The sequence below is a fragment of the Schistocerca americana genome, chromosome 1, assembly GCF_021461395.2.
Source record: "Schistocerca americana isolate TAMUIC-IGC-003095 chromosome 1, iqSchAmer2.1, whole genome shotgun sequence".
NCBI classification, from domain to species: Eukaryota; Metazoa; Arthropoda; class Insecta; order Orthoptera; family Acrididae; genus Schistocerca; species Schistocerca americana.
Window position 1 is genome coordinate 924339513 of NC_060119.1, and position 72089 is coordinate 924411601.

A 72089-nucleotide genomic window follows, 5' to 3' on the forward strand; every position below is an offset into this window, starting at 1 on the left:
CCATTCTGTTACGTCAATCCACGTTACTGCGCTTATTTCGTACAACTGACTGGAACTTAATGCACCATTTCAGTGACGGTACGTACGTCAGTGGTGGAGAGTACGTGACCTCCTGGTACCAGTTCTGCGTCATCCACTGCGTTCCAATTCAAGTGTGATATTTTAAGGAGTAACTTGTATTTTGTCCGATGAATTTACCTAATTTACCTGCACTAAAAAGCTTCACAAGAATGAGACGGTAACGTTAATATCAAGGCTGCAAGTTCTGAGGCGCTAAACAGTCGACTACAATTTTCCAGTAGCATGGGCCTCCAGTTTCTGGATATTTATATTTGCGAGAAGTTGGTTTTCAGTGAAAAGTAAGCAATATTTCACTCTACTTTTCCTTTCAGTTCGTATGGAATACCGCTAAAATTCTTCCATTTCTTTAAAATAGTTCGTAGGTGTTTTTGGTAAATATAAAACTTGCCAATGATAATCAGAAGTAAAACTACCCAACTGCGAAATGTCACTTGTAGAAGAACTGTAGAGTGACATCATGAAAAATTTGCTGCGATGGCACTGTGTCATATTTGAACATCATCTACGTGTTGAATTAGACAGCGAGAAACTACTGACGAAACTTTTCTTTTACGTTATCTCTGTTTGTGTTTGGCATTGAGCTACTTCTGTTGGAACAGATGAAGATAGTAGCTAGGAAGACTCAAGCCTATTTGGACAATTAATGTTGCTAACATTGCCGACTGGATAAGATGTTGGTCCACATGCATTACTCCTGTCCTCTTCCAACGTTTCATTAAGTGAATACCTGCATCGTACGGATAGGTGTTTGTGTGTTGAGCTCTTCACTGGCAAGGGTAAGTATGCTTTGGGATAGGAGGAGGCTGAAATACTACTCCTATCGGTAAGTACCAGTGGGGGCCCGCTATCTGTTTCACATGTCCTTATTTCATGAGGTAGGGTAAAACAGTTTCGTAATCGACACAAAGCACTGGCGCAAGTTTTGTTGATCAGGAACATAGCACCACCACACGTCCTCCCTCATACAAGTGAGACCGAAAATTTCTTCCATCACAACGATTCTGACCAACTACCTCCGTATCAGATATTGTAAAGTCTGTCCTGAATTACTTTATGACTGACATTTCGTCAGGAACATCTGGAGGCTCGGAGAACAGTTATCAAATCCCATGAGGGACACACACGTAATGTTACATTTCACTCAACTCGCTCAAACTGGCAAATATTTGACGTACAAAGATGGAACTGGTGTCATTGAGTTCTGAGAGCGGTAAAAAATTTTAAGGCGATATAAGGAAACTTGACGAAAATGCACTTCATAAGAACATTACCGAGTATTCAACATTAGAGAAACTTTTTTCTTATTGATCTTAGGTGAATACATTCTGGAAACGAGATCCAAAGAACACGTCACATTTTCATTTTCTCTAACACGAGATAATTTCAGCGAAATGCGACTCATGGTACAGCCCTCGCGTATGGTAGCTTCAGCTGTTGCCAGTTTGTCTTGCTAGGTTTATAATTAACCTGTTATGTTTTCTGAAAAGTTTCTACTTACTTGTAACATGACAAAAAATGCCTTTTAATCGAAGTGACGAAACTTACGTTATAGGTTTAGAAAAAGAATAACATTACAAAACACACTACCTCAGTACTGAAACAACTATAGTGGGGCGAGAGGGATTTCTGTGAGGATAGGACTGAGTTCGTGACCTGAACTTCGCTTGTACTCTGTTGCTGATATGGTTGTTATTGTGGTTTTCAGTCCGAAGACTGTCTTGATGCAAAAAATGGTTCAAATGGCTCTGAGCACTATGGGACTTAACATCTGTGGTCATCAGTCCCCTAGAACTTAGAACTACTTAAACCTAACTAACCTAAGGACACCACACACATCCATGCCCGAGGTAGGATTCGAACCTGCGACCGTAGCGGTCACGCGGTTCCAGACTGAAGCGCCTAGAACCGCACGGCCACACCGGCCGGCTGTCTTGATGCAGCTCTCTATTCTATTCTATCCTGTGTAACTCTCTTCATCTCCGAATAACGACTGCAACGTATATCCTTCTGAATCTGCTTACTGTACCCATCTCTTGGTCTCCCTCTATGTTCTATATCCGCCCTCCACATACACACACTCACACACATACACACACACACACACACACACACACACTTCCCTCCAGTATTACAATGATTATTCCTTGAGGTCTCAGAATGTTTCCTGTCAACCGATACCTCCTTTCTTTCTTTTAGTCAAGCTGTGTCACATATTTCTTGTCTCCCCAGTTCCATTCCATACCTCCTTATTAATCACACTGTCTACGAATCTTATCTTCGGCATTCTGCTGTAGCACCGCATTTTAAAAGCATCTACTCTCTTTCTTTCTGAACTCTTTATCGTCCTTACATGACTACACTCCAGACAAATACCTTCAGAAAAGACTTCCTAACCTTTAATCTGGATTCTATGTAAACAAATTTCTCTTCTTCAGAAACACTTTTCTTGCCATTGCCAGTCTACATTTTATATCCTTTGTAGTTCGGCTGTCATCTGTTATTTAGCTGCCCACGTCTACTAATTTTAGAGTTTTGTTTCCTTACCGAATTCCCTCGGCATCGCCTGATTTAAAGCCTTCCTATTAATAGTCAAAACTTACGTGAACGACGTTTTGCTTTGCAGATACTTAAATTGCATACAGCAAACTTTCAGCTGAATCTGAGTATGCATCCTTTTGTGATGGCTACGGAAAAACCGTTCATACGAGTTCGCGGCTCTTGTCGCTGTTGCAGGTACAGGATGACGCAAAATAGGTGTTAAAAAGTTTTTGTCTACTGCAACATGATATTGAGTGGTAGATTATTTTAATCAAATTTATGCTATAGCAACAGGCCTGAAATTTGATACAGAGGGCAGCAGCATTGAGTTTGTAGAGACTTCAACTTAATTCTGTAATGACGTACTGGTAACTGCAGTATCAACCTCCTGGAGCGTTGCAGATGCATCTTTGAAAACGCTGTCCTTCAGATAAGCGCATGAGATACACTCAAGCAAGATGAGATCGGAACTATGAGCGGGCCATTTCACACTATTTCCAGTGGATGCTAATGTGTCAGGGTAACTATATGACGTCAGAACGTCTCCTGAAAGAAATCTAAGACATCTGCAGTACGGCGCCGGCCGCGGTGGTCTCGCGGTTCTAGGCGCGCAGTCCGGAACCGTGCGACTGCTACGGTGGCAGGTTCGAATCCTGCCTCGGGCATGGATGTGTGTGATGTCTTTAGGTTAGTTAGGTTTAAGTAGTTCTAAGTTCTATGGGACTGATGACCACAGCTGTTAAGTCCCATAGTGCTCAGAGCCATTGCAGTACGGCGCGGACGTGTTCCATCCTTCATGAACCAATAGTGTCGGAGCATTCGGCCTCGTCGTGCAGTCTGTACAAATTCATGTTTGATTGCCTGTCTCTCTTTATCCGCTGTGCCAGGACCGCCAGTAAAAATGGGCTCCATTTTGCACACACTGCACACCGGACAGTGACTTTTTGCGGATAAGGTGGAGCTGTTTGTTGACATACCCCTGGAGGTAGAAATGTGCCTTCTCACTAATCCAGATCTGATCCGTATCAACACCTCCACTTCAAAAGGCCTCAATCGTCTCAGTTCCAAAACAATACCACCACTCCACATCCCTGTGCTTCAAATGTTGGCACTGTTGGATTTTGTGAGGGAAAAGGTTAGTTTCTCTTTCATTATCCTCTGGAGAGACCGTCGTGACGTTCTGAGTTGCCGAGCTGCTTGTCTTGTTGACGTTGTGGGCTCCTCACTGAATAAACTTCGCGCTCGTTCCACACTCCCCAAGGTTACAACTGAGGCTGGTCGTCCTGACTGGCCCTACCTGGAGTCACGTACGGATCCAGCGTTTTCAAAACAATTCATCAGCCTGTTAGAAACGGGGAAAGCTTCACACAATTTTTTTGTGAAAGCATGCTTAAATTTTGTCATCGCACTCTGACTTCAGTTCTGTAGTGTAATCTTTTGTTCATAGACCAGATTCAAATGGTTCTAATGGCTTTAAGCGCTATGGGACTTAACATCTGAGGTCATCAGTCCCCTAGACTTAGAACTACTTAAACCTAACTAACCTAAGGACATCACACACATCCATGCCCGAGGCAGGATTCGAACCTGCAACCGTAGCAGCAGCGAGATTCCGCACTGAAGCACGTAGAAACGCTCGGCCACAGCCGCCGGCCTCTTAGACCCGATGTGCAGTCGAAGTGCATCTGACAGCAACGATACGTACAGAATTTGTATAAAATGTCTTTACGATCAAAAGAAGCTGTTCCAATGTTATTGCTTCCATGCTGAAATGTGAACTGAGACATCGCTGAGAGAACGCCAGAATTTTCAGTACAACATATCAGAAGGAGAATCGTTGATGGCACACATGCAAAGGCAAATGGAAAAATACTTTCTTCCACGTATTTTGCGCCTCCCTACACTTGGAGTAACACTTACTGCCGTTGTTTAATAGTGTTATCATTTGCTATAACGATTTTTTTAAAGAAATTTAATTCCGCCACGTTTTTTCTATGATGTGTTGCGTTTGACTGACTTCTTTCTTCCAGCATTCAGCGGTGACTTTAGTAACAGCTTCGTTGATGAGTGCTTCGAATCTTATTTTTTATTATTGCTGTCAGCCTTTAATTTCGATCAGTATCAATTCAACTGGCTTGAATGGTAGAGACACGGTGGTAGCCAGCCTAGTGATATGCCTGTATTTTCTTTTTTTTTCTTTTTTTTTTTTTTTTTTTTTGACAGGTTGTAGATATGGTGTACAAGGACGGCGGTTTATTATTTAGATCCATAAGCTCCACGTTTTAAGTCTATCAGTTTAGACGGCGTTTTGATAACAGCAACGTATTTCTTGGGAGCGTTATCAAGAATAACAATTGTTGACGCTGTAGGCACAAACCGACCAAAAATTACACTCTATTCACCTAGTACGGCAACCACCTTCTCAAGATAGCAACGTCGAACATTTCCACTGCATAACATTTGACGAAGTAGCTTCTGGCGTCGTTCAGAATCACACTACATACAACAGAAAAGGAAGTAAGAGTAAAACCGTTTGGCATGAGTGGCTGGAAGAACCCGAAGAGCAGGTTCAGCCGCTTAATTACAAAGGCTTCTGCTATCTCCGCGTCCACAGGCACTTGTCGTTCGTGAAGTATGAGAGCTGTGTGTGGAAGTGTACTTGTCAAGTATAGATGACTGTAATGGTCTGTTTAGGGTAGTGTTGTGTTCGTGGTGGAGATGATGAGAGGAGGGAAAGGGAGAAACTCGGTGCCAGCAGGTAGGCCACTCCTCTTGAGGAGATCCAACGGGGACGCCGATCTTATTGTCCCCAGCTGACATCTGGCGGACAGATCACCACGAAGTGTCGCACGCCCTCAGCTCACGTGACAGTCAGGAGCAATTTGGAAAGACTGGTGATCAGCGACTTTACGCCGCCGTCTCTCCTGTCCCCTCTGCGTTAAAAACAACGAAACTTTGTCTCGATACCTGGCAGATAATCCAAAGAGATTCTGGTCGTATGTGAAGTATGTTAGCGGCAAGAAACAATCGATGCCTTCTCTGCGCGATAGCAATGGAGATACTATCGAAGACAGTGCTGCCAAAGCAGGGTTATTAAACACAGCTTTCCGGAATGCCTTCACAAAAGAAGACGAAGTAAATATTCCAGAATTCGAATCGAGAACAGTAACGTAGAAGTAGATATCCTTGGAGTAGCGAAGCAACTTCAATCACTTAATAAAAACAAGTCTTCTGGTCCAGACTGTAAAGGTTCTTTTCGGAGTATGCTGATGCATTAGCTCCATACTTAACAGTCATACAACCGTTCGCTCGACGAAAGATCCGTACCCAAAGACTGGAAAGTTGCACAGGTCACACCAATATTCAAGAAAGGTAGTAGAAATAATCCACTAAATTACAGGCCCATATTGTTAACGTCGATATTCAACAGGATTTTGGAACAATCTAAACCGTCGTCTTCGGTTGTTTGCAGATGACGCTGTCGTTTATCGACTAATAAAGTCATCAGAAGTAAAAAAACAAACTGCAAAACTATTTAGAAAACATATCTGAATGGTGCGAAAAGTGGCAATTGACCCCAAATAACGAAAAGTGTGAGGTCATCCATATGAGTGCTAAAAGGAACTCGCTAAACTTCGGTTACTCGATAAATCAGCCTAATCAAAAAGCCGTAAATTCAACTAAATACCTAGGTTTAAATGATGACTAACTGAAACCCTCAGCTGCCGACAGGTGTTGTTGATATACCTCGATGTGGACAGCTGAAAATGTGTGCGCCGACCGGGACTCCAACCCGGGATCTCCCACTTACTCTTCATATATATAGTTAAAGGCTACCCAGCCATTGACCTTCGTCTGTGCGAATGCGCACAGGTTGCCCAACCTCTTACGGGAATCGCCAAAGCGTGCGCGAGTAATGAGTGGATGGGCAAATGTCTATAAGGTACATTACATATGTAGAATTGTGGACAGTTGGGAATGTGAGTCTCACGGGAAGCGTGCAAGGGATACGTCCCTGCAGTCGCGCTATTCATCTGTGTCCTCGGTGGCTCAGATGGATTCCCACGCCCGAGTTCCCGGGTTCGATTCCCAGCGGGGTCAGGGATTTTCTCTGCTTCGTGGTGACTGGGTGTTGTGTGATGTCCCTAGGTTAGTTAGGTTTAAATATTTAAAAAAGCATCACGTCGTGCTCGACAGCCGCCGACGCCGACGGCAGCTGATCACGGACCTCGTATTGCCAGGTGGTAGGGTCGTCATGACTCAGGTGGCGGTTGCAGAAGCCTTTGCGGATCACTATCGCCGGTTTTACGACGAGGTGAATACAGAGGAAGCGGACGATCACGACATACTGCAGCACGTGTCGCACACCCTCGACAATGCAGCAGCGGCGACGCTGTTAGCTGAACTTACACGGGACGACATCGAGGACGCGCTTAACAAGGGAGCCCTCAACAAATCTCCCGGGCCAGACGGACTGCCGCTCGAGTTTTATCGGACTTTCCGCGATCTAATGATGCCCCGATGGATCATCATGTACCAAGAACTGATGACCCCCGGTTCCCACGTGCCACCAGCATTCGTGGAAGGGCTCCTTATACCGATACACAAGCCTTCCAGAGGTCGGACGGTTGAGGACTACAGGCCAATTAAAATGCTGAACTCGGACTATAAAATCTTCGCCCGACTACTCGCCAGCCGCATAAAGAAGGTTCTGCCCCTACTCCTCTCAATGGAGCAAACGACACAGGGCGGAGTGGCCAACATGCAAACGGCAACCAGCGAATGCAGGGATTTAATAGCCATCGCCACACCCTGTCGCCTTCGAGCTGCTCTGATCTCCATTGATTTCGACCACGCCTTCGACAGAGTTCGCCACAAGTTCCTTCTGACCGTTATGGCCCGCATGGGCTTCCCGCCTGACTTTCTCGACATCTTTCAGCGCCTTTTCGATGGAGCTGCATCCCGTGTACTGGTGAATGGACGGATTGTTGGTCCCTTTCCGATCCGACGGTCAGTTCGCCAAGGTTGCCCACTCTCCACGATCCCTTACGCGATCGCACTCGAACCACTTGTCGGAGGGTTGAAACACAGGCTCTCGGGCATGTCATTGAGGGATCACACCTTTCACTGCAGGATATATGGTGATGACCTTCTATTACTTGTCCGCTCTGGTGACGAGCTACGCTCGGTGATACAATGGATCAATCGCTATGGATTGGCAGCGGGCAGCCTCATGAATGTGGCCAAGTCGGCAGCGATGCCCATTGGGAGAGGTCTACAGGAGGACGTTTTAGCCCCACTCCCACTAGTCAACAAGATCCGGTTCTTGGGCATAACATTTACACAGGATGTGCGCCGCACGGCTGCCACGAACTACGCACGATTACTACAGGCAATACGCACAGAAGTTCGCCTGAACCTACTTCGACGGATGGACCTCCTACAGCGTGTGGAATACCTCAACCTTCACGTGGCAACTAAGATGATCCACATGGCCCAGGTCCTACCGATATCGACAGCGATGGCCCACAGACTGCAAGCAGCGTTTGGATATTACCTTACCGCCGGACACCTATTCAAAGTCCGCTACGAAACACTCACCCTCCCTCCGCATGATGGCGGACTAGGACTTATAAATGTACGAGCGAGAGCTGCAGCGTTATACTTGTGCACAATGATGAAATTGTGAACCCACAAAGATGCTTCCCTTACGGGACGTTTGTTAGAGGAATTGCTACCGGCGTCTCTTCTGCCACCCGTAACGGTTGCGCACATTACACTCTCACTCTCGCACCTCTCGGCTTTTATTTTTGAGTATAGTTACGTGCACCCAGACCTTCCCAACACTCGCACTCCCAGGGCGGGAGACGTTTACAGGCTGCTGCTGAGGTCCATCCCTCGCAATGTGATTGAGAGGAGGAGCCCTACGACCCTATGGCCGGCAGTGTGGAGAGCGGTCCAGAAGCCGTTCCTTCCCACGCGGGTACGAGCCGCGTGGTACCAGGTGGTGAACGGGAAGGTTGTAACACGACAAAGGCTGCACGCTATTGGGATGACGGATTCCCCCCTTTGCCCACGTTGTCACCTCGTGGATACTGTCGAACACCGTTTAACATGTGGACCGGCGTTAGACATATGGCTGCTACTGCAGAAGGTCCTCGCCTGCTACCTACGTATCGCGTCTCGTACAATTGAGCCACGGCTCCTCCTTTGTCCAGAGGATACTTATTTCCCATCTGCGAAGACTCACGCTCTCACATGGTTTAAAGGCATGTCCATATACTACCTCTCTCGGGATGACGAGAAGATGGTACTTGATTACTGGCAATTTCTCCAGGATAGTCATAGCACACTTGAGTGTACCCCCGATACCGACAACTATTTGCGAACTATTTACGCAGTGTCTTCGATAACCCCCCACACAGTTGGGGGGTACCGGGCAGAGGATGACCGCCGTCTAGAGCTCCAAAGGCTGGGAAAGGTTGTACCAATTTGGAACATGGAATCTGTACGCAGATGGGCCATGCACATGGAATGGCGAGCGGGATTTGGTTACATTTTTCTTTCTTTATTCTCTACCAACACACTATTGGTTTCAAATTCTATTTCATAGTTTAGGAGGAACTCTTTTTCTGTTGTTGCTACGGATGTACATTCTAATTTTGTTTGTCGTAACTGAAAGACGCCTTTTTCCATATTACAAACAAAAAAAAAGTTGGCAGAGAAATAATTTACAATTAAAAAAATAAAAAACAATAAAAAAGTAAAAAAATAAAAAAATTATATGAAAAAGCACACTGAACTCGCACTCGGGAGGAGGACGGTTCACACCCGCGTCCGGCAAAAAAAAAAAGTGGTCAGCATGACAGAATGTCTTCAAAAAAGAAGAAAAAAAAGGGGTAGCGTCTAAAAAAAATGGTTAGCAATTCTGCCTAGGAAGCAAGAAGGCATGGTTTCGAGTCCCGGCCGCAGCACAAATTTTAATTCATTTCGTCTGCTTCGATCATTATTGTAGGTTTAAAAAAAAAAAAAAAGATGGATAGAGCGTCTGCCATGTAAGTAGGAGATCCCGGGTTTGAGTCCCGGTCGGGGCACACATTTTCAGCTGTCCACATCGAGGTATATCGACAACACCTGTCGGCAGCTGACGGTTTCAGTTAGTCATCATTTATTCCAGGGAAAAGCTGCACGGTCATCAACAGTGTTCTGTTCTTTCGAGAACAGTTACTGTCTTCATATAAATAACTAGGTATTACAATTAAGAGCAACTTATATTGGAAGGAAGACACACAAAATGTTGTGGGGAAGGCTTTTTTAGTTGCGACGGAAACTTCTCACGAAATTCCAATCACTAACTTTCTCCTCCGAATGCGAAAATATTTTGTTGACACCGACCTAGTAGGAACACCAGAACAATAGAAAACGACAGGTAGTGATGCAAAAGTAATAACTTGTGAAAAATTAACCCCGCAACTGTAGGAAATGAAAATAAAAAACAAAGAAGAACTCAAAGCGCAACGGACGATCCCACAGGAAACAGCAGCGTAGTGTAAACGGCAAGTGTTGTAGTGGTTTGGCGAACGTGGTTAGTTGCTGCAACCACAGATCTCGTGCAATTGCTTGAACCCATGTCGTGACTTCTTCGTGAGCCACATCCGGCTATATCCTTAAGAGTTATAAATTCTAAATTAGCTTTGAACAGAATAGAGTGTACGTTAATGGTAAGGAGCCGGGTGGTTTATGTATCGATTTGAGGAGCACATGGTTGGTGCTGTACTGTGTTTTCTTCTTTTGATCGTGTGGTATGATTGCCCGTGAGCCCCAAAAGGTAAAAAATTTTGGGAAATTTGTGGTAAGTTCCTATGGGACCAAACTGCTGAGGTCATCGGTTCCTAGGCTTACATACTAAGCAAACTAACTTAAATTAACTTACGCTAAGGACAACACACACCCATGCCTGAGGGAGGACTCTAACCTCCGACGGGGCGTGCCGCAAGACGGCTATCCCGCGCGGCCCCAAAAGATAGATTCGGCCGCCAAGTCGGAAGAGGATTCTTCTTCCGCCGTACACAATGGCCTTTTTCCTTGTGGATATATGGCAGTTGTATCATATGTATATTTGCGTAGAGTAGGTGACTGGAATAGGCAAGTGTATATTATAGTGTGGATTATGTGTTGTGCGCTGACGTACTCCTTCCGAAGAGCAGCAAGGGAACCGCTGAGTTAGCTTCCTCATCCGACAGACGGATCATTATCAACAGCGTCACAGGCCCTCACTTCAGGAGACACTGCCGAGAGTTACTGATCGTTTCGCTCCCTGTGTTTTACGCTCAAGGAAAGTGTTCTTGTCAACACTGTCAAAAGCGTTCTCTAAATCTACAAACGCTGTAAACGTAGATTTGCCTCTCCTTGACCTGTCTTCTGAGATAAATCGTAGCGTCTATATCGCCTCGCGTATCCTTGCATTTCTCCGTAATCTAAACGGGTCTTCCCGTACATCGACTTCTGCCAGTTTTTCCATTCTTCTGTAAAGAATTTTTGTCAGTATTGTGCAACCATGACTTATTAAACTGATAGTTCGGAAGTTTTGACACCTGACAGTAATTTCTTTTCTTGCAATTGTAGTTGTCCACAAATCTACTAACTGAAACCCTCAGCCGCCGACAGGTGTTGTTGATATACCTCGATGTGGACAGCTGAAAATGTGTGCGCCGACCGGGACTCCAACCCGGGATCTCCCACTTAGTCTTCATAAATACAGTTAAAGGCTACCCAGCCATTGACCTTCGTCTGTGCGAATGCGCACAGGTTGCCCAACACTCCGCAAGCCACCCAATGGTGTGTGGCGGAGGGCACTTTACGTGCCACTGTCATTACCTACCTTTCCTGTTCCAGTCGCATACGGTTTATACTCCGCAAGCCACCCAATGGTGTGTGGCGGAGGGCACTTTACGTGCCACTGTCATTACCTACCTTTCCTGTTCCAGTCGCATGCTGTTCGCGGGAAGAACGACTGCCGGAAAGCCTCCGAGGGCACTCGAATCTCTCTAATTTTACATTCGTGATCTCCTCGGGAGGTATAAGTAGGGGGAAGCAATATATTCGATACCTCATCCAGAAACGCACATTCTCGAAACCTGGACAGCAAGCTACACCGCGATGCAGAGCGCCTCTCTTGTAGTCTGCCACTTGAATTGGCTTAATATCTCCGTAACGCTATCACGCTTACCAAATAACCCTGTGACGAAACGCGCCTCTCTTCTTTGGATCTTATCTATCTCCTCTGTCAACCGCACCTGGTATGGATCCCACACTGTTGAGCAATACTCAGGTCTAGGTAGAATGAGTGTTTTGTAAGCCACCTCCTTTGTTGATGGACTACGTTTTCTAAGGACTCTCCCAATGAATCTCAACCTGGTACCCGCCTTACCAACAATTAATTTTATATGATCATTCTACTTCAAATCGTTCCTCACGCATACTCCCAGATATTTTACAGAAGTAACTGCTACCAGTGTTTGTTCCGCTATCATGTAATCATACAATAAAGAATCCTTCTTTCTATGTATTCGCAGTACATTAGATTTGTCTATGTTAAGGGTCAGTTGCCACTCCCTGCACCAAGTGCCTATCCGCTGCAGATCTTCCTGCATTTCGCTGCAATTTTCTAATGCAGCAACATGTCTGTATACTACAGCATCATCCGCGAAAAGCCGCATGGAACTTCCGACACTATCTACTAGGTCATTTATATATTTTGTGAAAAGCAATGGTCCTATAACACTCCTTTGTGGCACGCCAGAGGTTACTTTAGCGTCTGTAGACGTCTCGCGCCGGCCGAAGTGGCCGTGCAGTTCTAGGCGCTGCAGTCTGGAACCGCGAGACCACTACGGTCGCAGGTTCGGATCCTGCTTCGGGCAAGGATGTGTGTGATGTCCTTAGGTTAGTTAGGTTTAACTAGTTCTAAGTTCTAGGGGACTAATGACCTCAGAAGTTGAGTCCCATAGTGCTCAGAGCCATTTGAACCATTTGAAGACGTCTCGCCATTGAGAGCAACATGCTGTGTTCTGTTTGCTAAAAACTCTTCAATCCAGCCACACAGCAGGTCCGATATCCCGTAGGCTCTTACTTTGTTTATCAGGCGACAGTGCGGAACTGTACAGAACGCCTTCCGGAAGTCAAGGAAAATGGCATCTACCTGGGAGCCTGTATCTAATATTTTCTGGGTCTCATGAACAAATAAAGCGAGTTGGGTCTTACACGATCGCTGTTTCCGGAATCGATGTTGATTCCTACAGAGTAGATTCTGGGTTTCCAGAAACGAAATGATACGCGAGCAAAAAACATGTTCTAAAATTCTACAACAGATCGACGTCATAGATATAGGTCTATAGTTTTGCGCATCTGCTCGATGACCCTTCTTGAAGACTGGGACTACCTGTGCCCTTTTCCAATCATTTGGAACCTTCCGTTCCTCCAGAGACTTGCGGCACACGTCTGTCAGAAGGGGGGCAAGTTCTTTCGCTTACTCTGTGTAGAATCGAATTGGTATCCCGTCAGGTCCAGTGGATGTAGTGATTGTTCAACAGTATAAGAGAAAAGCGGGGAAAGCTGACTGCATTTCTCCGATTATTACACAACAAATGGCTGGCTGCTCTGATAGAGCAACGTGAAATGATCGAGGCGCTGTTTCCACGACCGGCTGAGCAGCGCAGTGGAGCGCGCGCGCGCGCGCGCGCGCGAAGTCGTGCGTGGAGCGGCAGACCAGAGCTGCGCGCAGTGACACGGGTTTCCTGGACCGGGGTCCCGCCCGGCTTGCTTCCTCATTACCCCCGGCTTCCTGTCCCGGGCACAGCAAGCGCCGCACACTGCTAACAGGAATGCCCCACTCTCCCTCTCTCTGCTGCTGCTGTTACTGTGGGGCTAACCTGCCTCCGCAGCAGAGGTTGCCAAAGCCGTCGCCACACAGACCGTATATTCGACGGTTGCTGAGTTTGTGACGTCATAGCTTGGAAAGAAGCACACAGGGGAGTCTTTCCGAGCGTGCAGAGCAACATCTGACAGGAAAATGGAGCCGTTCTTTTCGTGAATCGCTACTGAGGAAATTTAGAGAACCAGCATTTGAGGCTGACTGCAGTACAATTTTACTGCCGCCAACTCATATTTCGCGGAAAGACAACAAAGATAAGAGAGATTAGGGCTCGTACAGAGGCATATAGGCAGTCATTTTTCCCTTGTTCAGTTTGGGAGTGGAACAGGGAGAGAAGATGCTAGTTGTGGTACGAAGTACCCTCCGCCACGCACCGTATGGTGGATTGCGGAGTATGTATGTAGATGTAGACGTAAATGAAATTTTCTGACCGTGCGCTTGAACGTTGACCAAGAAGATGGGAGAACGCCACCTACGTCACAAGCACGCCATCTGTCCCCAGTGCAGACTCACGAGACGCCATATTGGCTTTCAGTTGAAGCCCATATGTATACTCGCCTTTTCTAAGAAGGCAAGCTCCCCGTCAAACCCCCCACAGATTTTGAGGTAAGAGGACTTAGTGGATAGCCCGTCAAAGCTAGACACAGACAAGCATGAGAACAGGAAGAAGGTGTACTGAAATGTGGTTCAAATGGCTCTGAGCACTATGCGACTTAACTTCTGAGATCATCAGTCGCCTAGAACTTAGAACTAATTAAACCTAACTAACCTAAGGACATCACACCCAGCCATGCCCGAGGCAGGATTCGAATCTGCGACTGAAATGTGGAAAAATGACTCTAAGCATTATGGGACTTAACATCTGAGGTTCTCAGTCCCCTAGACTTAGAACTACTTAAACCTAACTAACCTCAGGACATCACATACAACCATGCCCGAGGCAGGATTCGAACCTGCGACCGTAGCAGCAGTGCGGTTCCAGACTGAAGCGCCTAGAACCGTTCGGCCATAGAGGCCGGCTAACTGTGGAAAAAGAAGCATAAAACAAACAGTGAATGGTCCAAGTTCAAGATGTGCAACATCGAGCGAATTACAAGACCACCGCCGTCGTGGTTGTGCGCTCACGGTGTTGGACTCCGAAGATGGAGTTCTGTGTTCAAACCTCCCCAACCTTTCATTCTTTTCACAAAATTATGAACTTTTCGTCCGGTCGTTTGACGTGTCTGTTCGCCTTCTATGTTCTTGGCAATTTCCACACTACATATTGATTATAGAATATGACTCATGTGGTAAGCATATATTATCGTTGCAAGCAAATATTATAAATAGTGAGAACAGGTGAGACGCTACTTAGACGAGTCTCAGAAATGAATACAACGAACAGACGGGTGTAACTATGTCCCAACAAAGGAACGCAAGAGACAAAACTTCCAAAAGGGGACGCGAGAGTCTTAACATGTGGTATTTATGTGGAACAAATAAGAAGTAAGTACGTCGGAGGGCCCTTCCTTACACCTCGCTGTTGCAGATGGACGACAGACCACAAAACAGACACAGGTCCGATCACAACAAACAGACACGTCAGTGACCGGACGGACCGTTCATAAACTTGAGGGAAAAAAAAAAAGTTCGTGCAAGTGAGATTTGACCACAGATCTTCTCATTAGCAATCTAACACCGTGAACACACAACCACGATGCCGTTTCCAGCCAAGACCATTCGATGTTGCTTATGTTAAGTTTGGACCATCACTGTTTCTAATTTGCTTCTTTTCTGGCTTTTCAGTACACCTTTTTGTTTTCATACTTGATCTGTGTTAAGGTTTAGACGGGCTATCCATTGAGCCATTTTACCACATAATCGGAGAGGGGGAGGGGGGGGGGGGGGGTGCGACGGGGAGCTCCCTTTGTAAGCATCGGAAAGTTGAAGATCTCTCGAAAACCGTCGTTAACTGTATGATTTGTTGTAGTAAAATGACGGAAAACGTTACACTGGTAATTAGAGATTTATTGTAACTTGTGTGTTATGAAGCTATGCCGTTTCAAGGGAACGGCGCACTGAGAATCCTTAAAAAGTGCAATGTTCCTGATACAATATGTTACAGTCGAATATCAGTTATTAACACACCCACGATTGCCGGCCGCTGTGGCCGAGCGGTTCTAGGCGCTTCAGTCCGGGACCGCACTGCTGCTACGGTCGCACGTTCGTATCCTGCCTCGGGCATTGATGTGTGTGCGATGTCCTTAGTTAGTTAGGTTTAAGTAGTTCAGGGGGCTGATGACCTCAGATGTTAAGTCCCATAGTGCTTAGAGCCATATTCACGATTAAAGTTTTCAGTGGACGGTAAGATGCAAAGAACGGTCAGTCAATAGTCATAGGCGGTATAGCACAATAAGTAGTGTCGCAGAATGAATAAGTATAAAAAAGAATATTCTATAAAATCCAGTGATATATAAATGTAAGTGCGCCCTTTCGCTCAATCTACAAGACGGTTTGCCCTACTTGCATTTCTTGTTTTGTGTTTCTTGGGTCACTTTTTGTAAACGTTTTGCTGAAAATGATGAAGTAAAAATTTGTATCGCTCTATTTGTGATGGAACTTTTATACTCAAGAGCCAACGAAACTGGTACACCTGCCTAATATCGTGCGGGGCCCCCGCGAGCACGCAGAAGTGTCGCAAGCCGAAATGGCATGGACTCGACTAATATCTGAAATAATGCTGGAGGTAACTGACAGCATGAATCCTGCAAGGCTGTCAATAAATCTGAAAGAGCACGAGAGCGTGGAGATCTCTTCTGAACAGCACGTTGCAAGTCATCCCAGATATGTTCAATAACATTAATGTCTGGGGAGTTTGGTGGACAGCGGAAGTGTTTAAACTCAGAAGAGTGTTCCTGGAACCACTCTGTAGTAATTCTGGAGATGTGGGGTGCCGCATTGTCCTGCCGGAATTGCCGAAGTCCGTCGGAAAGCACAATGGACATGAATGGGTGCAGGTGATCGGACACGATGCTTACGTCACATTACACCTGTCAGAGTCGTACCTAGACGTATCATGTCACTCCAACAGCACACGCCCCACAACATTATAGAGCCTCCACCAGCTTGAACAGTCCCCTGCTCACATGTAGGGTCCATGGATTCATGAGATTGTCTCCATACCCATACACGTCCATCCGCTCGATACAATTTGAAAAGAGACTAGTCCGACCAAGCAACATGTTTCCAGTCATCAACAGTTCAATGTCGGGTTTAAAGGCCCCATGCGAGATGCAAAGCTTTGTGCAGTCATTAAGGGTACAAGGGCGGGCCTTCGGCTCCGAACGCCCATTTTGATGATGGTTAGGTTGAACGGTTCGCACGCTGACACTTTTTGATGGCCCAGCACTGAAATCTGCGGCAATTTGCGAAAGAGTAACTTTGAACGATACTTTTCAGTTCTTGCAGGATCTATTTCCGGTCGCAGCGATGTTGGAGATCTGATATTTTACCGCATTCCTGATATTGACGGTACACTCGTGAAATGCTACAACAACAGTAAACAACTGCTTTAACCCTGGAACACTATAAGGAGAATTAAATTTTAGGGAGGCGAAATAAACGCTTTGAGATTTGCCTACTGCACTGCGGTTCTTTCAGAGACCGCAAAGGACTTGGGAGAGCAGTTGATCAGAATGAATACTCACTTCGAAAGAAGTTATAGGGTGAATATCAACAAAAGTAAATCAGTGGTGATGGAACGGAGGCGAATTAATTCGGGCGACGCTGAGGTAATTTGACTAGGAAATGAGACAAATGATGTAGTAGATTAGTTTTGCTACTTGAATAATAAAATAATTGATGATGATAGAAGAAGAAAGGACATAACATTTTTCTAATGCCTGGATTTGAGACAGGATCCCCCATTTCGTTCGATGCTGTGGAAGAGCCTCTGCAGTGCTGTTTAAGTTTAGGAGAAATACCAAGTGGGCTGAGGCGTGAATGGGAATTTGGATTAAGGAGGGAGACATGCTAGGGTAGTCCATTCAGTTGTGCAAAGCATCTGTGCCAGGACGGCGTGGTGGTTAGCGCATCTATCTTGTGAACGGGAAACCTGGGTTCGAATCCCGGTCGCAGTAAGAATTTTCATTCACAGCTTCAAACTGCATATACAGGGTGTTCGGGGAGGAAAAATGCCTTGGAAGAGAGGCTGTTGCACGCAAAGTGACAAAAACTTTGGTGAACACCCTGCGATCAGGTAATCGTCGAGTCGGAAAGCGCCTGTGGTGTTCTTCTCTTGCAGCGGTAGAAGTCGTAAACATACACCATATCTGCGTATTCCTCATTACTGTAGGCGTGTGGCATTGTTAGCAGCGCTTGTACGAACACAGTTAACACCATACACTACACGGCTAACCGATCCGTCACCGGTACACTACCCAATGCGGCTTACGCGGCACAACTGCGCAAGCAACGGGTGATGGTACTACGTACGTCACATGACCATAATACGTGGTAGGTTGCACACCGTAAACATGGCACGTGCCCGTGCATTGTTTGCAAGAAAATCACGTTACGGTACAGTTGTACTGCGTATACGTTCACGTTGTGCACATCAGTTTTGCAGAATTAAAGTTCCCCTCAATACCCATACCTCCTTAACGAAGCATTTGCGGACCTATGTTCATATAACATTTTTTGTTCAGAATTACTTATACTATCACTGTTTAAAATATTGACCTCTCCTCCCCATACACATTGTATACATCACGTTTGAAAAGGTCGCTGGAACCATATAGTTTTATTTGGAATAGTAATTTGTTGACATCTAATATAAGTCTAAGAGTTTAGAAGTCTTGTCTGTAATAATTTGTTTGGATTATGGCCTCGTACGAAAGTCAAAGATTGTCGATAAGCAGTCAAGAAAAGAAAAGAATAGAACGTTTTGAAATGCCGTGCTACAGAATTTTAGCTCGGTATATCGAGTGACTAATAAGGGGATACTGAATCGACACAGCATTACTTGATGTTCCAGCAACTCATTTGGTAGGCAAACAACCAATCTTCTTTCCTGGCTTTCATGTCGGCATGTCAGTTATTGCATTCAGTAATATTAGAGGAAGAGCGTGCCCGTATAGTCTTTCTGTCGCCACTACAAAACTAACCAGTAGTTGGTGCTAAGTTATCTGAAGTACAATACTGCGATGCTTGTATTATTAAGGATAATGACGCAATGTTCCTTTGGAAATGCATGAATGTACGCAGGAACAGGCACTGCGATGACCACAGCCGTTATGAAATACGTGAAATATATTCGCAGCTGTGAACACGTACAACCATCAGCTATACAAGGGAATGACGATGATGCCCGGTACGGCACATATTTTCCATAATCGTCATCCCCTTGCATAGCTAAAGACTGTTCGTATTCGCAATTGCGAATACACTTCATGAATTGTTTGAAGTAGTTCAGATGGTTCAAATGGCTCTGAGCACTATGGGACTCAACTTCTGAGGTCATCATTCCGCTAAAACTTAGAACTACTTAAACCTAACTAACCTAAGGACACCCAGGCAGGATTCGAACCTGCGACCGTAGCGGTGGCGCGGTTCCAGACTGTAGCGCCTAGAACCGCTCGGCCACCCCGGCCGGCTTGAGGTAGTTGGTCTTCCACTGTGAGTACTGTTGGAACACAATATAACCCTACACACATTTCTGTTCTTATAATGTTTTGTTATAGCGATATAAAAATAAGCGAATGTTTCAATAATAATTATTATTATTATTACAAATTACAGAAATGCAACAGGTGCGTAAAGGATTCTTTTCATTTTATCAGTCGAATTTCCTTAAAATGGACGGGGGAAACTATGGGAGGAGGAGGTTCTATGATTACTTTACTGTAAAGATGAATGTGCTGCTGCAGGAGGCGATGAACATGTGCCCAAGGAAACAAAGGAAGATGAATATCGTGATGATAATCATCTCGAAGAGCGTATGACAGTCCACGATGAGTCCACGATGAAGCGATATTTTGGGAAGAGAAGCTCAAGTTACATTCCTAGAAACCATCCCAAAAGAGAATACTGCTAGATTAGGGCGCTGTTCTGTTTATCCCAGGAAGAAAAACATAAACACAAAGGTTAAAGATGGAAAATATAACAGTTTCATTTGCAGCATACCTAAAGTGTTTTTTTGGGCTAATAGTACGTAAATTTTCATGTGAAAACTAATTTCAGTACCGAATAATGTGTTGACAATAATTCCATAGCAATAAAAACTGAATTTCCGTCACATGAAATATGTTTTAAACTATTTTGATAATTGTGGCACACAGTTATCCACATGTTCTTGGGTAGTAAGCATAGGTACATTACTGCAGGACTTAAGCGTGCTTACGCATTTTGTACGAGGTACATTTTTTTACCTCCTTTTCGAAAAGTCAAATCTGAGTATCGGTGCCAAGCTTATGTACAAAACTGGTAAACAGAGGAAACAATGACCCTGAAGCATTTGAAGGAAGATTTATTCACATTTTAAAGATGGTCTACATTGCATGTTATCGTAACCACAGGATCGGAAAGATGTAAGCAGAATGTATAGAACAGTAATTTTAATATCGTGTGTTCGCTACGTTCAATGTGATCAATGCGGTGCTGCAGTCAGAGAAGACGCTAGGTAAGAGTGTAACGTCTCGTCGACATTGTTATCATTACAGATGGAATACAGGCTCAGAGGGGAAGTATGATAAAGGATATCGTCCGTCTCCTTTTCAACGAAACTATTCCAGAATTTGCATTAATCATTTTGGGTTCAAAATGGTTCAAATGGCTCTGAGCACTATGGGACTCAACTGCTGAGGTCATTAGTCCCCTAGAACTTAGAACTAGTTAAACCTAACTAACCTAAGGACATCACAAACCTCCATGCCCGAGGCAGGATTCGAACCTGCGACCGTAGCGGTCTTGCGGTTCCAGACTGCAGCGCCTTTAACCGCACGGCCACTTCGGCCGGCTAATCATTTTGGGAATCCACGGAAACCCCTAAACCAGGATCTGAGCCAGTGTTCTTCTGAGTGCGAGTCCAGGGTGTCAACCGCTGCATCATGTCACTTGGTTTGTTGGAGCTCTGTGCAGAAACGATCATAAAGGTGTTGCATTCTTTTTTTCAAGACAGTGTTCCTCGCGTCTAGCACCTGCCGTCAAAGTTTCTCGAGCCCTGTCGCCTTCCATTTAGACCACATGAGAAGCCGTACTTTTAATGGCGAACAATAGAGAGACCTGATGTTAGAACTGGTCGGGAAATTCTCGAACATCTCTGACACATGTTAGCCAGTGTTAGAAGCACGTGTTGATTCATCTTGCCGCTGGAAAAACTGATCTCCTGAACGTTGTTAGGATGTCATCATAGGAGACGGGATGATGTTCTGCACGTGTCCTGCATTGTTTGGTGTTCCACTAGCAAATATTCTAGACTACAGTTTCTCATACTATGACGACTGGAGATGCTGTTGTAGCTCTACGTTGCTGTTGACAACTCTCCAATTGTTCTCGCTCTCTTGGACGGTCCGAGCGAGGTGGCGTATTGGTTAGCACACTGGACTCGCATTTGTGAGGAAGACGGTTCAGTCCCGCGTCCGGCTATCCTGATTTAGGTTTTCCGTGATTTCCCTAAATCTCTCCAGGTAAATGCCGGGATGGTTCCTTTGAAAGGGCACGGTCGACTTTCTTCCCCGTCCTTCCCTAATCCGATGAGACCGATGACCTCGCTGTCTGGTCTCCTCCCCCAAACAACCCAACCCTCTCTTGGACGGCACGGCACTCGTAGACGGCTAGAACTGGTGGCAGTGTTTCCATCACTAATCAAAATTGCGGACCAGTCATCGATCCATATGCACCTTCTGCTTCACTGTCGGAAGTAGGCTGCATGGAGATGAGGTGTCACAGGGAGCCGAGTGAACATCAACGTTCCTAGTAACACAGCTAGAAGGAAACTGTTTCTTACGACCCTAATTGACAAGCTGGATGTTCATTAGTCTATCTTCGGGCCACTTGTTATCAGCAGTGTCTACCTAACCTCAGAGTCGGTCCAGACGAGAAGCAGCAACCCACTGCTGTCCAAATCCATGACGATAAGATTGTGCATCTCCCTTACACCCCCCGACAGCAGCACCGGTACACACTGCCAACTCAAGTGCAACGTTTTGTATAACTCTTCAAAGGACCACCAATCCAATGGAAGGACACGATTAAAACAAAGACGTTTTTGGTGGCGGCGGAATCTTCTCACGAAATTTCAGTCACAAACATTCTCTTCCGAATGCGAAAATATTTTGTTGACATCCACCTACATAGGGAGAAACAATCATCATAACAAAATAAATGAAATCAGATCTCGCACGGAGAGATAGAGGTGTTCGTCTCTTCCGCGCGCTGTTCGAGAATAGAATAATAGAAAATTATTGTGAAGGTGGTTCGATGAATCCTCTGCCAGGCAATTAAGTGTGATTTGCAGAGTATCATTGTGGATGTAGTTGAAGATGAATCCTTTCTCATTGTCAAAATCAAACATGGCTGAAATTCTAACAATTACTTGGATTATGCTAGTGGACTCCGTCATGCCATGTCTACAGTGTACACTAACCCAATACGATGCTCCAAAGAGCAGATCACTTTTCCAGTGAGTCAAAGGAAGTTGTTACGAAGTCAGTGTTTTTATGTTTATTACGCTGTTTCTTCTCTACCCACAGTGCAGTGCTCTGAAACTTTTATCTGTATTAGCCTCTGTCAGTGCTTGTTGGGTGTATATTGTTTCTACAACAGGCAATCGCAGGTATTTAGTCTTCATCTCTCATGTGACAGTGCTATCATAATTTTATAACATCCAAGATTCGCCGAGTCTGTCTCGAAGATTGTTCTGTGATGAAGTTTTCAGTCAATACGTTGACACAGTTAGTAAATTCAGTGGGCAGACCAAGTCTTGCGAATGAAACTGGACCCTTCTCAGATTTCGATACGGCTTTAAATTTCAGAGCACCCTGTTATCTCATTCACCGATTGCTCCTCTTGATGATGGAAACGGTTGTCACGTTTGCATTAAACAAACTACAAGTTGTTTGTAAAAGAGCAACGCGTAGACTCGAAGGTAATGGAAAACTACTGCAGCTCTAAACTTTTTAAGCAAAGGCTCGGAGGCAAAGGCATGGGTCTCGTTTTGGTTTACACACGCGGTACTGGTCAGCTATAATTGTTCATTTCTAATACAGTCTGTGTTTTTGTCATGTTAAGTAATATAAAGTAGCCATTATGCCGGTGTAGTCCGCCTCCTTAGCTGAGCGGTGAGCATAGGTGGCTGGCAAGCGGAGGTCCCAGGTTCGATTCCCGCGGAAGGACTAGTGTGGGTTGGACTAGTGTGGGGTGCACCCAGGCTCGTGATGCCAACTGAGGAGCTACTTGACCGAATAATAGTGGCTCCACGGTCAGGAAAGTCTGCAAAACGGCCGGGAGAGCCGTGTGTTGGTCACATGCCCCTCCATACTGCATCCACATGACGCCGCAAGGCAGGGGATGTCAAGGCGGCCGGTAGACATCCCTTGAGCCTTCACTATCTAGCGAGGAGCTCTTTTATTGTACAGTGGCAGCAGTGCTAATACAGGAAAGTACATCCTATCTCCCTTCTCATAAAGACTTCTGCTTAGGATGACTGCATGAAGAGTAGCAGAAGGTATTAATATCACACACATAATTAGCAGGTGCCAAAAGGCGAGTATTTCTGGTAGATAAATACTGCTAAGTGGAGATTTTAGCAAACAAACTTCACAATTACTCCCGTTTTCACGATGTTCCACGTAATTTAACGATGTATGTATAACGAAAAACGCCGAAACCTCAAAATTTCGTAGATGTATGATAGCTCTGTTCCAGTTTTATTCGATGGGCGGCACTTTAGGGGTAACATACCGAAAGATATAAATGTAATATACTCCGGTAGGAAATGCATTAGCGAATCATCTACGCTTAACATAACAGTAGTAGACCGAAAATATGCTTTTTATGTTCTTATACACGACAGTTGGTGTGACAGTGTATATGGAACGAGCCATCTCAGATATCACCGTGGACATTTTACGTCTGATACAAGTGGAAGAATCGCGAAGTTTTTCTCAGCAGTGACAAATATCTATGTGGATATAAAAGAAAAAATTAATAATTACAAATGGTACCTTATAATTCAACATCTATATTGCAAAATCGTGCACACTCGGATATATTTTTTCATTTTTCCAGCAATAATTTTGTGACATAATGAATAAAAATCTTAATATTCAGCCATAGCTTTCGTCGATGCATTGTTATATCTGTACCAAGAAAATCTTGCGTGAGAGAAAAAGATGAGAACCCACTGAACATTTTAGTAATTGCAAAAAGAAAAGGGTTTAGTACACCAAACATGTGCGACAATACTTAGTAAATCTATCACGGGCCTGATTCCTGAAATTATTTTGTTTTCGTGGTTGTTGTCTTACCATTGATAGTTTACCTCCCAGTCACATTATTTATAAATTTATAATACTGTAATGAGAAGAAAGGAAGATTAGGGTCGACGACTGGTCATTACAGACGGACCATAACCTCGGATAGTATGGGAGCCGGGAAGGAAACGGCAGCTCTTTAAAGGAATCGTAACGGTATTCTCCTTAATTAACTTAGGGAAGCCACGAAAGACGAAATGCGGATAGCCGGACGGGCGTTCGATACGCTCCTGCTGTGCTCAGATTCTGTGGTTTTCCATAAACACGTCCGGTCACACAAACAGTGCTAAAGACCTAAATGAACAACTGGGCTACGATTCATACTTCCTCGCACTCTGTCACTCCTGAGAACTATTTGTGACGACTAGTTAGTCTTAATGGTTCCTCTTTTCGCCTAGATCAGTATCTAAAATTTGAGTTTTCTGTTTACGTTAAGAATCGTTGTTACTTCTTGGTGTGTCTAAAATCAGATGTTGGTTTCCCACGTAGATCACAGCAACAGCGGAAACACTAGCTACGTACAAGCGTGCAATTGAAAGTAGCTCATAAATTTCAAAATATCTGTTAGCAGACCCAGGTTTAAGGACTTCCCACCTAATAGCCCTGTATTACAGCACGACAGTTGCTCGTGAGCGGAGAACAAAAACCACGGGACTATTGCAAATGAGTGACAGAGTGGAGAAAGGGAAGAAGATATTTTATAATACATACGTTAACGAGATTACAATAATGGAAATAATTTATTCAAAAGCAAGACTGTATGAACCTACATACTACTGACACTTCTGGCAGATTAAAACTGTGTGCCCGACCGAGATTCGAACTCGGGACCTTTGCCTTCCACGGGCAAGTGCTCTACCATCTGAACTACCGAAGCACGACTCAGGCCCGCTCCTCACAGTTTTACTTCTGCCAGTATCTCGTCTCCTACCTTCCAAACTTTACAGAAGCTCTCCTGCGAAACTTGCAGAACTAGCACTCCTGAAAGAAAGGATACTGCCGAGACATGGTTTAGCCACAGCCTGGGGGATGTTTCCAGAATGAGATTTTCACTCTGCAGCGGAGTGTGCGCTGATATGAAACTTCCTGGCAGAGCTTCTGTAAAGTTTGGAAGGTAGGAGACGAGATACTGGCAGAAGTAAAGCTGTGAGTACCGGGCGTGAGTCGTGCTTCGGTAGCTCAGATGGTAGAGCACTTGCACGCGAAAAGCAAAGGTTCCGAGTTCGAGTCTCGGTCGGGCACACAGTTTTAATCTGCCAGGAAGTTTCATATCAGCGCACACTCCGCTGCAGAGTGAAAATCTCATTCTGGCTACATACTACTACTTGGTGACAGCACCGACTTTAAGCAACAGATAAACAGCTGTTTGTAAACGGCAAACACATGAGAGCAGGGCAACGACTACGCTGTGAAACTCGGCGCGAGGGACCAAGATAATAGCCTACTGCAAGCTGTCGCAACTACGAAGAACTAAAATACACACAGAGCGCAGACAACACACGCTAAGCTATTGTTTGCCAACACGTGCAGTGGTAAGCCATTTTAAGGGTACTCTGTAATTCCCTTGGCTTAGCAACGGAAATGAAGCGCCGTAAAGCTGTTATTTTCCTTCTTTCGTTCGTTCTCGTAAATAAGAAACGATGTTCGTACCGCTTTCACCATTTAAATACATTTGTATAAAATGGAAAGTGTTCGGTTTCACCAATACCTAGATAAAAACGTAATTTTGTTACAAAATATACCGGTTATAAGTAATTCACTTGAGTAAAATGAGGGGTTGGGTGATAGGACGCATAATGAGGCATCAAGGAGTTGTGAGTTTGCTGTTGGAAGGAAATGTGAGGGGTAAAGTGCGCAGCGGGAGACCCCAGGCATAGCGACAGCAAGCAGGCTGAAATGGATGTAGGCTGCAGTAGTTATGCAGAGACACATACGGGTAGACTGCCGTGGAGAGCTGCATCAAACCAGTCTTCGGACTGAAGATACGTCAACAAGACCTTTAAAATCATAATAATTCCCCACTCTTTTGGTACAAAACCCTATTTTTCAACATAATCTCAGGTCAATGCGCCATCGTACTGGGACGGCCCTTGTGCCCGCACAAGATCCGGGCTGTAGAGTGAATGAGGGAGAACAGTCCAATGAAGTTAAGTGGTCACCTAACGGGTGTGATATCTGGAGTGAAGACCTGCCTTGTCACGGAGAAGGAGAAGGTAATTTGCATATTTTGGCGACGAACACGCTGCAGTTGCTTCTTCAATTTCCTGAGGGTAGAGCACTATATTTCAGAGTTGATCGTTCCCCATGGAGGACGACATCAAATAGAATAACCTCTTTAGAGTCCGACAAGACTGTCGCCAAACCTTTACCGCAAGAAGGTGCGTCTTGGATATTTGTCTTCGGAGAGGAAGTGTGGTGGAGCCACTCCATGGATTGCTAGTTTGTCCCCTGTTCAAAGTCATGAAGCCATGATTCATCGCCTCTGATGATGTTCGACAAAAACTATCGCTATCAGCCTCGTAAAGTGCAAGGAACTCAGCACAGATGGTCCTTCGATGCTCTTTATGGCGAAGAACAGAGCGGACACACTCCTTTGAGTGCCCCATATGGCGGATGAGTTTGTCAGAACTACCAACAGAGACGACCAGTTGAGCAACGAGATATTTGATTGTGATCCGTCGATTACCTCGTTGAAAGTGGACGCACGTTCCAATATTGCGGGTGTCACAGAGACTGGAAAACTTTTCGCGATCTCTTTGCGAGGATCACAGACTCCTCGCCCAGAAACTTACAGGGATTTTATTCGGTGTCATGTTTCCGTAGACATTCTGCAAGCGCCTATAAATATCTGTGATGCTCTGGTTTTCCACTAAAAGGAACTCAGTGACAGCTGTGTGCTTGGAAAATACCTCCGTTACAGACACTATTTTCAAGGCCACATACAGTGCCGCCACCTATCGGATCTTAATGAAACTATAGGAGCTAAAGCGGGAATATTCCGAGATATCCCACAGCAAATTTCGCATTTCTTCTCAACCGAAAGTAGCCGGGGAAAGCCCTTTGTACATTGGTTACTCTGTACTGAACAGTAGTTTAAGTGTGTTGTGTAATTCCTGCAGTAATAACAAAGTCTTGCAATTTTCTAAACACACGACCACAATGCTGATGAATGCCACCTGAAAAGATAATGTTCTATACTAAATACACTTCTATCGCCATTAATCAAGGGATATGCCTGCCGTACAGAAAGGATCAGAAGCCATACTACCGTGTACTTTACACGCTTGATAAGAAACAAGTATGGTGGCACGACTCACAAAAGGAGTTGAATATTGATGGGCATTTTAGAGAGAGCGCTAGAGAATGTGAAAAGTGTAGGCAAGGGAATTTCTTCTGCAATTAAATATCTCTTTGACTTCTTGGAACGCAAACACGTTCGGCTATATCATGTTCCCACATTTTTCGGTGGTCCCACATTTAACATCAGACGAGTAAAATAATAATAGATTGTGACACTATGATGCCTGTGAATGCCACTGTGAAGCAAACTGGTAGTGTCCGCTCTATCGACTGCACGCTTACGAAAGAGTCAGTTTGGAGGCTGCCGTTAATAAAAAAAAAATAGAGTCATTTAACTAATGCAGGTGCTTTCTTAGTCACATCATTGGTGGCGAACTGCAATGTATTGACTTCTGAGTGGAAGAACGATGAGCATCTTTATTTCGTATCCCTACGTCAGTGAAACGTTGCTGATGCTCTCAGGTGTTAACCTGCGTGAAACGTTGTCCTTAGGACGTTCATCCGATGCGCGGTTCACATGTGAACCTGAAGGCTAACGACGTTAGGAACCAGGACAACGAGATGTTGCTCCGATACACCTCACTCATGCAACCTGTCACTTAATTATCTGGTGATTAAACCTAATTTATGGAAAGGTAGTATCAGCTATTCGTAAATTTTATTGTATAATGTTGCTGGAGTTTTTAGTACGCCCACTGACTTGATGCACCTCTCCACGCTAGTCTAATCCGTGGAAGCCTCTTCATTTCTGTATAAAAGCCTTAACTTGCATGCATTGGAACAGCGTTGAGTCGCTAACGACATCGTGGTCGCGATCATTATCGACCCTCCCGAGAATGTTCTGGTTCTTAGAGTTTATTTCTCAGTTCGATAATTAACAATGGTTTGCAGGCAATGGAAGATTGTTTTGTATACAGTAAATGTTTTGGACGCACATGGCAGAACGTATTTGATGTGAGCAGAACATGTAGTTTATCACTTGCTCAGTCTAGGTATAGAAATTTAAGCCGCTTCGGCAGTGCTAATAGAAGCATGTGTGGGAAGATACATACATGTATTTAATTAGGTCTGTCTGGCTCTCTCTACTTTCGTGCCAGGAACAAGTGTACTTGGAGAATTAGGTAATGCTTTATGAAGCTGATACACTTCCAATTAGAACTAGAGTTTTTTGCAGTGGTAGTTGTGTCCTTATTTAGGTACCAAAACAAATCCTTTCCCGTTGAACGCACTTGACATTCGATAAACAGTTGTGTAATGGAGAGAGCACGTCGCGTGAGCATTTTCTACTATCAAACAGCAGGCGGGTGTTGCAGAGATAGAGCGCCCGAGTCTGCAGGGCGTCACGATGTACTAAGGGAAATGCGATTTAGAGGATCTTCCTTTTACATTTTACCTGGATGCCACAAGTGTGGGTAGATGTCTTTCTCATTCGGCCCTACAATGATACGACTCTACGCCTCGGCGCAGAGCATGTGCATTTTCATTGGATCAACAGTGATAAGCGGCGAAAACTCACTTCTGTTGTGTTATTCAAAAGGACCACCTCCGACACAAAATACGATGTAACTCAAATTCCGATAACTGTTCATCGGTTCCATTCTGGCATTCTTGAAATTTTGACAAACACGAGACAACATGTCAAAGCAATAAGCCAGTATTATAGCAGGTATGGTACACTGCATACAAACAACTGAAACATCCAGAAGACGTAGTCGGATGTCAGTGTAACTTTGTATACGTGCAGCTATGTACAGGTAGCTGTTTAAATAATCGTAGTTGCAATTCTATGTTACAAGTAGAACGGACACCAAGATCGCATTAGTGTTATTCCTGTATAGTGTGGTAGGGTACATAAGGGGCGTGAACAGCGTCGATGTTCAATGAGCACTGTGAAGGATACGGAAATGTCGCGTATTCGTGTGAGACAGCGTTATCAGCACCTCACACAATTTCAAAGAGACTTCATTGTGGGACTCCATTTGGCCGGCCGGTCGAGCCACACAATTTATAGACTCGTGGACTAATCAAATGTGTGACTGTGCCCCGATGCTGGACTGCATGGAAACGTGAAGGCAGGCATACTCGTCGGCGAGGTTCCACACGATTACATCTGACCAAAAGGTGGATGGATCTCGGAATTGTGCATCAACCACATCGTATCCCCATCTCCTCTCCAACTGCCAGCCTAGAACAAGTAATGGATTCTCTGCAACATTCTGTGTCATTCCGTAGCATTGGTCGGAAACTAGCAGCAGCTGGATTGCGGAATTTACCATGCCATGCGTGGGGTCCCGCTAAGACCAAAACACAGCTCACCGCTTTTGGAGAGCTGCCATGATCGGGAATCGTCACATGATTGTGTTCGATGACGTGGCATGGATTCATCAAGGCTTTAGAACCCCCCCCCCCCCCCCCTGCAGAAATAATGAGCCATGGTGCCTCTATAGCCGTCCATTACTGCTATGTGTTACCGGTGCAGGATATTGTACACGAACTGACCTCTCGGTTATGCCCTATAAACGTTCGACGGGATTCATAATGGGCGATCTGGGTGGTCAAATCGTGCGCTCGAACTGTCCACAGTTGTGGTACAGTGACATGGCGCAGTGTGGACCATACAAATTCCATCGTTGTTTTGGAACATGAAGCCCATAAATGGCTGAAAATGGTCTCCAAGTAGCTGAACGTAACCCTTTGCAGTCAATGCTCACTTGAATTGGACCAGGGGATCCATTCCATTCCATGTAAACACTGCCCACACCATTATGGAGCCACCACCAGCATTACAAGTGCCTTGTTGACAACTTGGACCCATGGCTTCGTTGGGCCTCCGCCACACTCGAACCCTACCAGCAGATCTTGTCACCTGAAATCGGGTTTCATCTGACCAAGCCACGGTTTTCCAGTCTTTTGAGGTCCAGTCGATATGGCCACGATCTCAGGAGAGGCGCTGCAGGCGATGTACTGCTGTTAGCAAAGAAGCTTGCGTCGGTCGTCTGCTGCCATAGTCCATTAACACCAAATTTCACCGCACTGTCCTAAGGGATACTTTCGTCGTACGTCGTACATTGATTTTTGCGGTTATTTTACTCAGTGTTGCTTTTCTGTCAGCACCGACAAAATCCAACCGCCGCTTCTTTCGGACGCTAAATGAAGGCCGTCGGCCACTGTGTTGTCCGTGGTGAGAGATAATTCCAGAAATTTGGTATTCTCTGCACACGGTTGACACTGTGGATCTTGGAACATTGAATTCCCTAACGGTTTCCGAAGTGCAGTGTCTCATACGTATAGCTCCAACTACTGTTCCGCATTCAAAGCCTCTTAATTCCCACCACGCGGTCACAAGCACGTAGGAAACTTTTTCACATGGATCGCCTGAGTACAAATGAAAGAGCTCTGCCAGTGCGCCGCCGTTTTATACGTTGTGTACCGCTATCTGTATATGTGCATATCACTATCCCTCGACTTTTGTCATCTCATTGTATTCGCTGCTGCGGAATAGCATCCTGTAGTGACCAAGACGTACCTCTCGGCTGTAGAGCATATAAGTGTGAGAGCGCTGTCCAGCTTGCGGTGTGGTTGAGAACGAAAGTCTGCAGGGGGCACGTGCTGTGGCCAGCACACGCTGCGCCGCGTGAGAACTCAGCGCAGTCAGCGGAGTCCGCTCGTGCAGCTGCGCATGACCCTCCCCCTCCGCCTCCTTCCCCCACGGAACCCCTCCTCCTTCCCCCAGTGTCCAGCACTATCAACTGTCCACCTTGTTAGCTGATGACATTCACTCTTGTTGCTTTGTTACTGAACGATTCTGACGTCTAAAGAAAATGTCTGAGGCATATAAAATGGTTCAAATGGCTCTGAGCACTAAGGGACTTCACTGCTGAGGTCATCAGTCCCCTAGAACTTAGAACTACTTAAACCTAACTAACCCAAGGACATCACACACATCCATGCTCGAGGCAGGATTCGAACCTACGACCGTAGCGGTCGCGCGGTTCCAGACTGTAGCGCCTAGAACCGCTCGGCCACCCTGGTCGGCTGAGCCATGTAGATAGTTATTTTTCACTTCCTACATTTGCGAGCGGAACAGCAAAGAAAATGGCTAATAACGGTACAAGGTAACCTCCGCCATGCACCATACGGTGGTTTGCAGAGTAGTATGTAGATGTAGATGTAACGCGTAGTTGGATATTCTTTTCTACTTCTTTTCACTACAAGGTATTTCGGGATCTCACTCACCTCAGTAAAGTCACGTTACAAACCACATCTTTCGGAACGTATGAAATACTCACAGTTGTGACGCAGTGCCTGATATCCTACAACTGTATTAAAATTTACGTAGGTATTCCATAATTCACTGTACAGAGCATGGCGGATGGCACTTTGTACATTCTGAATTCAACTAGGTGAGAAATCTGGCATTGCACGGGGAATTCATTTATTCCAGTCTTCTACTGGAAACGAAAAAAGTTCACAGTTTAAAGTTGAAAAAATTTCTGTTCCATGTATTCGTGATAACAGCATAGAAATTATGAAACAGTAAAACAAAGAAATATGCATACAACTGCGTATGTACAAATCTTTAAGTACAGTATAAGAATTAAGGAAAACAGTATGCAAAATACATTACACTGTAATATTTATCTAACTCAAAACTTGATTATGAACAACATTTGTAGTAGTCATATAAATGTCAAATATTCCTTCTATCTTTCTATGAAATCTAGTCTCTCTCTCTCTCTCTCTCTCTCTCTCTCTCTCTCTCTCTCTCTCCCTCCCTCTCTCCCTCATCCCCTCTCTCTCTCTTCTCTCTTTCTGTCTCTGTCTCTCTCTCCATCTCTGTTCCTGTCTCTCTCTATCCATCTCCTCTCCCTCACCCTCTCACACTCCCTTCTGCTCCTTCATCCACTCTCTTGCATCCTAATCAGTCATTTCTGCTCTCTCTCCTCCACATCCCCCTTCAACCTCCCTCGGGCATGGGTTTTTGTGCTGTCCTTAGCGTTCGTTAGTTTAAGTAGTGTGTAACCCTAGGGACTGATGACCTCAGCAGTTTGGTCCCATAGGAACGTACTACCACCTCTTTTCACTTAGTGAGTGATACGTGTACCATGTTTGATTTTACCCACAGCTTTGCCCATGTTTGTGTTACATTGCAGGCGTAAATGTATGTGAGTATCTGCTGTTTCAACAAAATGCCATGTTGCATTACTTATTGAACATCACTTGTAATTTATAATACACTGCATACAAGCCAATAGGTACCTGCTGGACCAAAGGTCTTCTCACCATCTTTCTTGCTTACACGTACTGCATAAGCATTCGGTGGCCCTCATCCCACGGATGATGCGCTTCCAGTGACAGTTCTGAGAGCATGCGAACAGCTATTGTCCTTACCTATATTTTTAAAGAGCTGTGAGTTCCAGAGATCTCTTTGCAAGTTTTATGAGAGTATGTCGTGCATTTATAGACGACTGTATCCTGAGAAGGCTGTTCCGGGCTTCGATGCCGGATTCCGCCAAGTGGAAACGAGTACCTAGTGCTCCCAGACGTCTTCGATGCGCTCTTTTACTTCTGCAGTGGTTTGGATGTGGTGTAAGGAACTCAGGAACCGCTTGCTTCAGAGATCGGTAACATGTGCTCCAATTACTGTGATAGCGCAGGGATCACAAAGTTCCACAGCCACGTACACGCTTTTTGATATGAAATCGTCTATTCGCTCGTCAGTCGGACATTCATCTGCGACAAAATACAGTCACATTTGAGTTGCTAATAACTACAACATTACTGAGATGTAAACAATGGTTGGGTTCACAATGGATAGACGATGTCTGTACGTATTTATCGCGCAGCATTTGTTTTGCTTGTGAAGTTATCGTACTAGTGTAGGCACATGAGCCTTATTGTTACGATTTAGCTACGCGTAAAATTATAAATCGGTACAGCGTGGAAACGCATTAAACTAGGACGTTGATTCGGTGTCGTTGTGAAGTGCGTACGTTGCTAGGAGTCAATCGATGAAAATATTCGCCGGAATATAAGTAAAAATTAGTATTAAATTGAAAGTAACAAGATAATGAAAGATGACCGATAAATACGCTCGGAATCATAGAAAACGAAAGTCAGAGGAGAAGACGCGTCGAAAACAATCCAAAAAGCCTACGAAGTCCAGTGCTGAAAAGAAAGCGATAGCTACGGCACCGTCGAAAAAAAGGGCAAAGCAACACTGTAACTGACCATTTGGCATATACAGCGGGAACGACAGTCCAAAACTGTGATTTATCCATCAGTAAGCATTATAGTACTCTCGTAAATATTGTAGTAAAGAAATTCGTAACTAATTTACGTATCAATACGAAAAACTTGTTACGCTTTTATTAGGCCTTTTTAAAAAAAAATCTGCGACGAGGACCCGAACTGCGCAGTGGGAGATTTTTTTCTGTCGTGTATTAATTACTGCTAAAAACAACGTTCACATCGCATGTTATTCCTTCCAAATGTGTCTCCACACAGTGTCTTGTGTTTTGGAATAAGGGCAAGAGGGATTAGTAGGCTAGGGTCAGACTTTGTAGGAGTTAGTGATGTGAAATGGAAAAAGGTCAGACAGTGAAGTCAATATTAGCACCGTCGTGAACTAAAACGTAGATAGACGCATGAGTTATTCTGATCAAGAGAGAGAGACAATTGTTCGTGCGAGGTTTGAATGTAAGTCAAAGCCAACCACCATAGCACAGGTTCACTGGCCCACATGGCATGGTTAGACCAAGACTTAGTAATAAAATTCTGGACTACAAAGCATCCTCAAGTGTGTACATAAATCACAGCCTAGTAGTGATGAGCAGCGAAATTGAAATTGAAAATGGCAAAGAAAAAGAACACTGTACTATGAAATGGGAGACCAGCAGTTTACCAGAATCTGCTAAGCAAACAAATACATACCTCGGAGTGTGGTTATGGGAGACCAGCAGTTTACCAGAATCTGCTAAGCAAACAAATACATACTTCGGAGTGTGATTCGATTTTCTGCATGCGTATGCTACTAACTGAATGTCGTGTGACTATGGCCTCCCGTCGGGTAGACCGTTCGCCGGGTGCAAGTCTTTCGATTTGACGCCACTTCGGCGACTTGTGCGTCGATGGGGATGAAATGACGATGATTAGAACAACCCAACACCCAGTCCCTGGGCGGAGAAAATCTCCGAGCCAGTCGGGAATCGAACCCGGGCCCTTAGGATTGACATTCTGTCGCGCTGACCACGCAGCTACCGTGGGCGGACATGCTACTAAGTCTCTAGGAATACAGATACATTATTAATAAAGGTAGTAATTAGACAAAAATATTTATAGAATGCGTTAAAAAACGCCTTGAACAGATCTGCACATACATGCAATCACTGTTCAGTATCAATTCATTTCTTGAGAGAACCAGTCTCTCTACAGTGGATGGTAAGACACAGGATTCGCATTAAGTAGAAGAATATCCAGATTCGTTCCTTTTACTGATTAATTGCTATTATTACACACTATACGCAGCTTCCTGAAGTCATCGGATAGCGTTATGAACACGTACAAACAGTGTTAGTGTCGTTTACAGAAGGTATAAAAGGGCAGTGCATTGGTTGGGCTGTCCTTTGCACTCAAGTGATCCACGTGAAATGTTTCCGAAGCGATAATGGCCTCACGATGGGAATTAACAGACTTTCAACGTGGAATGGCAGCTGTAGATAGACGCGTGGGACCTTCCATTCTGAAAATCGTCAGGGGTTTCACTTTCCGAGATCGGAAGTGTCAAGAGTGCACATAGTACCAGATTTCAAGCATTATGTTTCACCAAGGACAACGCAGTGCCCGACGGCCTTCACTTAACGGCCGAGAGCAGTGGCATTTGTGTAGAGTTGTCAGTACTAAAATACAAGCAACACTGCTTGAAATAGCAATAGAAATCAAGGTGTAACGTACGTCGAACGTGTCTGTTAGGACATTATTTTGGCGTGAATGGGCTACGGCAGCAGACGACCGGCGTGACTGCCTTTGCTAATCGCCTCTCCTGGGCTCGTGACTATTGTTGGTTGGATCCTTGACGACTGGAAAACCGTTGCCTGGTCAAATGACTCCAGATTTCAGGTGATAAGAGATGATGATAGGATTAGAGTGTGGAGCAGACTCCTCGAAGCCATGGACCCAAGTTGTCAACAAGACACTGTGCAAGCTAGTAGTTGCTCCATAATGGTGTGGGCTGTGTTTACATGGAATGAACTGTGTCCTCTGGTCCAACTGAACCTATAATTTCTATAAACGATTATTTTTGGCTACTTGTAGACTATCTGCAGCCATTCGTGCACTTAAAATTCCCAAACGAAGATGGAATTTTTATGGAAGACAATGCGCTAAGCCACAAGTCCACAATTGTCCGCGATTGGTTTGGAGAACATGTTGGACGAATGATTTGGCCACCCAGATCTCCCGGTATGAGTCCCGTCGATTTATAGGACTTCACTGAGAGGTCAGTTGTAAAAAATTTGGAGAACATGTTGGACGAATGATTTGGCCACCCAGATCTCCCGATATGAATCCCGTCGTTTTATAGGACTTCACTGAGAGGTCAGTTGTTGTAAAAAATCCTGCACGGCAACACTTTTGGAATTAAGGACGTCAATAGAGACAGCAAGGCTCAATATTTCTGCAGTGGACTTCCAGAGACTTGGAGACTCAATGCCACCTCAAGCAGCTGCGCTACGCCAGGAAAAATTGAGCCTTACTCGATATTAGGAGATAACCCATGACTGCTGTCACCTCGGTGCAAATCTGCTGCATCACGTTCAACGTGCAACAAACAGCACATCCTGAATAGTTAAAAAGTTCTTACGAGCTAGTTTAGGACTATAAACCAAAAAATGGTTCAAATGGCTCTAAGCACTATGGGACTTAATATCCGAGGTCATCATTCCCCTAGACTGGGAACTACTTGAACCTAACTAACCTAAGGACATCACACACATCCATGCCCGAGGCAGGATTCGAACCTGCGACCTTAGCAGCCACGCGGTTCCGGACTGAAGAGCCTAGAAACGCTCGGACTCTGTGGCCGGCAACTATAAACCAAAATTATTGTTTTAGATGGAGTGAAAGATGCTACTGTAGCTTGAGTTAACTTCGTATTTCCTGAAATTTATAGAATCATAACAGTGAATCGGTTTCCAGTTTTTCAAGTACAGTCACACACGATCTGCAGCGTCGAACAAAGGAAGCAGCTTCCTTGACTACTCGCTGGCGGAATTCAAACAAAGCGAAATCAACACTCAAAGAGGCGCTGCGTGTTTCCCTCAGCTGCTTTGTATCAGCTTAGCGGCCACCTCTGAAAGTCAATCATTTTCAAGGTTTACTGGCTAGCCGCCACAGTGGACAGCACCTGAAGGCTGCGTGGCCGCCCGTGACTGGTAATGAAAGAATGGCGTTAAGTAGACAGGTGTCAACAGAGGAACGAGGCGTCGCTTTCCGACTTCGATGAACTGTATACAAAGCTAAATCCCCGTTTGGAAGTTAAGCCTTCTTAAATGTCTGGTAAGGTGGGCGGACCCAAATATTACCCAAGTTGTTTCGACTTTGCTGCGGAGGTTTCGGTAAGATGCCGTTACATATCCTCCATGAATTCCCAACCTGTCCCAGTGTGATTTCCAGATTTTGGCTGTCGATTTGCTTCGGACAAAGAGGTGCGTGCATGCCTGTATACAGTCATTGTTCCGTAGTCAACCACAAACATTTTTCGACTATGCATTGACCATCTTGTATTAGAGTGGGATAAATTTATTGACAGTTACGGCGACTACTATTGAAATAATAAATAGTTTAACAAAGAGTCCAGGTTCTGTATCCATACCGATTTTCGTTATTTCCGTGTGACTGGTTTCGGTCCTGCTACCCCTATCTGATCTATTACCAAAAATTATTTTACAATAACAATTGGGGCAAATTACAAATGGTTAAATATTTGGGTTTATAAACCTCTTTTAAAATATTATATTGCCATTTAATTCTACAGTAGTGGTTTATACTGTACATTTATTATGAATTACAACCCTTTACAAATAGAGGGGCCTTTTCAGCTCTGTGGGTATTGTAACAATCAAGTTTTTTTTAAATATAAAGCTGTAGCAAGCTAGCGCACACCCAAGTATAGCAGTGAGCTCTCAGATTCACATGTGACAGATTACTCTGTAACTGTAAGAAAATTGTATTGCACATATTTGTACAATAACTGATTTCTTAGAAATCTTCAAGCTTTCTAAACGTAAATTTTCAGACATTTGTAATTTTCCCCAATTGTAATTATAAAATAATTTTTTGCAGTAGTCTGAAGATGAGAAGCTGGTCCGAAACCGGCCAGATGGCTACAGAGGAAAGCAACATGGAGACAGAATTTGTACACTTTTTTAAAGTAACGATCGCGATAACTCCATTAAGACAAATACATCCAATTTTGATAAAATAAACAGTTTACTTAATTTTTTCCATCTGTCTCGTTTTCATTTTAACTGCTCTGTATATGTTACTTGTCTTCGTTACAGTCATACGTTATACTCAGCAGCATACTCTTCTACAATAACTAATTTCTTAGAAATCTTGAAGCTTTCTAAATTTAAATTTTCAGTGATTTTAATTTGCACCAATTGTAATTATAAATTATTTTTTTCAGTAGTCTGTAGACTACTACCTTAGTAAACTTTCATTCTCTACTAGCATGATCACAGTACATTTCATGATGGCTCTTGGGTATATACAGTGCAACAGATACCAAAACTAAATGCAGACTGGATTCTGAAACGCCACTCACAACAGTAAAGCACGGAGCTGATATTTTTCTTAAATATTCCTTAGGCGTGGACTTTATTGCCTAGTAGAGATATAGAATCAAACAACACAAGCGCTTGGACTTAGTTGATCCTTACTAAATTCTTCCATACAATCAAATCCTGTAGGACTGCATTTTCCAATCAAGCTTTCTGGTTATGTAAGCACCTTTAATATATTCCAGGCGAAATCAATATCAGTAGTAGTTGGGTAATGCAGTGCTTGGAATTAATTTTATTCGATCGCGTGTTACGCAAGAGTTCGCACGCTCAGTTCTTGACGCTCGGTACCATTTACACATTTTCCAGTGGCACCATGATGGAATGCCGTTGAAAATTTTGTGCTCTGTCAACGTGTCTTTCGGTTTACCTTTTAACAGGTACATACGTTGGATTCATACTAATCGTTTTTCATTTTTAGTCATAAATCTCAGTTGTAGTTTGATGAAGTCCTCTTGCTCTTCCTGTCGTGCGTTGATCTTCTAACCTTTTTGTTGCTACCACATCCTACATTCCTAATATTCCGTTCCACATATAACAGGTTTTCGCTGGTCTTACCATCTTTCCGCTCTCCTGATTCTTCGAGCGCTAATTTAGCTATTCCCGAAAGCTGTAGAAATTGTCTCCCACAAACCTGTTACTTCTTCTGGTAAGAGTTTTCCATTGACTACTTTCCTAGTCATTTGATTTTGCAAGCACTTCATTTCTTAACGTATCACTCGTCTTCATCTCGTCATTTATCAATGCAACATTATACTTCAAATAATAGCTTGTGCTCCAGCTTACATTTTGAGCAACTTCTAACAATTTCCACATCTTCTTGACACCGGTAGGTCTTCTTTGTTGAAAGTCTGTTGGATTCTCCTGCTTCCCTTTGGATTTTAAAAGAGCACTATGCATACTGTCGCTTCACTAACATGCCAACTGCAGTACTCAACTACAGCTACAGCTATTTGCCATTATGGAACAAAGTACAATCCGATTTACTCATTGCAATTATTATTTTAATAGAAGAAATCTTAACAATATTGTAAGGAGTTATCCAGATGGTGCTTTTTTCATTGTGTGAATAATGACTATTATTTTCCTAATACATTATGATTTCAATTAGGCCTAGAAGCTTGGTAGCGCTATCCAATTATGGTGGATTCTTTTTCAAATACGCCTTTATCGGTATTAGCTGTCAGAGCCGTACTTATTGTGCTAACGCGCAACAATCGATATTATTGTTGCTTTGGAACTTCCATGTGTAATGCATATTGTTGGCTGGTTAACACTAGTCAACACCATAACACAAAAATTACCCATTGAATCTTTCAATATTTCCTGGAAAGTTGGAGATTCTGTATACTATTTTGTAATGCTTTGTTGGTATAATTTATGTTTGCTTTCCGTAAGAAACCCAGAATTTTTTTACCGGTAATAACTATGTTCCATGTTATTGACCCTTCGATTAGTTGCTAGTATATTTACATCTAAGCAAGTGATTAAATTAGGATCGCATTTCATCACAGTTTATGAACTTCCATGAAACATATCCATATTTACAAAAAAAGAATGTTTTTGTTGTGGTCTTCAGTCCTGAGACTGGTTTGATGCAGCTCTCCATGCTACTCTATCCTGTGCAAGTTTCTTCATCTCCCAGTACCTACTGCAATCTACATCCTTCTGAATCTGCTTAATGTATTCATCTCTTGGTCTCCCTCTACGATTTTTACCCTCCACGCTGCCCTCCAATGCTAAATTTGTGATCCCCTGTTGCCTCAGAACATGTCCTACCAACCGGTCCGTTCTTCTCGTCAAGTTGTGCCACAAACTCCTCTTCTCCCCAATTCTATTCAATACCTCCTCATTAGTTATGTGATCTACCCATCTAATCTTCAGCATTCTTCTGTAGCACCACATTTCGAAAGCTTCTATTCTCTTCCTGTCCAAACTATTTATCGTCCATGTTTCACTTCCATACATGGCTACACTCCATACACATACTTTCAGAAACGACTTCCTGACACTTAAATCTATACTCGATGTTAACAAATTTCTCTTCTTCAGAAACGCTTTCCTTCCCATTGCCAGTCTATATTGTATATCCTCTCTACTTCGACCATCATCAGTTATTTTGCTCCCCAAATACCAAAACTCCTTTGCTACTTTAAGTGTGTCATTTCCTAATCTAATTCCCTCAGCATCACCCGACTTAATTCGACTACATTCCATTATCCTCGTTTTGCTTTTGTTGATGTTCATCTTATACCCTCCTTTCAAGACACTGATCATTCCATTCAACTACTCTTCCAAGTCCTTTGCTGTCTCTGACAGAATTACAATGTCATCGGTGAACCTCAAAGTTTTTATTTTTTCTCCATGGATTTTAATACCTACTCCGTCCGCCCCAGTAGCTGAGTGGTCAGCGTGACGGATTGCCGTCCTCTGGGCCCGGGTTCGATTCCCGGCTGGGTCGGAGATTTTCTCCGCTCAGGGACTGGGTGTTGTGTTGTGTTCATCATCATTTCATCCCCATCCGGCGTGCAGGTCGCCCAATGTGGCGCCGAATGTAATAAGACCTGCGATATGGCGGCCGGACCTGCCCCGCGAGGGGCCTCCCGGCCACTGACGCCAAACGCTCATTTCACAATACCTACTCCGAATTTTTTCTTTTGTTTCCTTCAATGCTTGCTCAATATACAGATTTAATAACATTGGGGAGAGGCTACAACCCTGTCTCACTCCCTTCCCAACCGCTGCTTCCCTTTCATGCCCCTCGACTCTTATAACTGCCATCTGGTTTCTGTACAAATTGTAAATAGCCTTTCGCTCCCTGTATTTTACCCCCGCCACCTTTAGAATTTGGAAGAGAGTATTCCAGTCAACATTGTCAAAAGCTTTCTCTAAGTCTACAAATGCTAGAAACGTAGGTTTGCCTTTCCTTAATCTTTCTTCTAAGATAAGTCGTAGGGTCAGTATTGCCTCACGTGTTCCAATATTTCTACGGAATCCAAACTGATCTACCCCGATGTCGGCTTCTACCAGTTTTTCCATTCGTCTGTAAATATTTTGTCTTAGTATTTTGCATCTGTGACTTATTAAACTGATAGTTCGGTAATTTTCACATCTGCTTTCTTTGGGATTGGAATTATTATATTCTTCTTGAAGTCTGACGGTATTTCGCCTGTCTCATACATCTTGCTCACCAGATGGTAGAGTTTTGTCAGGACTGGCTCTCCCAAGGCCGTCAGTAGTTCCAATGGAATGTTGTCTACTCCCGGGGCCTTGTTTCGGCTCAGGTCTTTCAGTGCTGCCACTCTTCACGCAGTATCCTATCTCCCATTTCATCTTCATCTACATTCTCTTCCATTTCTATAATATTGTCCTCAAGTACATCACCCTTGTATAGACCCTCTATATACTCCTTCCACCTTTCTGCTTTCCCTTCTTTGGTTAGAACTGGGTTTCCATCTGAGCTCTTGATATTCATACAAGTGGTTCTCTTTTCTCCAAAGGCCTCTTTAAGTTTCCTGTAGGCAGTATCTATCTTACCCCTAGTGAGATAAGCCTCTACGTCCTTACATTTGTCCTCTAGCCATCCCTGCTTAGCCATTTTGCACCTTCTGTCGATCTCATTTTTGAGACGTTTGTATTCATTTTTGCCTGCTTCATTTACTGCACTTTTATATTTTCTCCTTTCATCCATTAAATTCAATATTTCTTCTGTTACCCAAGGATTTCTACTAGCCCTCGTCTTTTTACCTACTTGATCCTCTGCTGCCTTCACTACTTCATCCCTCAGAGCTACCCATTCTTCTTCTACTGTACTTCTTTCCCCCACTGCTGTCAATTGTTCCCCTATGCTCTCCCTGAAACTCTGTACAACCTCTGGTTTAGTCAGTTTATCCAGGTCCCATCTCCTTAAATTTCCACCTTTTTGCAGTTTCTTGAATTTTAATCTGCTGTTCATAACTAATAGATTGTGGTCAGAGTCCACATCTGCCCCTGGAAATGTCTTACAATTTAAAACCTGGTTCCTAAATCTCTGTCTTACCATTATATAATCTATCTGATACCTTTTAGTATCTCCGGGATACTAAATAAATAAATAAATAAAAATAAAAATCGTTTGCAGATTAAAATAAATTAAATTCTGTAAATGGTAAATTCTGTAAATACCAAAAGTAAATAATACGCGACATTGACCAGGACACATTACAACATAAATTGATAATATCGAAACCTATAAATGAAATGTCGGGAACGTAAATAATGTTTTATCAATCGTCCGTCAGATTACATGTACCAGATAAAGATATAATCACAAGTGTCTTCGTTTTATATCTGTCCATCATCCCCAACTGTTATAACATCGACTCCGTCAATTGAAACGATACTGAACTGTATTTTGTACAAACCATGAAATGTAGTTTTACCGTTAGCTTCCAGAACAGAAAGGTGTCATTTATTTTAAAAGCAACTGAATGTACACGGTCTCTCCAAGCCATACTTCGACGGATTGTTACTTCGAACTCTATCTGTGTCTCATTAATGCTAAAGTCAGATTAGCACACTTCTTTAGTTGGTGAGATATAAACTTTGCTAACGTTTGCTGCATTTTGTTTCCCGTCTCAACTAGTGTAATCCACGTAGTCCTTAAGACATGAGGTCAATTATAACTGTGCTGTCTGATTTCTGTGTGACACACACAAAGCTACCTCGCTCTCTGTTAAAGTCTCCTTGCGCTGTTCAACTTTTCCCTTCTGCCGCACATGGTCGCGTTTGAGCTTCATAGTGGGCATCAGGCACCTAACGTTGGAGTTTTCACGTCATTTTCTTTTATTGCCCGAAGTTTCCTTTTATGACTGTGTCCAATAAATATAAAACTAGTAGTTCGATGTTAGCTGTTTCGGACTATCTCTTTTAGAGATAAAGCAGACTGCAGATAAGGCCTTGTTGGTTTCTGTGTGAGGAGAACTTGTGACGCGCTGTCGAGTATCTATTCAGGAGCAGTCTCTCACCAACATCCATCAAAGTCCGAGAATGATTTGCGACAGTCTGTCGATGGATTTATGGATGAGCCAAAGTCGTTTCACTACACATCTTCTTTGTGCTGTAAATCAATTCGGTGTCACTTTACTGTCGTGTCAAGGGCGACATCACCGGACGTAAATGGACGCAAGAGTGACAATTCCTTCGTTAATGTCTCGTTAGAATAAAAGAAGCAGAAGGTTGTGGGAGGCGAGAATTGATGGAAACAAAGAGGAATTCGCATTAGACAGTTATTTATGTAAGGAGACAGTCTCTTTGTTCAGCGATGGATGACGCCAGAGTCTTCGTGAAACTGCATCTAATAAGCTGGAACAGATTCTGCGAAATTATTTCACGTAACCTCTTGGGTGGTATCGTAAAGAGCTGATCGATTGATTTTTTCAGTGAAAGATAACAACGTAGGAACAACACTTACATAGAAAAGTTCCGGTTCGATTACTCGTCATGTCTTAGTGGTTAATAATCTTCATAAAATTTCTAAGTGCTTGATGGAAAGCTTCGTCAAACACTTTCGATGGAAATCATAATCCAGTTACATCCTGACTTCCGCGTTATCGAAACACGAGTAAATTTTTTTTATTTTAAAAACCACAGAGGAAAAAAATGTAAAGAATGAGGGTATAGGTACACTGACCATGTCGAGCAGGTCATCGATTTGACTAAGTGTATACGTAAACAATTACAACTATACACGTGTTAGCATTCGTAATTTTTTTCTCAGACATATTGTCCTAAAATTATGTGAAAAATACACACATCAACAAAATTGTTGCATGAACCCGATATGATGTGCGTGTGTGTTGTTATTGTGACTGCTCCTGTACCGTTGGGAACGTCACTCCTGACGTTGTTTGCAAACATACACACAGTTACCATAGCTCTCCAAGGACTTGACGTCGCACTTGGATGGATTGCAGAATTTAAATTGAAAGTAAAGCACTAGAAGAGACGTATGGGGACGTCTGTGGAAGAGTACTGACAACATCCATCATGCCACAAAGGATAATCGCTAGCAATGATAGCGTTCTCATCGTCAAGATATATGCAGAGGGGTTTTCAACCATGGAAGTAGCTCCACATGTGCATTGGACTCAAAGTGATGTGGTGCAGACATAGTCTCCGTTACAGTTGACAGTAAGTGCTGAGAACTTAAACCGCACAGACTGTCCACGTTCGACAGGTGTACACTAGAATCGGTATCTACGCCTTTTTGATCAGAGGAACGGTGAACTGAGCGCTCCAGAATTGAATTCGGTGTTCGAAGAGACTACAGGACATAATCTATTACATCAAACACCATGGACTACGCTATAGATTGGCAACAGAGCGTGAAGAATAGACGCCTTGGGATTTGTGTCGGGTGTTGTTTACAATCACAACTCGGATCTGTTTCTACGCTAATAATCGCAGACGACGTGTTTGGATGCAATCCGATAATATCGGACGCCTCCCATACTGTGTTCCACATATGCAACATGGCGGTGGCGATGTTCTTGGGCAGCATTACAAGGGGCCATCGTACACCTTCCGTGGTTGTCACTACTCTACGTTACGGGGACGAGATTCTGCAATTAGTAATTGGACCATATCGCCAAAATTTTGGTGACAATCGCATCTTGATGGATGATAACTAGGGTGCTTCCGCCCCGTTCTGACGTAAGTAGGTAGTAAGTACTGGAAGTGGCAGTATTGTCCCAGTGCCAGCTCTCCATTTGTTTGACTCAGAAGTCTCCGACACTCTGATGGGTCATTATGCTTTTTGGTTAAGGAACGAAAAGGGGAAAGAAGCCTCCATTCTGTTATCCTCTGAAATATTTCACGTAGGTCGCCTGAAATCGAAGCAATTAATAGTTCAAAGATTCATTCGAGTACCACACTATTTTACGACAATGGTGATTTAGGCTGCTAAGAAGAAGAGGAAATGAGTGGAGTTATGTGAGGGGGAATTGGGTTATCAGCATTTAATAGAGATTATGTCACCTTCGTGCCTCCAGAGGATGCCAGTAAAAACTATAAAACTGTTATAGTTTGAACCTTTTGCTCGTATTCCAGTAACTTCTGAAGTGACTGAAGAAAGCTGATTGAAAAACAAAATCCTGTATATGACTGTTTTGGTTGTCTAAAAAGTTAATCGAGCCAAGCAAAAGGGTCCACTCCGTAGCGGGAGCTTGGCAACTGTGTAACTAGTTGGTACAGAACCTCCTTCTAACAGCAGAAGATTAAGTGTGACGTATAGAGATAAAAATTTCGACAACCAAGATCACTACTTATATTTTTATTTTTAATGACCAATTTCAGCAAATCTAAATTGCCATCCTAGGATCTTATGCAAATGTATCTCAGTCCATCTTCATCACATGTATAATTCACAGAGTGAATTGCCTAAAACTTGCGCCTCAAATACTGCGGAAATGGAAAGTGCCATTGACGTGCAGTTTTCAGAGAATGGATTGGTAATCAGAGGCTTGTAGTGTTAGCCAGACAACAGATTGTAATAACACTTAAGAAGTAAATTTTTTGTGCAAGCATGTACTTTTTAAGTGGAACAATGCCCACTGATATTAAGTAACTAAAAGTAGGGTAAATCAGAATGTCAATGGTGTTTGTCGCACGATACTAGTGCGAGTAGTTTGGGAGACTTCGTATTTAGAGAAGTTCTCACAGTAGTACTTGTACAATATCTATGATAGCACACACTAAATAATAACACAAGTGCATATACTTGTTAAATGGACAAAAAACTAAAGCGACAACTGACCACCACAGATTGTGTTCAACATGACCACCGGCAGTGGCAGTTCACGCTTCCCGTCTGGTATGGAACGACTGCTACACACGTGCTAGCATTTCAGCGCAGATGTCGGAACAGGCTGCAGTAATACGTCGTTGAATATCATCAGATGTAGCTGGTATGTCCTTGTAGCTTTCCCCACAGGAAAACGTTACAGGCGTGAAATCCGGGGAACAGGCCAAACAGGGTATAGGTCCTCTGTGTCCAGTCCAACGATTTGGAAACAATTCATGAAGACATGCTGTAGTACTTCGTCCTCTATGGGCTGCACAGGCATCAAGTCGGTACTACAGGTTCCTCCTAGTCGACAGGAACGTCTTCTGAGATCCTTAGAAGATGGTCTATTGGGATGCTTCGAAACTTGGGTGCGTTCAGTGTTCCGTCTATGACAAGCGGGCCTATGAGCTGATGGTTCACTAGCCAGCATCACATGTTTGCGTTCCCTGCACGCTGAAGTTTCACCTCACGAAGCCAACGGGGATTGTTAACAGGGCCACAGTCTACCACGATTGATAAATGTGTTTTCATCACTAAACAAGATACATGAGACATATGGAGTATCCTGTCTTAACGCCCATGTACAGAAATTAATGAGATCCTCATAATCGTTTCCATGCCGCTGTTGATGGAGAGGGATGTCATGGGGATAGAACCTATCTCGATGGAGAAATCGTAGGGCACTTTCCTGACTCGTGCTACTTTCTCGTGTGATTGCGCGGGAGATAAATTGCTGACCAACTGCAACAGCAGCAAGAACGTAAACTTTCCCCTCGTCTGTCGGCACTTGTTTCTTTCTGTTACGTTGTCTAGATGTTACACTATCATTTTCATGTAACTAGTTGAAGAGAATGATAAACAACTGCCGAGATGGTTGAGTCACTTGTAATATCTTGCCCCATATACCGTGCAAGGGCGAACTGCATTCTTTCTGCACCCTCCATACACCATGTGCATATCGGCTTTTTCAGCGTTTGTAAATCCCATCGTCCCATCACAAACTATTGTTTGGACTGTCGCATACCAACTGAGTAGCAAGTCGCAATACACTCAAAGAACAGAGAAGCACATAGAAAGCAAACCTAGCAACTACGCAATTTGAATGGCATAAACAAGCGTCGGCGGGGAAACACCTCACAGTACGATATCTCGTAAACGGCTCGCACGAGAATCCTGCAACAAACACCACTGACATTCTAATTTATCCTACTTTTAGTCTGTTTAAGTCGATAGTCATTGTTACATTAAAAAGTGTATGTTTCTATAAAAATACACTTTCTAAGTCCATTATTATTCTTTTAGTGGTTAGCAATACGAGCCCTTGACTACCGCCGGCCGAAGTGGCCGTGCGGTTAAAGGCGCTGCAGTCTGGAACCGCAAGACCGCTACGGTCGCAGGTTCGAATCCTGCCTCGGGCATGGATGTTTGTGATGTCCTTAGGTTAGTTAGGTTTAACTAGTTCTAGGTTCTAGGGGACTAATGACCTCTGCAGTTGAGTCCCATAGTGCTCCGAGCCATTTGAACCATTTGAACCTTGACTACCAATACATTTTATGAAAACCGCACGTTTATAACACTTTCTAGTTCCGCAATATTTACGGTGTAAGTTTAGGTGATTCAACCTGTAGAGTTTCAAGTTGTGTCAAGTCATTCCCGGAACATGCAAAAAGTGATGCGTCCTCATGTCAATAACAAAACAACAAAATGGTTCAAATGGCTCTGAGCACTATGGGACTTAACTTCTGAGGTCATCAGTCCCCTAGAAGTTAGAACTACTTAAAGCTGAGACAGTAGCGGACGCGCGGTTCCAGACTGCAGCGCCTAGAACCGCTCGGCCACCTCGGCCGGCTAACAAAACAACAGAATGACGTGTAACGACTGGACACGATGTATTCTACATATGATGGACATGTATTGAGATGTATCTACATGAGATCCGATGATGATGACTTAGATTTACCGAAACCGGCCATCAAAACTAAAGCTGTAATTAGTGCTCTTGACTGTTGAAGTTTTTGCGTCTATATTTCGCAGAATTCCAGGTCGTCCCATACTTGATGCCGTCGAGCATATACATAGAAGATTAAGTGATCTGTCATCTCAGTAACCTGAAACACAGAACTGTCACACTATTATGACTACTTCTTTTGACAACTGTGTATGACATCGGATTAAAATTGGGTAGTACTCTGAAATTTCATATGAAATAGACTACGATCATCTGTGCCCATTCCTTCCATTAATTTGTCTACTTTTATTTCACAAAAAGCTACACTGGTTTAACTGCAGAATATTAATTTTCAACTTGCTATTCTGTATGTTAAACTGTACACTAGAAAACTCCATGTGAATTGTCAATCAACTAATCAGCCAATGAATATGATAGGTCGAGCTTCATCTCACGGAGTCATGCTGCAAAGACATTAATTGCAACGAAATCCGGGGAATAAGAGCCTCAGAAATTAACAAGGGTTATGTGGATGTGATTTTAGGAAAGCTTAAAGTCGCTATATTTATGAAACACAGCTTTCTCACTGTGGTTGATATCGATGTCAATGCGATTCAAAGAAGGATAAGAAATACAATAACAGAAATGTAAGAAAGAATAATTCGTGTAGGGATCAGATAGCATTTGAAAAGGGTGCTCGAAAAACGGGCTCTATTGTCCCATATAAATAACTCGGCATTAATTGTCTCTGGAACAATGATTTTATTTATATTTTAAAAGCGCTCGTCGACCAGTTGTTTTCCAAATGTATTCTGGATATTTACATATGTTCAGGGCCTGTAGAAAATTGCATGTTGTTTCCTTGTGTAGACATCAAAGTCACATAGATAATGATCAGCTCTGCATAGATTGAGCTTAGGAGCATCTAAGAATTCTGTTGTTAATTATCAATAAAAGCTTTAAAGCCGTAAATAGCTGAACTGTTTTTATGAAAGCGCTAGCTGATAGGTCATGGTCTTGATGCTTTACGCACTGAGACACGCATAGTTCATGTAATTGTTCCTAGCGAAAGCAACTGGTGCTAATAAGTAACAATCGAAAGTTTCTACATTTTCAAATACTCATTCCCCACCTTGTTGATCGTAACAGTGCAGTAATAAAACGAAGGTTCGTCTCCTGAATCTTTTTGTACTCTTAATGGCATGCGAGATTTTCTTGTATTTGGATCTGTACCCCCAAGGAGTTTATTTTTCCAAGTGCTAAAGGATTTCCGAGTGCTAACGAAATCCTAATGTGGCATGATGGCACTGCGCAGACCAAACTGTCATGGGGCAACACAGAAACTTTTGTCGTACATAGCCTGTATGAGACCGCTTACGTATGTCTGGAACATTTCGTATGGTCAGTCGTCTTCGGTGCAGTGACTGATTACATGTTCGGATCGCAGCGAAGTGAAATGACAAAGGAAACACATGATTGGATCGATCAGAATCAGAGAGAGGTATGTAGAAAGTGCAGTATAGTCTTTAGTGTGATTTCAGAACAGTGGGTAAGATAACAGTGTGTCCAAAAACCACGTCTTCTGTCAATAGCTCACGCAGTATCGTCGACTTCTAGAGGCTGCTCTGTATTCTCAGGGACCTGCCAGATGCGCGCACCTCGCTCACCGCATAGTGAAGGTAATCCCTTACCCACCGTAAGCAGATCTGAGGACAGGTGGGTAGTATCCTTTATGTAGTTAGGCTGCACATAAATAATGTCGTCTCTTCATCTGTATCTCACCTGGAACACGATATAACCTTGCCACTATTGCGTAACATCGGAGCGAGGAGAAGCGAACGCAACTGAAGAAGCATTCGCAGACAATTCGCCAGTGTTTTGCACACGGGATTCCTGTAATCTGCACCTGTTAACAAGTGTTTACACTGGAATGAACGAAATAGACAAGGACAGACATAAGACAATGAGCAAATCCTTTGGGTGCTGTATTGCTGTATTTTTGGCTCCAATAATCGACGCTTAGGTTTCACGCGACAGAGCCCCAGTAATAGCTGCGTTGAAAAATGCAGATAGTATTAGTTTTCATGGCGAGAGCGCTGTTTTTTTAAAGGAACCACCAAAGCGGTGTACGAAAAACAAACACGGCCGTCTGAAATTTTACGTAAGCGTGGAATGCATATAGGTAGTGCGTTTATCACACAACTGCAGCTAAAGCTTCTTTAAAGTTATTTCAAAACCTTTCACATATATCGGTGGACACTCTTTGGTGGCTTCTCATAGCATTTAGGGAAGAAATGCGAAAGAAGAACTCTAATTACCGACGAGCAACGTAATCTGAAAAACTGAGGTTCTAAGCAACTTGTGACCGTTACATTAGCATTTGTTTTGCTTTTCAATAGCCACTATATTCGGAAATTTCCTGATGATTACAGTGACATATGCGAAGAACTCAAGGGTTTTATTACGTTGGTGATCCTCAAAAACTGGAGACGGTTGTGCTAGTGATGGCTTCGCATTTAAATAGCTGCTATACTCCGGTAGTTCTGAAGTCTCGAGTGACATGTTCGAGGCACTCGAGGACTTTATTAAATCACATGCAAGGAAGATCTAAATGAAATATGATTAGCCTAATAGAAAATACAAACTCGGTGAACAAAAGAATTAGACAACCACAGAGAAATGATTGCAAGCGTAATTTAATACCCTTGTATCGATGAGCGACTGGACTCGATTAGGAGGTGTGAGGTAACGGGCGAGTTCTGGTGCTCTGAAAATATTCTAAGTTCGAAGTTGGCGTGGCCGCACAGGCCGCTCGACAAGCCGGGGCTCGTCAGCAACTGCGTGTTGCCGAACATTAGCCAGAGCAAGAGGGGCAGCCCCAGCGTGTGGTCCAGACCGACCGCTTGCTGGGAATTCCATGTTGACGCCGTGTCGAGGACTCTGCTTTGTGTCGATGAAGGAGATTTTAATGCCGGGAGTGTCAAAGATGGCGGACTTTGTGAAACCATAATGCCAGACATTTCACAATTCATGTAGGAATTAGAATTAATAATAGGCAGAGGAATCATGATACCTAAAAAGAAACATGTACATTACCATTATTTGCACGACAATTCTGATGGTGTAATCACATTTTCAGTACATGTATTAGTTTAAAGTTTAGTATCCGACGATAAATTATACAGGGTTATTACAAATGATTGAAGCGATTTCACAGCTCTACAATAACTTTATTATTTGAGATATTTTCACAATGCTTTGCACACACATACAAAAACGCAAAAAGTTTTCTTAGGCATTCACAAATGTTCGATATGTGCCCCTTTAGTGATTCGGCAGACATCAAGCCGATAATCAAGTTCCTCCCACACTCGGCGCAGCATGTCCCCATCAATGAGTTCGAAAGCATCGTTGATAAGAGCTCGCAGTTCTGGCACGTTTCTTGGTAGAGGAGGTTTAAACACTGAATTTTTCACATAACGCCACAGAAAGAAATCGCATGGGGTTAAGTCGGGAGAGCGTGGAGGCCATGACATGAATTGCTGATCATGATCTCTACCACGACCGATCCATCGGTTTTCCAATCTCCTGTTTAAGAAATGCCGAACATCATGATGGAAGTGCGGTGGAGCACCATCCTGTTGAAAGATGAAGTCGGCGCTTTCGGTCTCCTGTTGTGGCATGAGCCAATTTTCCAGCATGTCCAGATACACGTGTCCTGTAACGTTTTTTTCGCAGAAGAAAAAGGGGCCGTAAACTTTAAACCGTGAGATTGCACAAAACACGTTAACTTTTGGTGAATTGCGAATTTGCTGCACGAATGCGTGAGGATTCTTTAAAGACAAGATTCGCACATTGTGTCTGTTCACTTCACCATTAAGAAAAAATGTTGCTTCATCACTGAAAACAAGTTTCGCACTGAACGTATCCTCTTCCATGAGCTGTTGCAACCGCGCCGAAAATTCAAAGCGTTTGACTTTGTCATCGGGTGTCAGGGCTTGTAGCAATTGTAAACGGTAAGGCTTCTGCTTTAGCCTTTTCCGTAAGATTTTCCAAACCGTCGGCTGTGGTACGTTTAGCTCCCTGCTTGCTTTATCCGTCGACTTCCGCGGGCTATGCGTGAAACTTGCCCGCATGCGTTCAACCGATTCTTCGCTCACTGCAGGCCGACCCGTTTATTTCCCCTTACAGAGGCATCCAGAAGCTTTAAACTGCGCATACCATCGCCGAATGGAGTTAGCAGTTGGTGGATCTTTGTTGAACTTCGTCCTGAAGTGTCGTTGCACTGACTGACTGATGTGAATGCATTTCAAGCACGATATACGCTTTCTCGGCTCCTGTCGCCATTTTGTCTCACTGCGCTCTCGAGCGCTCTGACGGCAGAAACCTGAGGTGCGGCTTCAGCTGAACAAAACTTTATGAGTTTTTCTACGTATCTGTAGTGTGTCGTGACCATATGTCAATGAATGGAGCTACAGTGAATTTATGAAATCGCTTCAATCATTTGTAATAGCCCTGTACAAGTAACACTCAGCAACGAATTTCCAAAATCTAAAAGGTTCATCCGATTTTGTCGACCAACGCGTCTTTAGAAAGCTTTCAGTGTAAACCTAAATTGGTATGAATTAAAGGCAAGTAACTTGAATAGTGCGTGAGTTATTAGAGTTCAAAGTGGCCGATTACTCTTGATCGCGTCAGGACATAAGTACTCCACAGTTACACGAAAAAACGGTAGCAGCATGCTTGTAAATATATTTATTCATCCATGTCTTTGTTTATATCCGATATATACTATTCATGAAGAAATTGGTCAAATATTTACTGTGTTTTAGAAAGCACAGAGGCATTAGGCTACTGGCCTACATTTGTTGCTATTCCTTTGATATATGTTTATTTAATATGTTTATGTGTTTAATAATGTGTGTTAGAGTGTGCTTATGGTTCAGCTGTAGGAATATTTATTTAATTGCAAGTTATTTGAATGTAAATCCAGCAGTTTGTATGTGTTTCAATATTTTTGTTAGTGTGCGTTGGCTTGGAGACGTGGCGGGAGCGCTCTAGTCAATCACAGCGCTCGTTACTATGGTAGGCGACTACTGAAGTCAATGGAGAGACTGTATGGAAGTGGGGGAGGAGTGTGTGTGTGTGTTTGAGGTTTACGGGCGCTAAACAGCGGGGTCATCAGCGCCCAGTGGGGGAGGAGCCTGGGGTGATAGGACACGTCGGGTGTTGCACGGGAAGCCGAGACGGACGGTCACCGGAAATACTTGGAGAGTGCTGAGCAGTTTGCGGGAGATAGAAATATTTCGTAATGCCGACTTGTGCACTTGTGAGATTTCCGTGGCTTCTGCAGTGAAGACGTAGGATGCGTTTAGAAGTTACTATCTCGCGTGCTATGTTGTTGCTCATAACTAATTACATGAAGTAGGAATCTATTGTTTCCAGTTATTCATTTTATATTTTATTTAATTGTTTGATCATCGACACCAATACATGTTTTACAGTAATAAAGAGCATTCTTAAAGGTACTTCTGCTATCGTACTCATCATTTAAAGTCGTTAAAATAGTACCTGCAGAATTTACTTAACTGCAATCTTTCAAGTATAAATGTTTATGTTACGTTCTAACTTCTCAGTTGCCGAGTGATGGGAAACTTCAATCATTCAATACATGTTTGTATTCATATTGTATACTATAGACTCAGCAGTATTCGACATGTAATGCGGCAACTACGTGTCCCAGCCCCTAGACAACGAAACCAGCAAAAACTTTTAATATTTCAACTCTGAGTCTGAGGGTACGCAGTTGAGGGCCACCATTAACATTTTTTATTTGAAAGCCCGCAGAAGTGAGTCCAAAAAGTTGTGCATCTATGTTGCATCCAAGTTGAGGCACTCGCTGACGATTCAATCGTGCAGTTCCACGAATTCGCGGGGATGCTATTGTCGGCGTTTTACGCCCTGTTCCATGTCGCACAGACTGTCTGTGTGCGTCAAGTCAGGTTATTTTTGCAGGCCAGTCGAGATCTAATAGGCAAGGGGAGTGGTTAGAAAACAATTCACATATAGTTCTACTCCGATGAATTTTGCTGTTGACGTCATTATGTGCCTGTGTGAGCAAGAACCTCTTGTGAGGTGACGGACTCCAAATGTTCAATGCATACTGTTCACGTCGCAATGTTCTCCCGGGCAGAGGTTTACATCTACATCTATATACATACTCCGCACGCCACCATACGGTGTGTGGCTGAGGGTACCCTGTACCGCAACTAGTCGTTTTCCTTTCCTGGTCCAGTTGCAGAGAGAGCGAGGGAAAAACGGCTCTGTATATGCCTCCGTATGAGCCCTAATTTCTCTTATCTTATCTTAGTGGTCCTTAAGTGAAATGTATGCTGGCGGCAGTAGGATCGTTTTACAGTTAGTTTCAGATGTCGGTTCTCTAAACTTTATCAGTAGTGTTCTGCGAAATTAATGTCTTCTTCCCCCCCCCCCCCCCCCCCTCCCCTGTGATTTCCACTTGACCTCCAGAATCATACCAGTAACACTTGCATGCTGATCGAACCTACCGGTGACAAATCTAGGAGCTCGCCATTGAATTGCTTCGATGTCTTCTTTCAATCGGACCAGATACAGATCGCAAACACTCGAGCACTACTTAAGAATAGGACCGTCATTCACCGCCTGCTGCAGTGTCTGTAGGTTTGGAAGCGATTTTGATTCATTTTGATTCAAAAGCTGTAAGATGGGTGTCCGGTTCCTTTCAGTCAGGATCTCTTTCTGGCCACAATTCTGACGGCGTGTTTCGTGGCCACGTGTGCTTCACCACCGCTTGTAGACACGTTGAACAGTCCACCGCAAAGCACCAACAAATGCTGCAACTTCACACACCAATGGCCATGGATACGGCCAAACATGTTTGTCGCTTACTGCCATCCCCATCGACGCGCAAGTCGCCGAAGTGGCGTCAAATCGAAAGACTTGCACCAGACGAACGGTCTACCCGACGGGAGGCCCTCGTCACACGACATTTCATTTCATTTCACTGCCACGGTCTCACGTCCTCACATTTACCAACGTTTACGTACGTTGTCCCCTTGAAACATAAATGTCTCATTGATTGTTACTGACTTACGATCACGTAGATGCCGTGCGCGCGCTGTTGAGCACGTGACTCGATGGTTTCATCATCTCTAAAGGCTTAACGACTCATTTCTGCGTGCGCAATGAGGTGACTATTCTTTTGTCTGATGACCTTACGTACGGCATATCGCGTGGACTGCTTTTTAAAATTTGTTATACAGTTTATTGAAAGGGAGACAGCCTGATCCAGGGAAAACTCCTACATCGAACGTAAGCCACAAGAATGATCAGGTTTTTCGTTTATTTTTACTTTTCCATTATCGATAACATACAGGCAGAAGAAGCTTGCACGGGATATAGCGTGGATAGCTGCATTAAACCAGTCTTCAGACATAAAATCACCGTAACAACGCCGACAAAATGGTTCAAATGGCTCTGAGCACTATGGGACTTAACATCTGAGGTCATCAGTCCCCTAGAACCTAGAACTACTTAAACCTAACTAACCTAAGGACATCACACACATCCATGCCCGAGGCAGGATTCGAACCTGCGACCGTAGCAGCAGTGCGGTTCCGGACTGAAGCACCTAGAATCGCTCGGCCACACCGGCCGGCAACAACGACAAAAACAACAACAGATACATATTAGTATTTGCTTTCATTCAAGGAAATTTACTGTGCTGTTCGCTGAAAGAAAGACGAATAACCAGCAAAACACAAGCAAACACCTACGAATGCGAAGTGAACAGTCTAATGCCATTTGCTTGCCTATAGTTCACTGTTGATCGTTTACTTCTGCTCACTCTTTTCCAAATCAAGCTTTAAAAGCAACCTTCTGAAACTTTATGTCCGCTCCCATTATGACATAGCGAAATGAAGAATATTTTGCAAGAAGTAAATCATTCATGTATAGAAAAATGTTACGCAGTTATCTATTCACTCTGCCACTCTCTTTTTTGCACCGCTATATCTCGTGATAATAATGATCAGTTGGTGGTACCTGCCGAATGAACTACAGGTCCTACACTGATAGCTCATTTATGACGCAGATAACTCCTGCGAGATGACCATGTATAGTAACCGACGGCGTGTCGTCACACGGCGCCAGAGGTCTCTGAGGGACAACAGATACCTCCCTGGCCGCACCTACCCACATCCTTATATAGCGCCAGTACGAGGCGTGCACAGTGCTTCCTAAACAGTCATCTCGACGACTCATTGGCTGCCGAGTATGGGTTGCCCTTGGCTCAAGTTTTACATCACACGCTGTACTGTGCGCTCTTAATGTTTTTACTGGTTCATCACATTGTTGTCAACTACACGTGCTACCTTTTTTATTTGTAGTTGGAATGCGCATATCAGTATATGTGTAAACGTGTGTTAGTGGATGTGTATTGAGGCAATAACTAGTCTTATTGAGCAAATAGCTAAAGCAGTCTATTACGCTCCCTCATAATTTCTTTGAAAACATCTAAACTTAAGGTCTTTTTCCTCTGATTTTTATTTCTCGAACAAAAGCTATGATTCTAGAATTATTCTTATTAACACAGTACTATTTTGACTAACTCATGCGCTATAGTCGATATTCACACACTATGCTTTTGAAGGAATCTTATACAGTTTTCATAATCTGTCAGTTTTCGTGTTTACCTGCTGAACACATCTTCAGAAGGTATCCAGCCCACTAATCAACGCCATCTCAACGTCTTTCCTGTATTTTATTTACCTATTTCTTACAATCATTGCTAACGGCCTTGCCACGTTGTAACACCGGTTCCCACACGATCACCGAAGTTAAGCAAGGATGGGCCTAGTTAGTAATTGGGTAGGTGACCATCCTGGGGAAACCTGACGCTGAGATGAAGGCCTGCCAGGAACAAAATAGAAAACAAATTGCCGGATTTCAACTGACCTCAAGTATGGACAAACATTTCGGAAAGCAAGCTACCAAAGCTGGTACCGTATAGTGGAAGACAGTAGCCGAGCAGCTCTTCGTAAGCCACACATATCTGTGGCTCATGGTACGCGACGCTTGAGGTGGTGTATAGAGTGACGCCAGTGGACAGTGAACGACTGGAAAAGAGTAGCTTTGGAGTGATGAAACACGCGGTACCGTGTCGCTATACGATGGAAGGGTTTGGGATTGGCTGCTGCCTGAGGAACATTACCTGCCGTCACGTTTTGTGCCAACAGTAAAGTACGAAGGTGGTGATGGTATGGTATGTCTGTGTTTTTCGTGTTGGGATGGAATTCCTTTAATGCGCCACAGGAAATGCTGAATGCGGAAAGATATGAACACACTTTACAACAGTTATTACTGCGTGCAGTAGGGGAACAGTTCGGAGACGATGACTGATTGTGTCAGCATCATAATGCACCCTGTCATAAAGCAATAGCTTTGATGCAATAGTTAGTGCCCTGCTGAAATGGATTAGCTTGCCCAGAAACCCGACCTGAGCCCTGTGGAACGTATTTGAGATGAGTTAAAATATCGACATCTCTCCAGACCGCAGACTCCAACATCATTACCTTCTCCGGTTTCAGCTCTTGAGGAAGATTGAGCTCTCATTTCTTTACGGACTTTCGGACACCCCAGCTGAGTTCAAGCCATCATGAAGATGAAATGTAAACACACCCCATATTAATGTTCACTAATAGATGTACGGACACTTTTGATCAGGTAGTGTATGCAGAAGCACTTCTGTGAAGTTCGCGAAGTAGTATACTGAAGCGCCGAAGAAATTGGTATAGGCATGCGTATTCAAATATAGCCGGCCATTGTGGCGGAGCGGTTCTAGGCGCTTCAGTCCGGAACCGCTCTGCTGCTACGGTCGCAGGTTCGAATCCTGCCTCGGGCATGTATGTGTTTGCTGTCCTTACGTTAGTTAGGTTTAAGTAGTTCTAAGTGTAGGGGACTGATGACCTCAGATGTTAAGTCCCATAGTGCTCTGAGTCATTTGAACCATTTATTCAAATACAGAGAGACGTGAACTGGCAGAACACGGCGCTGCGGTCGGCGACGCCTATGTAACACAAGTGTCTGGCGCAGCTGTTAGATCGGTTACTGCTGCTACAATGGAGGGTTATCAAGACTGAAGTGAGTTTGAACGTGGTATTATAGTGGACGCACGGGCGATGCGACACAGCATCTCCGAGGTAACGATGATGTGTGGCTTTTCCCGTATGACCATTTCACAAGTGTACCGTGAATATCAGGAATCCGGTAAAACATCAAGTCTCCTTCTGGCTTCCCACGCCCGGGTTCCCGGATTCGATTCCCGGCGGGGTCAGGGATTTTCTCTGCCTCGTGATGGCTGGGTGTTGTGTGATGTCCTTAGGTTAGTTAGGTTTAAGTAGTTCTGAGTTCTAGGGGACTGATGACCATAGATGTTAAGTCCCATAGTGCTCAGAGCCATTTGAACCATTTGAACATCAAGTCTCCAACATCGCTAAGGTCGGAAAAAGATCCTGCAAGAACAGGACTAACGAGGACTGAAGAGCATCGCTCAACGTGACAGAAATGCAACCCTTCCGAAAATTGCTGCAGATTTCGATGCTGGGCCATCAGAAAGCGTCGGCATGCGAACCGTTCAAAGAAACATCATCGTTATGGGCTTTCGGAGCCGAAGGCCCACTCGTGTACCCTTGATGACTGCGCGACACAAAGCTTGAAGCCTTGCCCGAGCCCGCCAACACCGACACTGGACTGTTGATGACTGGAAACATGTGACCTGGTTGGACGAGTCTCCTTTCAAATTGTATCGAGTGGCTGGAGGTGTACGGGTATGGAGACAACCTCATGAATCGATGGACCTGCATGTCAGCAGGAGGCTGTTAAAGCTTGTGGAGGTTCTGTAATGGTGTGGTGCGTGTGCAGTTGGAGTGATGTGGGATCCCTGACACGTCTAGATACGACTCTGACAGGTGACACGCACGTAAGCATCTGTCTGATCATCTGCATCCAATCATGTCCATTGTGCATTCCGACGGACTCGGGCAATTCCAGCAGGACAATGCGACACCCTACAGGCTAGAATTTCTACAGAGTGGCTCCAGGAACACTCTTCTGAGTTTAAACACTTCCGCCACCAAACTCCCCAGACATGGACATTATTGAGCATATCTGGGATACTTGCAATGTGCTGTTCAGAAGAGATCTCCACCCCGTCGTACTCTTACGGATTTATGGACATACCTGCTGGATTCATGTTGTCAGTTCCCTCCAGCATTACTTCAGACATTAGTCGAGTCCATGCCACGTCGTGTTGCGGCACCTCTGCGTGCTCGCGGGGGCCTTACACAATATTAGGCAAGTGTACTAGTTTCTTTCGCTCTTCAGTGTAGAAAAGTGATGGCACATCTAGAGCGTAGCTATGTTGTTAGACCACTGCCGAGTTCGGCATAGTTTTCATCTAGCAGGGTGTTTCATGTTTTACAGTACTAATAAAGTTTCTTTACATTCGAGCCAAATTAGCATTATTTGTATTGTAGCACCCCACCCGTCACTTATCTGGTTTTGGCGTGTGTTCACCCCAGCTAATTGACCAACAGATCAACAGAGAGTGCAAACCTGCCCCAATATCGGATAACGCAAAGAAAGTAATAAGGCCCTGTGACTCCTGATTGAACTGCGGTGGCAGTGTTGATATTAATTGATTCAGAATTGATCACTTTGAATTAAAAAGGGGTACACATTGATGTTATATTCAGCTATTGAACACCAGATGCAAATGTTGAACATAAAATTAATTAAGAAAGTGACTTGGGGGATTTCAACTACTTGATTGAAAACAAATGCAGTCTATTAGCACAAATTTATTTTAGCTCACGTCGTTCAATCATCACATTACGTGACTCGCCTAACAGACAGTGGGAATAAATTTCGTTTACGTGGAGTAAAACGTGATAAATCAAAATTAATTCCTATCGACTGACCCAGGCGTAATGCGAAGTGCGAGAAGAATTCCCCAATTCACAGCCCATGAAACCCTCGTGGAAACTTTGCCAACGTCATCAGTGGCCTAATTCAAGCCAGAGCGGGTGCAATATCACCGAATTCAGAGTGGCGGGGCTTCGTCGTCGTGAGGACGTCAGCCGGCCTCGTGGTGCTGCAAGGCTGCGCTCGTCTATTCACTCCTAGCTATCTTGCTTAGTACATAGCTGAACCAAAACTTTCTATCTCCAAGCTCAATCGTTCCATTTGCTAAGTCCTAAACTGCAGAGATGCTCACTCTCTCTCAGGCAAGCTGAGTAAAGAACGCCACGTCCGCACTCTAGGCAAGCTGGGAACGGAAGACCACTACAGAGACTTCTCCTAGCCCGCTCTTCGCCTCGGTTTCCCCTCCAGTAAAATCTCTTACGCCATTTGCAGCGCAAGACGCGTTAAATATGCGTCGCTTCCCAGCGCCGACAAATGCCTGCTCTGGGAAGTGAACAAATTCCCCCAAAATTTCCCTTCCTCTCAACTTCTGCTATTTCGCTCCTCCCAGGCCACCCATCAAGGTTAGCGTCTGCACAAAACACCAATTTTTCCGGAATTCTGACTCCCAGGAGAATACTTCAAATTCCTCGGTTCTATGTTCCCATCAGAGGCCGGCGTATTTCATTCTGTCGCTCTTCACCTGATTTACTTCAGACTCTGTGGACCGTGAATTCAGCGTGAAGTTGCTATAGTGACGAACACGCATATTTGGGCCTCTGTTGACCGCTCCACCGTAGCTTTGCGCGCCTTTCTCACATGTTTCACTGAAAACGGGACGACGGACATTTATCAACAGGCATACAAGTTCTCCGTCTGCTTCCCGATATACCAGCATGGGGTCAACCACCCACTCACTGTCACTCATCTTAAGGCAGCTGGAGGCCGCACCCCATTACCGCTTTCTCAGAGCTTGAGCCGCCCTAAGCTGCCTATTGCCGCTTCCCTTCGCCACTCCCCAGCCTGCCAGGGTCACCTCTGAATACTTCCCTGGGATAAACTAGCTTCCAGTAAATCGACGCGTTTCCACATAGATTTCATGTCGTGTGAACTACTTTAAAACCATCACCCGACATTAATTATTCCAATACGTCCATACTATACCCTCTACAGGATGCATTGTGCATTGTCAGTCATTTTGCTCAGCCCTACTGCTCGCTCAACGTGAGTTAGGTGATCTTTAATGACTTCATGTAAGGGGCATAGTTCTTGCCATCTTACAGTATGATTTTTGATTCATTCGCAGAAAAGTGTGCTCATATTTCTCAGGTTTTTTTCCCCCTGAGATCGAGCCAGACGTTGGGAGGTGTGACGCCATCGGCCACTGTGCGAGGACGTGAGGCCTGCGAGGCGTGGCAGTGCACGGCACGGCACGCCACGTACACGAGCGGCCGCTGCAAGCCCGCTTGGGCCGCGCCTCGCCACCGCGGCATTATCTGCCGAGGCCGCAATTGGCGCACTGCGGCTGCAGATTAAAATTAAAGCGGATAGCCGCGGCCCTGCCGTGCTGTGCTGTGGTGTGCGGTGCTGCTCGCCAGCATCCAGGCTCTAGCGTCAGAAGCGGAGGAAAAAAGACTACGCTCTCGTGAGGTCGAAAATGAGATATGTAGCTCATCACGGATTGTATCTCCTGCTACAACCTTTATCTTTTCTGTTACTTTCTTCTTGTCTCATTCCCTATCAAATAATCTCTTCTTCTTATCCACAATTTCTGTTTGTTCTTTTTCTTCTTTGTGCGAGACGCTAGTGTAACCAGTTCTACAGATATTGTTTCTCTAATTGAGTGACAAGAGACATAGAATGGATTCAAAGACGCGCTGCTAGGATCTGAACACGTGGACATAGACCATACGAAAGTGTACCAAAAAAAGTTCGGAAAACTTACTGGGAAATCAGTTTTTACTGGTTTTTACATCTTAAATTTACAGCAATTATTGAGAAGTATTTTTACACCAGACTCGTTTCAATTTCTTTCCAATCAATCTTCTGTGCTAATTCTGGAAATATGGACCCACAGTATGTCTGTAAATTTTGGTCTTTAAAATATTAAAAGGAATATTTCCTTATAAAGTTGACAGACTAATTGCTTATGGTGTTTCTGCCTCTTGTTAACATACTCTTCCTTTGTCGTTGACGTAGGATGAGGTCGAAAGAAATTTTATTTCAAATTTATTCTTGGCAATTTTTCGCCTTTTTGTAGAACCACTTTCCCTTATGTTGCATTGCCTTATTTCTACTTCAGTTCACTTTGTAAAACTTCACTACAGAATTAGAAATGTATTTCACTTATGCCACATTAAGGCCCGTGTTTATGTTCATTCGTTTGTTTTCTGTGTAGGCTTTGAGCTTTACCAATATGTGAACTAATTTATTTATTTTTCATCTTATGTGTGTGTGTGGGGGGGGGGGGGGGGGGGAGGGGAGGACAGAGAAAAAGAGGGAGACAGACAGAGAGGGAGAGAGAGAGAGAGAGAAAGAGAGAAGTGATTTGATTGTTAGGATGGAGTGGGGTCGCTGTGAGAGAATGTAGATTAGTGCAGTAGTCTTAGATGTGCAGGAAAGATGTGAGTGGCAGCAGGGGCAAGGGGTTTTGAGACTAGTTGTTCGAGTTTGGAAGAGGAGGAAGTGATAAGAGGGAAAGACAGGAGACGGTAGTGGTCAGTGAGAACTGAGAGCGGTTGGGAGGCGGTTGTGAAGGTGAATATGTAAAGGTGTGGTCATTTGTAAGCAGAGACTTGTGTGGTGGATTGGGAGGCAGAGGGGTGAAACACGTCTGAAATTAATATCTACATTTATATCTACACGGATGCTCTGCAAATCACATTTAAGTGCCTGGCAGAGGGTTCATCGATCCACCTTCACAATTCTCTATTATTCCAATCTCGTATGGCGCGCGGAAAGAATGAACACCTATATCTTTCCGTACTAGCTCTGATTTCCCTAACTTTTTCTTGGTGATCGTTCTTCCCTATGTAGGTGGGTGTCAACAAAATATTTTCGCATTCGGAGGAGAAAGTACAAAAACGTTCAAATGTGTGTGAAATCTTATGGAACTTAACTGCTAAGGTCATCAGTCCCTAACCTTACACACTACTTAACCTAAATTATCCTAAGGACAAACACACACACCCATGCCCGAGGGAGGACTCGAACATCCGCCGGGACCAGCCGCACAGTTCATGCCTGCCACGCCTTAGACCGCTCGGCTAATCCCGCGCTGCAGGAGAAAGTTGGTAGTTGGAATTTTGTGACAAGATCCCGTCGCAACGAAAAACGCCTTTCTTTTCATGATGTCCAGCAAAAAATCCTGTATCATTTCTGTGACACTCTCTCCCATATTTTTCGATAATACAAAACGTGCTGCCTATCTTTGAACTTTTTCGATGTACTCCGTCAGTCCTATCTGATAAGGATCCCACACCACACAGCAGTATTCTAAAAGAGGACGGACAAGCGTAGTGTAGGCAGTCTCCTTAGTATGTCTGTTACATTTTCTAAGTGTCCTACCAATAAAACACTGTCTTTGGTTAGCCTTCCCCACAAAATTTTCTATGTGTTCCTTCCAATTTAAGTTGTTCGTAATTGTAATACCTAGGTATTTAGTAGAATTTACGGCTTTTAGATTAGACTGATTTATCGTGTAGCCGAAGTTTAACGAGTTCCTTTTAGCACTCATGTGGATGACCTCACACTTTTCGTTATTTAGGGTCAACTGCCACCTTTCGCACCATTCCGATATTTCTTCTAAATCGTTTTGCAGTTTGTTTTGGTCTCCTGATGACTTTATTAGTCGATAAACGCTAGCGTCACCTGCAGACAACCAAAGACGGCTGCTCAGATAGTCTCCAAAATCGTTAATATAGATAAGGAACAGCAAATGGCCTATAACACTACCTTGGGGAACGCCAGAAATCACTTTTATTTCTTAATGTAGCAAGCTTAAGACGGAAAAACTAGTAATAATCGATTATCTCAGCTATTGGAGAAGATGGTCAGGTAAACAAACATGTTACATGGATGGAAATCGTCGGAATGAAGGCGACACGCAGTTGATATAAAGAAGCATTCGAAGAAGACTGTGCGACCGTTATACAGCTGTCATCCTATATCCCGCGTAGGGATCCTGAGAAACCTTTTACACATCGTCGTGGTACACGTATGTCAAAACAGACATGAAAATAAAGTTTTGTAGATAAAAAAAAACTAATTTAGCTAACGTTCGCAAAATTACACACACAAAATACAAGTCTAGTCAGACGACCGTAAATAAACGTGAATGGTGCAAATTATAGTAGTGTTTTTCCATCAGAAAAGTTGTGCTGCAATTCGTACCGATGTTAGGTCGAAAACACCAGTGCTAAACGCAAAAACTGAAACGTCCCCTTAGAAAAATTATTGAATTACTGTGCTGATAAATCTCTTACATTATTTGATTTTCAAACAGCTGAGCAAAACTGAACGTACTCAGACATTTCACGCTCTTTACGTATTCTGATCAACACTAAACTGACACACAATATTTTTAGCACAACGTAATCTGACTTTCAAAAATCCCTACAAAAGAATGGCCCTGACTAACATTAGCCTATACCTTTCAAAAATCACTTACCTCACAAAAATCTTCGTTACTCGAACTACTGCAATACAGCGGGCGCCACTACTGCCAGCTAAATAAAAGATTCAAACTACTGAAGGCACTAACTACTGATAGGCACAGTTAGCAAAAGAAAGATTTTGATAGAGAACAAACAATATATTTACCTTAATATTGTTCAATGGTCATATTATATATATCAGTTCATGACATCCAGTCTTACAAATATACTGTCTCTGATGGACACACGTCCAGATCATCCGCTCTCAAAAATCCGCCATCTCACTTCCCCACATCCACCACCGCTGGTGGCTCACCTCCAACTGTGCAACGCTACGCGCTGTTAACATCCAACAGCCCAACACTACAATAGCGAATATTACAACAATGCCACTCAGCCACAGACTGCACACAGCACAGCCAGTGTTTTTCATACAGAGCGCTACGTGGTGTTACCAATATAAAAACCTAAACAGCCTACTTACATAGCCCCCATGCTCCCTACAAAAAATTTTACAAATTCTTTTGGGCAGTGGCCAATACAGATTTGAAAATTTTTTTGATAAGTACAAATACAAAGAAATCAAATGCACACACTTATTGATACAATGTTGGTCAAAAGCTAAAATTTTCTCACAGTCTATAAAGACAGTCCTGATCATTCATCACAGTAAAATTGCAGTGTTTCCTTTTTCTCAATGTATGAGCAGTAAAATAAAATGCACACGGAAGTAGTAGATTTCCATGCAGTCTTGAAGAAGTAGTGTTGTCCTTCCAACGGAAAGACAGTGCTGACTCTTGACATGCAGACAGGTAATAGGCCTCAACAGAGCAAACCCACAGCAGAGTCAGTCGAAGTTTTGAAGAATATTGGTAGGTAGGTCATCACAGAGCAGACCCACTGTAGTCCTGGTAGAGAGTACAGTATTGGTGGGCCACCAGAGGTGCAGACCCACTGCAGTCCTTGTAGAAATAATGGTATTGGTGAGTCATCAAAGGTGCAGATCCACTGCAGTCCTTGTAGAAATAATGTATCGGTGGGTCATCAAAGGTGCAGACCCACTGTAGTCCTTGTAGAGACGGCCAGCAGCCATCTGTTGCGACTGTGCAGGTGCACAATCACCATCGAAGAGTCTTGTGGAGAATATAGCAAGTCCATAAACCACCACTTGTGCACTCACAAAGTTTTTGGAATTGTCCTTAGAACTAGCAATGCTGTTAACCAGTCCCTTGCTGAATTATTAACATACGTGTAAACACTAACAGTCCTCATTTTTTTTACATATTGTGCATATACTATGACCAACAGAAATGTGTGGAGTGAAATGAATGCTTACAAGTTACTTCATTTGATTAACTGGTGTCAATTACAATTTTATAACATGAGAATACAATTACAGAGATACAAAAAAATGGTTCAAATGGCTCTGAGCACTATGGGACTCAACTTCTGAGGTTATTAGTCCCCTAGAACTTAGAACTAGTTAAACCTAACTAACCTAAGGACATCACACACATCCAAGCCCGAGGCAGGATTCGAACCTGCGACCATAGCGGTCTCGCGGTTCCAGACTGCAGTGCCTAGAACCGCATGGCCACTTCTGCTGGCACAGAGATACAGAAAAGTCATTAAAAATGTAATAATACAGATAACATTTGTAGTAATACAGGCTTTACAAAAGAATAGAAATAAGCATATACATCAGTGTTACAGGAATTATGACATAAGTAAATATATAAAATAATGAGAATAGTTTTCGAAACATTAATTTCACATATGAGCATTGAAACAGATCAGAATTAATAATGTCTAAACATCTTTACAAAGTAAATAACATATTATTAATGCAAATTATATTTGAGGATAACAGAATTCCTCATCATAGTGAATGTAGCTTAGTACTAGAAAAATTCTACAACATAAAACTTAGTAGCTAAACACATAACACAAACACATAGCAGAATAACAGAGGAAGAAAGGACAGGGTTTATTTCAGTGTAACATTTGGTACTGCAGTCCAACCCAAAACTTCATTCCATAGATCTTTCGTCTTATTTCAACATTTGTTTCCACCAAAAATTCCTATCCAAGCATGCTTTCTGTATTTATGTGTTCACATATTTCTTACCTCATTATTTATTTTCCATTATCTTACCTCATCATTTATTTCCAAGAAAATCCTACCTATACCTGCTTTCTGTACTTTTTTCGTATAACTTTTTTCGTATAACTTCTCAATGCATTTCTTCCAACTCATCGCAACTCATTCTCTTATATAGTCTACCCCCTCTTAAGCTAACTTAAATCTACTGAGCTCAGATGCTAAACTAAGGGACGACGCAATACAGCAACACAAAACAATTAATACAAACAGCAATGAAAAAAATGGAAATTGTCAAAGCAAGCAGTAGCAAATCTAAATTACCAGTGCAAATGCAACATTACAACTAATATGAGCCAATGTGTAGCAACAAGAAAAATAAATCAGTAGTAAAACTGGCTTAACAGAGTAATACTAAGTGACATTCAGTAGCACTATGCATGGCAAACAGCAGCAGCAAATGCTATAACTTATACCTAAACATAGCAAAGCTCAAGCAGAAAAAATATTACACTAAAGACAACAATGCAGATAAGGGGAATGTCAATTCACATCTTAATGTCTGTGTAATTAAAGCGGTGCACCACAACTTATTCTACGAAAAATATTACCAAGTAGTTGAAAAGAAAATTATGTATGCAAGTCCTGTGAAGGGAAATGTCTTTTTGTGCTCCTTCGTTTTCTTTGAAGAAGATCATAAAGTTATTATGTACTGGATCTGTAGGCATAAAATATCTATATTAGTACATCTATAAAATTTTATTTTAACCAATGCTGCAGTGCAGCTAGAACTAGATATTAAACAAAATGAGCAAACTCTCAACTAGAAAGACAATAGATGTAAAATGTTTCTCATCATTTCATGAGGCATTTTAGTAAATAGAAATTAAGAGCACCACAGTATCATCATATGTTTTCAAGTTTGAGCGCATCGTATTTGCGATGCTTTCTACAAAGAAATGTCAATAGCGAGGATAATGGCCTCCTTTTTTTCTCCACCTGTGCCTCTGAAAGGCACACAGTAATGACTTTGTTCCAGGCGACTGTCACGCAGCTGGGTGTCCACGATGCATTACGTGAAGGTCACTTAGCTTTCTTACCAAAATATTTACGACACCAGTTTGCACTACAGCGACAGTCTCACATAAAAAATTTCAGAAGTCAAGAATTTGCGTTGCAAATGTGTAGAAACAAAGTCCTATGAATATAACAGTGTGCAAAAAAATTTTGCCTGCATTGTGATACATTCACGCATTTACACACATTTCATAACTCTTAAAGTACGATTCTTAGCTTATTGATCATAAACATACCTCAACAGCATAATACACATCATCATCGTAATAATAACATCATAAAAGATCAATCACATCTCAGAATCGTCGGAGCTTCTTAATCATTTCAAGACCTAAGAAAAATTCAATAGTGTCATCTACCTCAAACGTACTTTAAAAATCATGATCCCATACCAAATACATCATTTAAAGCTCTCATAGTATCACAATGTTTCTGAAAAAATATGAACAGTTCACAAAGTACAGACAAAATGCAATTTCATAAGTGTGCAGTTATCCAACTGTGTAATTACGTAAACATCTGTCACTGATGTAGTAAAATAAATGTTTGTCTCTCCCAGTTAAATGATCAGATAGCTGTGTCATTTATGTGTTAGAGAAATATGGTACCGATGTGTAAAGTTGTATAAGCAAATACCATATTAGCTAGGGCTCCTTGTGCTTGCCAAACACATGATACACAAAGTAGGCTTGTATCCCCTGAGGATTAATGTAATTATACCCTCAGGTGTTACAGATTACAGCAATGGAATGAAATGTATCACTGACAACTTTCTTTGTAATTCAAAAATCTTTAAAAATAAATGTTTTAAGTACAAAATTAATCACTCAAATACGTGTAGTGTAGCACTAAACTGTGCATCTTGTTGTAAGATAATCTCTGTGTAAGTGTCGTAGTTATCGTCCTCCGAAAGCTAAGTTCTGCAGAAGTCAATGTACTTACCTCATGATAAACAAAAGTGAAATGCTTTGCGTATAGATATCTTACTTATTACGCTTATTGCCGTGATGAAGAAAGTACTGTGCTGTAACATATTGTTGTGCTACGGAAAAGGGTGTCTCATTGTAGCTATACCACAAAAGTTACTACTGAAACATGTTTTCTTTTCCAGAGGAATTCAGAAAAACTGTGCAGATATAAAACGGAAACACCGCAACAGCAACATTGTAAATTGTCACTCATTAGTAGCGTCGTGATCAAATCGTGTAGCTGTCACATAAACTAACCACTGTGTCATCTGGTATCTCACAGAAAGTACTTTAAATCCAGAAAGTATTTTCAAGTAAACCAAAATGTTGCATTAAAATCTCATTAGCAGTACCAGTATATGTTCTAAGTATGTAAGCCTGATAGTCGTTACGTAATCGTGCAACTAACAAGCAAGAATGTACAAATAACAACACTGTGTCGTCTGTTCACTATAACAACGCATTCGTAATTTCTGTTTAAAAATGTTCCCTAGGTTCTAGACTGGAAAAACATTGTTGCATGTTAACAGTTTCTCAGTCTGACAAATTGTACTAGTAGTGTGAAGTGAAGAGTTTTATGGCAAAGACTAAGTTAAAAAACGGATTATCTTCCAATAAACGGTTTTACATGTGACATGTGGTGTAAACCTTTATTCTTCCTAGTACGCAGAGTTTCAACTTCAACGCAATTATCATGTGGTATACGTCGGATTCTGTAAGCTCCATTGTAAACTAGAAAGAATTTGTGACTCAAGTGTTTCTTCTTATGTGACAATGAATGAGCTTTAATGGGAACTTTCTGACCAATATATAATTTCTTTGCATTTGCTTTACCGTGTAGTTTTCTCCTTTTGTCTGCTGCAGATTTTATATTTTTAATAGCCAAATCAATTATGTCTTTGTGTCGAAGTTTACGTGTATTCGGGAAAGGTACAAGCTCTCTGATTCTGTTCGGTGGTTCTTCATTCTTCAGTACAAGAATAGATGGTAAAGCATTGGAGTCATGAAGCATTTCATTCGGCACGTTTTGAAATAAGTGTAAATATCTGTCCCAATACTGATGCTTTCTGTGACAATAAAGTCTGCAAAGCTTATTGATTTCTTTCATAATCCGTTCAGATGGGTTACAATGTGGTGAGCACAATGAAATAAAAACAGGTTTGATTTTATGGTTCCGAAGCATGCGTGACCAAACAGCAGATCTGAATTGCGGTCCGTTATCTGAAATGACTTTACTAACACGTCGAACTTCACATTAGAAATTTTTAACAAAGGCGTTGGATACAGACCGTCCAGGGGCTTTATGTAACGGAGTGAAAGAAACACATTTTGAAGTAAGTTCAACAGCGACTAGAAAGTACGAAAATCCATTAGATGTTCTGACAAGAGATCAACAGCAGCAAATTCTTCTAATTTAGAAGGAATAATAGGAAACAACGGAGCACGATGTGAGACAGTAGATGGTTTAGCCTTTTGACGAAGTTTACAAATAGACAAGACTCTTCGAATTCTCTTTTCCATATTGTTAAAATAACAAGTCGTCCGAAGAATATGATAACATTTTCGTGGACCAAAATGTGCATAGCTCAAATGATTATACCAAATGAGCTTATTAACAAAATCGTCAGGAATGCAAAGTACCCATAGCTTGTCATTAACAGTACAGTGTTTGAACAGTATGTTGTTTCTAACCAGATACTAATGCCGAATCTGTGTGTGTATCTTTTCATGCCATTTACTTTTGATGTCTTTCCAAATCGGATCTTTATCTTGTTCATGAGTAATGTCCTTTAAAGATGTGGTGATGAAGTTTTCAAAGGCGACTTTCTGCATGTAAAGAATACTGAAATTTTTCTCGAGGTTGCCTTCTGTGTTACTTTTCTCAAGCCCAACCGGTGCGCGTGACAGTGCGTCCGCAACAATGTTCTCCTTGCCGGGAATGTAGACTATCGTGAAGTGGAATTCTTGCAGAAAGAATGCACAACGTTTTAACCTGTCATGATTTAATTTTGAAGACATAAGAAATTGTAATGTGATATTCGCTATTTTTTGACTTCATTAAAACAGCAAATACGAGTAGTTAATACTTTCAGCCAGAAGGCAAATACTTGTTTATAAATAATGATTAATGTATAATGAGGCGTCGCATGGCGACGGTGGAATTTTCTAAATAATGTAATTCGTCGTCTTTGGGCGGCAATATAAACAGAAAAATACGGATAGATATGCGATCCTTCACTATTTTGATCGCTGGAGAACAAATGAAGCCTTGAGCGCTAAAGACTTGTACCGTTTTTCTCAAGTAAGACGGACGCAGATTTGTGGCAGTCTGATCTAATTTTTACTAAATGTATAAAAACGTGTTATGTCTAAGTTAGAGTGAAGTGTGAAGAACTGTTATAACTTACCGTAACGACGCACGAGCGACTCAAAGAAGACAATGGCTATATAAAAGAGCGCTCAATGGACATGATACGGACATAAAAATCTACCGTCATTGTAGTACTAAGCTTAAGGTACGATATATGTTTTAGTTATAACAAATATTTGTTCTGGGAATACTGAATCATTTAGCAGTGCTCATTCCTATTATCTCCTCAGTATTATTTTCATTTTAATTATGCATTTTGCTAATATTACAGACACCAAGATCAGCAGTCCAATGTGCGTGTTACATTGATAAAAAGAAAACTGTTTTATCGTCTTCTTGCATCAGCTTTAATATTGAATTTCCCTTTTGTGTGATGTTACAGTTGTTTTTGCGCCCTTAAGAACTTTCTGGTCCCTTAGGAAATTGTTTTGTCATAACAATAACTTCACAACCGGGTATGATCGTATCTACGATCATGAAGTAATTAGAAAGACGATAACGCAATTTCTTAATCAATAGCACGCTAGTTGTGACTGCCTCAAGCCACGCGAAACTGCAAGTAAAAACTATTCACATCTCATAATGCAATATTTTATGACAATGGTCAATCCACGATTCTTACGCCAATTGTGATTGATAAAACAGTAAGCTAAATCTCAATTTCCAACTTCCCATTGAATAACAACATCACTTTTATTTTGTAACATCACACTTGGCGCCCGAACAGGGACCTGACCAAAAATTAGTTCAAATGCTTGGAAAATTTTCTATGTGCTTATGTTAATAAATGTTCTGTCGTTTCATGTACACATCATCCCTCTGAGAGAAAGATGGAAAATACGCTGGTCGATAACGCAGTTTAATTACCTAGAGAAAAGAAAAGAAAAGAGACGCGAATTTGCTGAGACAACATAGTGCTAACCAAGCCATCAAAAAGTAAGTC